Raw genomic sequence first — 70,112 nt, 5'->3', positions numbered from 1 at the left:
TGGCAGTGTGCTTTAAACACTGTTAGTCATCCCCCGCCCCCCCTCTCAATTAAGGCTGTAGAACAGCTGGATAGAAAATTAAACCAGTAGCTTATTTGATCAACTAATTAAATCAGATTTATTCTAAAGTTATCAAACTGTTAAAGTGCTTCTATTGTTTTTATTGTAACTCTTGGTAACTAATGGAATAAAGTACTCTGCATAGAAGTTCCATCAAACTCAGACAAAGGAACAGGTATTTCAGAGAAAGTCAGTGTCCCTTGCATCTTAGAATTGTCCATCAGGGAGGTCCTTAGTTTCATTTTCCAAAAGAAGCAGACCTGGTTTCTATAATCTTTTGACATTTTAGATCATCCACTCATTGCTCTATGTAGTCTATAAAGGGACCGATCCTGAGGTCCTTCCATTTTGAGACCCTTTTAAGGGCTGGATCCTGAGTTCCGCATCCACCACTCCTGTGGAAGTCCATGGGAATTGTTGATGTGCAGCACTTCATGGGATTGGGCCCTGAAACTCAAACTTGGCTTTTTATTTAAAGGTGAAAATAAATGGATGGGCTGAGAATATTTCTGGATGTTATTGCATAATCTGAAGTACTATGTAGGGATGGTTAAGGAACAGGACTAGGAACTAAGAGCCAAGTTCTGTTGCCACCTCTGAAACGGACAACTTGTGTGACTCTGGCCAAGTCAATTTCTGTGTATCCATTTCCTCACCTCTAAAATGGATAGACTACGTTACAAAGGAGCACTGAGAACCTTGGATGGAAGTCACTATAAAAGTGCAAAACATTATTTCAATAAGAATTCCCATCCCTTTGGAACATATTTACCTTGTTTGCTGGAATTTGAAAACTAGAGCATCCAAGATCAGGCACTTACTATGTAGACTTCCATAAAGGAAGAGACTCCCCACTGTAGCTTCTGGAATTGGTTCAAAAGGGGTTTTAGAAAACCCGTGGTTATCTGTTTTGTATCGTATTGCTGTTGTTGAATTGTATGACACTTTCCCCTTGGGATATTCACAAAAATTAGATGTGTATCTTGTGAGGTTTTCGCAGGTAGTAAAATCAGATGTTCGTTTGCCTAAAATATCCATTAAATAGTAGCATTTTAATGAAACATGTATATAATAATGCACTTAAGAACTTAACAATGAACATTTGTAAAAGGACAATTACTATGCTCTTCATTGACCATCCTTCTTGCATTTAGTGCCAGGTGGAGCTGAACAGGAAAATGCTTGCTGATCTGGCTATTTATGAGCCAAAGACATTCAAGTCCCTAGCTGCCTTAGCCCAAAGGAGGAGACAAGAAGGCTTCCTTGATGCCCTTGGAGATGGAAAAGAACCAGAAGGAATATTTTCACGAATTGTACACCATTATTGAAGTGACAGGCATAATCTGCAATTATAGCTGCCTATTCTAAGCAGAGACTTGTATTTCAAAGTAAGTTTGCACCCCAGAGAACAAAAAAGGTCATATCTATGAAACAAAATCCTCTAAAATCAATCTAGCAAGAAAGAAGGAAGTCTTAGACAACTAGCTTGTAAACTTATGAGGACGGTTCTTTTTCCTTAGTGGTTTTGGTTAAAATTGCAATCTAAGCTTAACAGGGATAAACCCTACTGTGCAGAAGTCACTCTACGTCAAAATGTTGTGTAAACATTTTTGTTCTGTAACAATCTAATAAAGGGTTTTTTATGTATTATGAAAATATCTGAATAGTCACTTCTGGTGTCACAGTACAATAACATACATTTTTAAATGCTTCCTGAAATGTTGACAACTATCCCACATTGATGTTTTTCTACATGCATCTATGTGGCACTCAGTGTTAATGAGGTTATATTGCAAAGCTATGGCTTAAATATATGACGCATAAGATGACTTTGGAAGTACCTGCTAAAAAGCAGAAAAAAGGAAAATCTTAAAGGCTTAGTAAGGCGTGTGCTGCAGCTAGTAGAGTTCTACTAAAATAAGTAGTCAGTCCATGAGATAAGCATGTGAAGGCATCTTTAAAAAAAGAAAAAGAAAAGCTAGCGAAATCACCAGAAATTCAGAAGTTGTTACGAGTATAAACCATGCCTTCTCAAGTATTGTGCCATCTAGCTTCATGCCACAAAATGTGGAGTATCTAGCTTTTCTTTAAACTAGAGTATGTAAAAGAGTGCAGCACAGCTAAAGTATATTCAAGTGTAGCGGTCAGTCTTTCAAATTAGTTTAAAAATTAAACAGGCCAGTCTAGTAAGGAAAGCTTACATGTGATGTGTTGCCTAAAACCTATCCACAGAGTTGCTAATCTCTCACTGGTTCAGTCTATATGACACTTGTATCGGAGTCAGGGGAACCTGAGATTAAGCCCATATCTACGCTACAACTGTGCTACTGTAGCATAGACCCTTCCTACATTGATGGGAGGGTTTTTTCCCCATCTATGTAGTTATTCCACTCTTCAGGAGTGGTAACTAGGTGGATGGAGGAATTCTTCCATCAACCCTGCTGTAATCTACACTTGAGGTTAGGTGGACCTAAGTAAATTGCTCAAGGCGTGAATTTTTTCACAGCCCTGAGTGATATACCTAGCTTGATATAATTTTCTAGTGTAGAGCAGGCCTTACAGTTAAAAGCGGTAGTGCGATTGGGACCTCTGGCTGTGTAAAGGCTTTAAAACCCTGAACCCTCCAAGGCACTGGTCTTCAGGGGAGCACCACCCTACTATAAATGACCTAGCTAAAGCTGAAGCAAATGGAAGCTTACACTCAGATATATCTTCCAGTGAAATCTGTGTGCTGGAGTCTGTTCAAGGCAGATGCTGGTGCTGCTGCTGTGGAAGAGAGTTCCTGCTTGAGCTCTTATGAGGCATAGTCGTGCAAGATAAAACTACGGTTGTGGGAAGGCTGGTCAGTGTTGCCAATTTAAGATTTGGGGGGTAAGCCATGGGAGACTTGTTTTACTTAAAGCCCCAGCTGCTGGAGTCAAGGGGTTATTTAGGAAACAAACTTTTAAAACTCTTGCCCTCCTGCATGACAGAGAAAAGCTTGAACAGGCGAGTGGAGTGGCCCTGAGGGCTCCTGTCAGAAAGCAGATAAGTATGTGGGGTGGGAGGGCAATTGTACCCGGGCCCCCAACTGTCTGTAAGTGGAAGGGGGGACCCCAGTGAACATGAAGAAGGGGGGGCTCCAGATTTCTCTCCCAGGCCCTCTCGATTCCCCCAGCATCTGTTGGAATACGTTTTTCAAATCCCCCCAGCGGGGGGCGGCTCCCCTGCCGTGTGCTGGGGGGAAGGGCTGGCTCGGGCCTAGCCGGTGGTGGCGACCTAGGCTTTGTCTGGGTGGGGGAGGGGGCGCGGGAGGCGCGCGATGCACGCCGGGCGGTCCGCCCACTCCACCCTGTTTCGAATTCCCAACCGCTGCGTCACGCCGCTTGCATGAGGCCGCAGGAGCCGCGTCACGCCGGGGGCAGGCCGGCCAATCCGAGAGCGGCGCCTCGCTGCCACCCGCCAATGGGAGGCGGGCGTCGGGGGAACGGGCGGGACACCGCCCGGCGCTGGGGAAGGGGAAGGCGAGAGAGCGGTGAGGCGGCGGCCCAAGATGGCGGCGGGGACGGGCAGCGCGGCGGCCGTGGTAGCGGGGGGCCCGGGCGGGCTGCCGGCGGCGGGGCCGGCCCCGGCGGGGGGCGGCGCCCCGGGCCCCGGCGCGGTGCTGATCGGGGACCGGCTGTACTCGGGGGTGCTGATCACGCTGGAGAACTGCCTGCTGCCCGACGACGCGCTGCGCTTCACCCCCTCCATGGGCAGCGGCCTGGACCCCGACACCGAGACCCAGCTGCGCGTCACCGGCTGCGAGCTCATCCAGGCGGCCGGCATCCTGCTGCGGCTCCCGCAGGTGAGCGGGGCGGGGGGGGCCAGGCCCGCGGCGGGGGGGGGGAGGGGCAGCTTCCGGTCTCAGGGGGCGAACGGGGCCGGGGAGGCAGGCCCGGGCGGGGCCGGCTCGGGGCCCACGGCCGCCGGGCCTTAGTTGCCTGGGAGTGTCGCGCTGGGAGGGGAGGGGGGAAGCTTTGTTCTCCCCGCCCGTCTGGGCAGGGCCCCGCCGTCTCTGCTGGTGCCCAGGGGCCGCTGCGACACCCGCGCGCCCCCCCCCCCGTCCTCCCAGAAACCAGGTAAAACCCGCCCCCGGCAGCAATCGGGGGGGGGGGCGGACAGCTCCCCGGGCCCCGCACCCGCGTTTGCAATGGGGAGGGGGGACTCGGGATCAGGAGGCGCCCCCGGCCTTTTGTTTCCCAAGGAACCGGGCGTGTGAAACTGGCCCTGTGGTGCCCTTTACGGGCAGCGTCCCGCCCCTTGTCCCGGCCGGCTCTGCTGGGACCGGAAGCGGCTGATGTAACCATCTCTTCCTGTGAGCCCAGGGCCGCGGTTGGCTCAGCCCTCCAGGGTCCTTCCTGGTAGCTCGGCCGAGCCTCGCTCGTTTCTAAGGGGGGGGATCCCATCCCCCGCCGCCGCGCAGGCTTTTGCTTTGCTGCGGCTGGTAACGCGCACGATTTCGCAATGCCCTTCAGATGGGGTTTCTTACGTTCCTTCTCGTGTGACATGTCGCCCGTCGACTTTCCTGGCGCTGCCAGTAAAGAAAATGGGACAGTCAGGTGTTACCATGATGCTTGGAGGGGTTCAAAAATGCCACTATGATTGAAACAAGGTTAATGAGACCTTCAGTTAAAAAAAAAAATAAAATTGTTTTTTTGCCTAGTGCTGCTACCAGTAATCTTTATTTTAGCTGTTTTAATTTCTCTAGCCATCTTTTCTTGCATCTGTGTGTGTTTAGTATGGCACAAGGGAGTTTTTTTAAATATGGATATGTGACTGTAAAACCACAAAGACTGGCTGGGGAGCTTGGGGGCAGATTTACTTGACATTTAGTGCTGACTCATGGTTAAAATGATTCCACTTTGAGTTGGTGGTTGCCTTTTAATATTGCTCAGCGAACATAGAACCAAAAATAAACACGTAGGAGTATTTGCATAGATGGCACAGCACTGGGGGCCGTTTGGACTGTAGTGTCCACCCTCATAATTACTTTTGAGTGTCCCCATAAAATATTTTGTTTGGTACTTTTCTAGTATCTCATCTGTTTTAAGATTGCACATTACAGTTCTAGGTGTTGAAAACCAATCCTTTATGGGGGTGTAGCTTTTTTTTTAAGCTGATTGTTGCTGAGTCAGGCATTTCTGATGGGTTTTATGGGACTCAGATTTGTTGTAGTAATTCATCTTGCTCTAGAATCCTGTATGAAGATGCTAATATTGGATTACCATTTTTTCTTTTCTCTCTAGGTGGCAATGGCTACAGGGCAGGTGCTGTTTCAACGTTTCTTTTATACAAAATCTTTTGTGAAGCATTCCATGGAGGTAAGCATTCTTTTAGAAAATGCACTATGCATTTGATTTCTCTCGTGTTTGAGAGCATGTATTATGCCCTGTTGAACTATGTGTACAGGAAACTTTTGAGCTATAGATATGTTGTTTAGTTAAACACAGTTTTACACATCTACATTATAACAAATACTTATCTTAAAATTTTGAATATTTCTTGTTTTTACCACCACTTTCTCTTATTATCCCTCCTAAAGCTCTTGGAGGCGATCAGTTCCAGATTTGAGCAAAACATCAGTATGTTGCAATACTTATATTTCAGCATGTGTCAATGGCCTGTGTTCATCTGGCATCCAAAATTGAAGAAGCACCGAGGCGCATAAGAGATGTAATTAACGTATTCCATCGCCTTCGGCATCTAAGAGAGAAAAAGTAAGTTTAGAATTTGAAAAGTGTTCGCTTTCTTCACGGTCAGTTGTTTAAATGTGGGGACTACTGAACGTGAGAGCCTGAGTTTAGTACCCTATCTAGCCATAGTTGTTGCTTTGCCTATGGGGGAGTTCAGCTGCATCATGACTCAAGGAACGTAGGGTAAAACCTTGTTTGGGGAATGAAAACCAAAACATTAATCTGGTTATTTTCTTAAGTAGAAGAATGCTTGTACTGTTGTAAATACTAACTAGTTTGCATCAAAATATAGTAACCTGCATATGTGTCCAAGTAGGATGGTTGGGTGTCTTTTAATATTGGCATTTCACTCTTACTTGATGGAATCTGAAATAATGTCTTACAGAAAACCTGTACCTCTACTACTGGATCAAGATTATGTTAATCTGAAGAATCAAATCATAAAGGCAGAGAGAAGAGTTTTAAAGGAGCTGGGGTTCTGTGTTCATGTAAAGCACCCTCATAAGGTTTGTACGATGTTCAGCTAACCTATAAAACAGTGGGTGTGTGTTTCTTACACTCTGCCTGTTCTGGGTAAAACTGGATAAAAGCTTCTTGTTCCACAATACTGAACCCAGTGAAGCTAGTTTACAGTGATCTTGCTATCTTGTTTCTCATTCAAGAGAGTCTTAATAGTTGGTCTTGTATCTCATTGGTCAGTGAAGACTGAAGGTGGATGCAGATGTTAAGAACTGGTTAGACTTAACTATACTTGGATACTTCACTTTGTCATAGCATGAAAACTTATTGTTGAATGAGCAGGTAATTTTGGTGTTAAATTCTGAAGCATTATGAATAACTCCTCTTTGACTAAGGCTCTCAAATATCCCTTTTGTAGAATCTAGCTCTGATTATAATATTCGTCATTACTGATGAGATGTGTGAAATTCAGTCCCAGGAATGGTCTTCCTCAAAGTGTGCTGGACTCTGCTCCCCATATGAGCTAGTCAGCACTGCTGTTTGAATCTAATAGAAGGTTAAAGTAGTGTAAGGGCTCTCCTTTTCCTTGCACTGCAGGTATCTGCTCTCTGTCTTGCAGCAATGGGCTACTACTTCAGACCTCTTCAGCTCGCTGTAGTGTAAATGCTCTTTAAATTTGAGATCAAGTGTCCTCTGATTAAAAATATGTAGGTACCTTGCTCTGTTCAGATTTTCTCTGCCCACTGCAATTCTTTCTGAGCCTCCTTATTTACTGGGGTACTGATCACAGGAATGAGCATACTCCTTCACCCACTAATGCTTGTGAATTTCATGTAATCATTTTGTTTTATCCACCGTCTTTTTTTTTTTTTTTTTTTGTGTTTCACAAAAACTTTGTTTTGTATGTTGCTGTGAACCTTTTAAACTTTGCAAAAGCGAAAGAGGGAAGAAATGTTGCCTAGGTTTAGTCCCTCCCAATGGAGATGTTTTGTGGTGGATTGGTGCCACTTTTTCCAGTTGGCAGTGTTTCCTCCCCTGTGGCAGCTAGAAGAGGAATGTTGAGTTCTATAGGAAAAGCATATCTATTTTGAAAACTGAGTGGAAGGCAAGACTTTTAGATGAATAGGATGACTGAGCTCAGAAAGAGGAGTATGAGGGAGGTCAGATTTGGCTGTGCACATAAATTTTTGGAACCTGTTCTTTCCCCCTTTGTAATTGAAGGCAGAAACTACCCTGGTATACACTTGGCATCTTAAAAGCACTCTTTCTGTGGATATTTGGGAATGTTAAAATCTAGAACAGAATATCAGATGCCACATGGACATCCCCTCTGAATTAAATATTTGGCTCTAGAGATTCTTGGTAATAACTCAATAACCCATATCTTCCAGATAATCGTTATGTACCTTCAGGTATTAGAATGTGAACGTAACCAACACCTGGTCCAGACTTCATGGTAAGTTGATCTTGCTTGTTATATGAGACCAGCAGGGCAGTGGCAGAAATATGTCATTTGAGGCACTCTGGGCAACATTGGTGTAGCCCACAACTATGTTCATGGAATAGACAGTTCCAGTGTTTCCTGGAGTGCCCCAACCTACTACCCAAATGTTGATCGGCCTCTAAGTTTCAGGCACTGTCTTAAATGGTAAGATAGCTTTTAAACCCCTCAACCCTTGCTCTTTCTTCCCTTTTCTCCTACCCTTTGCCCTCCCTCTAAAGTGAAAATGTTAAGTGGTTGTTTCTTTGGGTAAATCATACGTGCAGTTCTTGTCCGTCGCTGATGCTGGGAGACAGACTTTCCCAACACTTGAGCTGCTGGTTGCAACAAGGGCATCAGGAACCCTCGACATAAATCCTTTTTATGCACATGGATAATCCAAGATGTCAGCTACTAAGACTGGATAACTCAGTGTTTTTGCATTTGCCATGAAACATCTTCTGCCTGTCTTGTTGCTTCACTGTAGTGAAGAGACTCATTTGGGGATGGGTATCGAAGTTAAAATTCCAGATCTTGATTATAACAAACTTGTAACTCATGAAACAATGACATAATTTAAAAATTGGAATAATGAATCTAAAGGTCATATTTCTGCTGACTGAACTCTCTGGTACTGTGATCTGTTTGGTGGAGAACCTATTTTGACTTTTCTTTTCTGTACTCTTTTAATCAAAGGGTAGCCTCTGAGGGTAAGTGACTAAGACTTCTCCTCTGCTGCCCAAGCGCTATGGTGCAGGGATAACTGCCGTCTTCAGTCAAACCAAAGCAGGCTCTACAAAGAGAAGGCTGACTCTAGACAGGTGGTATAAATACGATAGTATAGTAACTGGCCAACTGCTTCTTGTGCTTATACTTTTGATTTTCGTTGTTGTGCCGTTGACTCTATTGTATATTTTAGAACTTGATTGTTTACGTTTTGAAAACTGTTATTGTTAATGTTTTAACTATGTTAAAGATGCTGTACGTTTTTAAAAAGCCAAAATATATATATATATATATATATATATATATATATTTTAAGGTGGGATTTAAGTCTTATGGGTAAATTATCTAACTGGTAGACTTCAGTTTTTATCATATCTGTGGATGTTATTTAATCGAACACTGAAGATACTTCAGTAGAAGGTCTGCCATTTGGAATTAAGTACAGCAATGACACTGGACATTTTCCCTACTTCCAGATTACATAGTACCATTGAATTCAGAATTCACATGTGAAGTAAGACTATTAGGCACCAATTTCCCTTTTTTGTTTGGGATGCAGAGAAATAACTATTAGAGCAATACCCTAACCATTCATTGCTTCCAGTACCTGGAAGGTCATGGGTATCCAGTATAACTGATGTTTGAAGTGCAGTGGTTTTAGAGAACAACTTAAAGCTGAAGTAATGTGACAGATGTTTAATTCTACATGCCCCCTAAACTCTGAACCCAAAGGCCAGCTGCACAGTTAGCCAGTTAGTTTTTGTTTAGAGGTTTGGAAAAGGAAGCCCATTCATCCTTCACAAGGTATGAATATTACTTCTCGCTGCACTTAATTTCACAAAGGCTTTCTCTGATATCCTTCAAAGTGTCTTCTCCATAGCAAAAACAGGTGATAGAACATCATGACTTAGTTTAAGCTTTCCTCATGGGCAAGGTGAAGGACAGTCAAGACTAAGCCTTTAACTTGCCACTTTTTTCCCAGTGGTCAGTCGCTCCCCACGTGTTAGAACTGAAATGTATAGCAAAGGACTAAAGCACATAGATGGGAATGTGATTCATAAGCACCTCCTCTTTCTGAAACTGGTTTTAAACGGGCTATGGGCTCTGGTTTGGGCCTCCTTGAGTTAGTGAATCCTTGTGTACTGCATTACCCGCATGATCAATTTCAAACTCTCTTCTTAGATAGCTTGTATAACTATATGGTGGTCTTTGTTTTGGGTGGTGTTTTCTCTCCTGCCCACCTGACATGCTGCTTGAAAGAAATATTACTTTAAAAGTTATACCTTTAAGCATTTTATTTGTTGATAAATTCAGATGCAAGTATTTTGAAAATACAAACTTCCTTGAGGATTTAAAATCAAAATCTTTTAAAATATGTACTGACTGTTGTGGAATATGTGCAATATTTTACAGTTGTCTCATTCTGTGAATATTCATTTTAAGAAACCTTGTTGAAATGGGACATTTGGAAACGATACTGTCATATGCCAGAGAAGAGGAGATCTGTTTGAATACTGAACCATCCTCTGCACTGATGTTCCCAAATATCTGGATTTCTTCCACGACTAGCTTTTGCATCACAAATGGATTCTGTCTTGGATGCTGTCTCACTAATGGAAAATGGACAGGTTCCAAAAACTTTCCAGTGGAAATGGGTACATGCTGAAGTGGATTGCATTTCTCCGGAGAACTCCAGCAGGATCGGCAACTCTGAACACTAGCTTTGAGTTTGCATGCTTCTCTGCACTCTGGGATTGAGCCTAGATTTCTGTTACTGAGTTCTTTACAGATTATATGTTGTCTCTACAAAAACATTTTGTTTTTGCATGAGAGCAGGCCAGTAGATCTAGAGGGAAAAGTAAAGTTAAAATTGGTTCTCTTTCATAACTGATTTGTCTGACAGCCAGTCAGAAACTTATTCCCAACCACATATCCATCCTCTTGAAGAAATTTTTTCTAACTTCTCTTCAGATTTACAGGAGTCTAGCATTTGAGCTTAGTGATAGAATGCAGAGAGAAGTAGTTACTGTAGAATGGAAGAGAATAGAACAGAGAGGCCTGGTGCAGGGGGTTGCAATTGTCCCCGTATTGTGTCTTTCAGGAATTACATGAATGACAGTCTACGAACAGATGTCTTCGTAAGATTCCAGCCAGAAAGTATTGCCTGTGCCTGTATCTACCTTGCAGCTAGAACACTGGAGGTGAAACATCTATTTATATTTTGTCGTTTCCGTTTCCATTAAGGTTTTCATGTAGAAGTAGAAAATTGAATGTATGAATTTCTCAATTGTAGATCCCACTTCCTAATCGTCCTCACTGGTTTCTACTGTTTGGAGCAACAGAAGAGGAAATTCAAGGGATTTGTATAAAAATCCTGCAGCTATATACTCGGAAAAAGGTTCGCTATTGTTTTATACAATGTGTATTCGGTATTTCTTAGAAGATAGGGCAAAACATCTTACTCCCATTGAAGCCAGTTGCAAAGCTCCCACTTCTCTGGGAGCAGGATCCAGACCCTGTGAGTCATATCCCTTCTAAGCATGGATGGTCAATTGAAACAGTACAGAGAACTAATTTTTTTATGTGCATTTGCAGGTTGACTTGTCTTATCTGGAAAGCAAAGTAGAAAAGAAAAAACTAGCCATTGAAGAGGCAAAAGCACTAGCTAAAGGTCTGCTACCTGACAGGACTCCCAATTTGGATAACACGTCAGGCTTTTCCCCTGTTCCTAAAAATGGTTGGTATCAATGTACTTAGTTTGCATATTTGGACTGCATTGCTTTTTGCCCATATTTTGGGGGTATTACAGTGACTTAACTTGAGTAAGAATCCTGTCTCAGGCTATTTTAGATTGCAGGGATTCCTATGTTAAGCTGTATTCCAAATGATGATGCAAATGCTGCTGTTTTGCAGCGTAATCACTCTGTAGAAAGGAGGAGTCAAACTACTCATGAAATTTTTTCCCCATTCTTTTTCTTAGCCTCATGTTCGTATGTGTGCTAGAAGAAAGGCAGCATTGGGACATGACACGAAACTATTTGTTATGTACTAAGTTTACAGCCTCAGAAATTTACTTTAGATTTGAATAACTCGTGACTTACCTAAAGGACTTACCTAAAGGTGTTCAAGTTTCACCCTTTATCTGTATGTACTGCAAAGGGTATCTAGAGGGATGTGGTAATTTAGTCGACTCTTACCCTCATTAGTCAGGGCAGGTGACCCATTCAACCACTGCTTGCCACTCTTTACAATTGGGTTGCCTGCTAAAGATTGACATCTCTTTGATATGCATGTGGGGGGGGATGAAGTGTAAACTTTTACATTTTTCTTTTAGAGTCCCCAAAAGAAGGTAAAGGAAATAAACCTTCCCCACTTGCTGTGCAGGCGATGAAGAATGCTAAACGAAAAATGGACGGAACAAAAAGAATGAATTCCAACAGCCCAGTGAATGGGTAAGATTCCACGTTCTATAGATTTTTACCTCTTTTTCTCCTAGCACTTAAATCTAAATCTTACTTGGATTCTGTCCTTCATAGCGTTCAGAAAGGAAGGGAGAGCAGGAGTGGAAGCAGAAGTCGAGAGCAGAGTTATTCAAGATCACCATCTCGATCAGCATCTCCTAAGCGCAGGTATGTACTGAAATGGGTGGAAGTTCCGAGTCCCATTTGTAACCTGCTATGCTAATGGCAAACTACCATCCCAGAGAATGGTGCTTTGGTAGTCAGTGGACTCTGTTGAAGCAACAACTACAGCGATTTGTATAAAACTTTAAACCCTGTTTGAGCTCTGGAAGTGAGACTAGTGTATGGAGGTGCAACATGGTGGCCAGTGTAAGTTAAAGTGAAGTTTAGGGTTCGAGGAATAACTGCATATGAATGGCAGCGTCTTACTCAGCAAATCCGCTTCTTGTGCCCATAGTCCTTTCTGCTAACTTAAATGACAACAATAAGTTTATACTGCTTCTTACTATCCTCGTCATAGACACAACAAAGTTTGGGGGATAGGGAAATGGAGTCTCCCTCCATTATGCCTTGTGCCACCTGTACCAAACACTGGGGTTGCACTAGCAGAACTGAGGTCCAAATTTGGCCTGCAAAGCCTCTTACTGATGGTGATGCTCAGGCTAGGAAATTAGAAGAAAAATCTATGGTAAATTGGCTCAATTTACAAGTATATAGCTATCCATGAGAGGTAATCATGGAACCCCCCCCAAATCCATACATCTTCTAAAATTCTTACAGAAAGAAATCAGCTTCATAATTACAGCAAAAGGTTTTGGATTGTTAATAAAGTGTGTTGTGAAAGATACTGTTCAGTATTCCAAAGGATCTCAGTTTTTTACCCATCCAACAACAGATATAATGATTACAAATGTTACCTATTATTTTAGTCCTACAGGAAATTACTTGCACTGTGTTTTAATTCGTTATGGGGTGTGAGCTGGGGAAGTATTCTGTTTGAAGGCAGGTGAATAAGGTTTGCTGGTTCAACTAATCAAATTAGTAGCTCTCCGTTTGGAGAAGCGGCTTTTGCTTGTAAGATCTGTTTTGAGAGCAGTTTTCAACCTCAGTTGTAGCTGACAAGTAAGTAAGGGTAGCATTTTAAAGGACAGTGTCAAATCATTTTCTTCTGAAACCTTTTTCCTTGTGTTCCAAGTAGCACCTAAGATTACTATAATCTGTCTTGCTTTTAATGCTGTAAAGTAATCGGGCATTGATTTTTAAAGCACTCACTGTTTGTTCTCGTCTCCTCCTGCTTCCCTGTCTTAGAAAAAGTGAAAGCTACTCGACATCGAGTGGTTCCAAATCCCACAGCCGCTCCAGGAGTCGCAGTGATTCTCCCCCAAGACAGTTCAACCATAGTGCTAGTTACAAAGGCTCTAAAATGAGGAGTTACAAAAAGTCAAAGGACTACAAATATTCGACACACAAGCCGAGGAAGTCCCGCAGCAGGAGCTCATCACGTTCCCGAAGCCACTCGCGGGAGCGTTCTGATCATTCTGGGAAGTACAAGAAAAAAAGTCACTACTACAGAGAGAGACACGAGCGTTCCCGCTCCTATGAGCGTGCAGGTCATCGTTACGACCGAGACCACCCTGGCCACAGCAGGCACAGGAGATGAGCGCTACAAGGGCTTCTCCTCTGTCCTTGGGGATTCAGAGTGGAGCCCGGCTTCCCCCATTTTGCCCTTGTAGCATGGGGTTAGCCTGAGTCTAAACCACTTAGCATCAGTAATCTTTTCTAACCTTGTGCTTGTTAGCATGATCCAAATACAAAGACACTGAACAGACAAGATGATGTGGAAGACTTGATCTGGTAGATGGCTTGGTGGTTCTGCTGCTGGAGTGTCTCTTAGGAAACACTGGAGAGCCTCTCTGTAGTGGCTGCTCCTATGCCTGCTCTTTGGGAATAGGTATATTTGCACACTGTAGTGCAATGGTGTTAGTATATTTCTGGACTTGGAGTACTGAGAGCACCAATTTCCTTGCTCAGCAATTAGAGAATTCTGCTGAACCAGCCCTTCCTGGTGGAACTAGAAGAAAGCTCAAATGTTTCATGAACACCATTAGTGGCTTGGTGCTAACAAAGCTGTCGTTTCATACTGACTCAATTATGTTGTACAAATGTAAGGTGATATTTCTAGAACTGATGCCTATATTAGGTTACACTTGTGTATATATTTTGCAGTGTTTAACAATACAATATGGGAATATGGCCTTATTAGCCCTTATACTTTCTCCACCGTGTAAATAAGCATTTGTTTAATACAAGTGAAAGCTATATACTGAAAAGTCAAAACTTGAATTCTATCAATTTAAGATTTGTTTAGAGAATTCTGATAAATGTGAAAGTATTTAGCTCTGTGTATTGAAAGTAGTATATTTTTATCCGTGCAATGCTGTGTGCAGGCCACCAGCTCATAGAGAAGTTTCATATATATACATTTTTATGTGTTTTGAATAACTCTATACTCAGGATCTTTGACACTCTGAAGAATTGGTAGTTTGTCAGTCTGCTTGCTTGTTTAAAAACAGAAGGTGTAAAAAAACAGCCCAGGTACACAGCTCAGGGGTATCCGTTTTAGTGGTATATCTGAGCTGTTCCTGTGCTCCCTAATTTCATTAAAGTATTTGATTTTGTATTTAAACTCTATGATGTTACTGTCTATTGTAGTTCAGAGACTTCTAAGTTGTACTGCCATGCTAATCAAAAAGGGGACAAACAACCTGACTTTAAATCTCGGTAAATGAATAGGTTATAAGGTTTTTATTTTTAAACTGGCGTATGCCATTGCAAATATAAATACTGTTTCAGAGTAATTTTGTAGCACATGGTTACAGGGGATGCGAGTAATGGTAAAACAGATCTCTTCCTTTCCCACGGGAGGGAGTTAAACGCTGTGCAACCTAGGTCCATAAGAGTTTTCATCAGTGCAGGTGTAATAGAGGGTTAGCTGCCTGAAGTGGTGTGTTTTCCTACCCTTGGAAAGAAAGTAATGGTGGCTGCTGATAGGTTGAAGTGGTTCCTGTGAATTTCAAGCCACTGAGGGTATGTCGACACAGCCCGCAGCAGCGAGCTCCTGAGTTGACTGGTTCACACGCTGTAGCACTAAAAATAGCTGTGTAGACATCATGGCTTGGGCTCTGAAGTCAACAGCATTATTTTTAGTGCAGTAGTGAGAGCCTGAATCTGTTGACCCAGGCTTGGAGGCTCACAGCCAGGGGCTGTATAGACATAGCCTGATACAGCATAGATTAGCTTTAGTTGCCTAGATACTAAAGTGAGGGTGGGGCAAATGCCCTCATATGTCTTCGAGGGATCTGCTGGCAGGCTCATCCCATGAGCATTTACAAAGATTTTCAGTGTCCCATCAACAGGTGTGCACAGCATGAGGGGTGAGTCAGCCATTGGTATGGCATTAAAGTTCCTTGTTCCCGTATCCCAGAACAGAATTGTGCAAGCAGTGCAGTATAACTTGCAAATTTGCCTTGGAAGAAGGGTGCTCCTGGATCCCACCCCACGAATCACGGTGTGGGGGGGGAATAAACAAAATGCTGTAGTTTCTAGAGCTGAACAGCAGCAGCCTCCCCTTCCTGCTGTTTTTGCCCTGGCCCTTCTCACGCCCTAATGAATCTCATGGCAGCTTCTTCATGTTGCCACCGTTTCCCACGTACTGCTCTGGAGCAGGGGAAGCAGAGCAACCACAAGGACCTGAAGCAGGGCTGTTCCCAGTGGATCACCTAGGAAGTGCTGAGCACCCCAAGGTCTGGCAGTCAGGCCTCCCCAAAGTGCCTCAGATTGGGATAAAAGGGGAGGCACCCAGAGTAACTCATCACACATGCTGCCCTGCGTGTGCCACAATGTATCGTGTACGTTGCTCTCTATCACTGCAGCCAGGGTTAAATGTTGCTTGCTCTGCCATCTGACCTCAGTGAGTTTCTAAAAAAAAAAGTAATAAAAATCCTTTGTTTTTAAAGCAAAATCACTTGAAACTAATTGAGCTGACCACTGAGGTAAACTAGTGGGAAGAGACTAAACAGTGATGGTGCAGTTAAGCCCCGTGGATAAGTTTATTGGCATGTTAGACTTTCCTCGAGTGTTTCAGGTTTTTTTTTTTCTTGTTTGTTTTTCTCCATTGGTTCAGAGTTCTGGCAATGCTGCTACTTACACTTCACTCTGATCTGTTTTTTTTTTAAACTTGACCATAAACCCCCTAAAGAGGCTTTACTCCATCCAGCAAGTCCGAAAGCAATACTGGGACAGGAGAAACTTAAGCATTTGGTATAAGGAACTTTAATCTTCTGTAAGGACATGATGTCCATGTGGAGAAAATGACTGGTCTAGCTATACCAGTAAAGCTCCCCTGTGCCCACTTGTCTTCCTGAATAAGAGTGCTTGTTTTCTGATATTTATACTGCTTTCAAAGCAAATTAAAAATGAGAAAAGAGCCTTCCTTTTTGGGGATACGAGTGTCCGTATGGGGAATTCTACCACTCTGGCTATGCTAGTAATCTTCCCTGTGGAGACCAGCCCTCAGTTGAATGCCATTTCAGAATGTTGGGGGGGGGGGGCGCTATAGTCACCTCCCACATACATGAAAGAGCTGCTATCCCTCAAACAGCATATGAGCTAATTTTGGACATGATGTGGAAAGGGTGACAGAAGTTTGAAGTTAATGAGGACAAGGGTTACAGTAAGGTCCCACAGTTACCTAGCTTTGCATGTAGCTGCTATATGGTTCCATAACAGTGGCTTTTATATGTAACTCGCTTTTTGCTTATGCTGATCTATTACTTTACATTACTGGTCAAACTTGAGGGACTTTGGTCTTTAGGTATCTTCAGCGCCTGTTTCTCAAGTATGCCAAGTAGAAGCAGTTGTCTGTAGGCTGAGACATGGGAAAACTCTGTAGAGTTTGTTAGGATTGTGCAGTGTCAAGGAATATAACTTGAGAGTGTGAGGAGGGGAAAGATACTAGCATGGAGTTGTGCTAACTGGTTTCAGCCAAGCTGGTCTCTTCTTTCATCTATTCAAAAACCAGCAAACTACCTGCCTTCGCCTGTATTTTGCACACATGGAGGGAAACTGAAGTAAGTTCACACTTCAATGGCTATTTGGATTATTTCATATACATTGTCTTAAAGTAACAAGCTCAAAGCAGTACATCAAAGTAATCTTGACCCGTCCAAAGTGTTACTCTGTTTGGATTAGAAAGAACAGAAGAATGGCTCTACTCAGTCAGACCAATGATCCATCTAGCCCACTATCCTGTTGGCTGACAGTGGCCAGTGCCAGTTGCTTCAGAGGGACTGAATGGAACAAGGCAACTTAACGAGTTATCCATCCCTTATCATCCACTTCCAGCTTCTGGTAATTGGAGCTTGAAGGAAGGCCAGAGCATGGGATTGCATCCCTGATCATCTTGGCTAATAGCCACTGATGGACCTGTCCTCCATGAACTTATTCTTTTTTTAACCCGCTTATACTTTTGGCCTTCAAAATGTCCCATGGCAATGAGTTGACTGTGCACTGTGTGAAGAAATACTTAAGTTTGTTTTAAACCTGTTCCCTAATTCATTTCATTGGGTGACCCTTTGTTCCCGTGTAATGTGAGAGGCCAAAGAACACTTCCTTATTCGCTTTCTCCACCCCATTTGTGATTTTATAGACTCTATCATAGCCCCCCCTTAGTGGTCTCTCTTCCAAGCGGAACAGTCCCTGTCTTTTTAATCTCTCCTCATATGAAAGATGCTCTGTACCCCTTCTCTGTACTTTTTCCAATTCTAATCTATCTTTTTTGAGATGAGGGGACCTGAACTGCATGCAGTATTCAAGGTTTGGGCGTACCATAGATTTATCGAATGGGATAGATAAGGAAAATACGCCCTTTCCAAACGGACCCTAAAATTGTTTGCTCTGTTTGCTGCTGCTGCTGCACAGTGAGCAGATATTTTCAGAAAACGATCCATGATGATTCCAAGATCTTTCTTTAGTGGTAACAACAAATTTAGACCCCATGTTGTATGTATAGTTGAGATTGTTTGTTTTCCACTGTGCGTTACTTTGTATTTGTCAGCATTGAATTTCATCTGCCATTTTTGTTGCCCAGTCACCCAGTTTTGTGAGACCTCTTTGTGGAGTAATCTTGTTCTGCCCAGAGTCTGCATGTACACTCTGTCCTTACTGCCTAATGTAGCTGCAAAGGGATCAACCAGGTGCATTTAGCAGAGTAAAATGCATCTCTTTGCTCATCCCAGTCTTTAAAGGGGGGGGGTGGCCTCTTCCTTTTATCATCAGCTCAGCTCTGTTAGTCATTTTAAATATGAGGGCTTTTATTGTCAAAGGTGCCTATTTCCCATTGACATCAATTGGAGTTAAGTGCCTAAATTCCTTTAAAGATCTGGGCCCAGAGGCCTCCTGTCCAATCCCTTAGAGAAGCAATCCTTCAAAGAGCTGGGCTGTGCACCGGGTTCTGAAAATCAGCAGCTGTAAAGGGTGATGGCTGCACAAGGGGAGCAAATTCTGCAGTTGAAACGTCCACCTGACGCGTTTTGCCATCGATCTCTGAGTTAAAGTGGGAGCCCGTTAACTGGAATGCTCGGAGTTAAACCTCCGAGTGCATTTGGGGAAGAGGGCTCCAGAGTAGTCAGTAGCCCCCGTCTGGGTAGGGGTTTCTAGATATACATTACCTCATTTGGCGTGAGAGGCAGCAGCTGTTTTATATCAACCGCTGCGCAAATGCACAGTGTTGAATAAACAGTAATACTCCACTTTCGGACATGCTTGAAGCCAGAGAGAGAAATACCTTGGAACCTCAGCCCCTGTATAAAACATAGCTGAGCGCCTAGGAGAAAATGTGTGTATAGGGCCCCAAACCAAAGGGATTATGTCCTGGGATTAAAAGGGACATCCTGTTCTAGAAGAGAATAACATGTTCTTACTGAGAACCCTCCACCCCCCGGCATGGATAACTAACAGCGTCTTGGCAGCGGCCTAGAACGGAGAGTGTCTGCTGCAAGGTGGACCGAGAGTACAAGATTGACAAAGCAGCTGAAGTTCAGAGGTCCGGTTCTCAGCTGCTGTAAATCAGAATAGCTCCACTGACTTCAGGCGAGCCGTGTCTGTTTCTACCAGCTGAAGCTGTGGCCTGGGTCTGTCGTGGAAGGAAACAGGCTTTGACTCTGCTGAAAGAGCCGCAGACTAGAGCCGATTCATATTTGTCTAATTTATTTGACAAATTTCATATAACTTTTTAGATGAGTGGTTTTTCTCCAGTATCTGATCTTCATTTGAGAGTGAACTATTCAAAGAATATGCCTTCCCCCACCCCTCGTTATCCACCCAGCTGTGCCAGAGCAAGGGACAAAGGGCCGCACCTCTAATTAGTCATGCCAATGGGCCTTGCTTCCAAGCCTGTTTGTTTTCAGGTGGGCACAAGGGTCTGAGTTCTGATCCAATTGCAGGAGTGGTGCCAATGTGGTTTGAACAAGTGCCGTAGGGAAGATTTCTGCTGAATGTGCGACCCCGAAGCACCAGTGGATGAGTTCTGGGGGGCTGGGGCTGGCTTGTAATTGGCAGTGGCTGATGGGAAATTTAACATTTTGGCAATTCAGCATTCAGTCAGTTACCAAAGACACACGGCCAGCCCTTTGAAAAGGCAGCTTGCTCACCTGAATGGCCAAGAATATTTCAGACAGTGAAATGAACTCCTGGCCCCTTGCATGTGTTTTCTCAGGTGATTTTTGCAGCTTTCTGCTCCTGCGATCCCCAAGTGATTTCTTGAGCTGTTTGTTCCTTGGTGTTTTCCAACCCATAACCTATGAACTGGCCTGAACTGAATCAAATAATCACGGCAGTGCCTGATCTCAAAGCCTGCTCCACTCCACTGCTCCAGGGAAATCCAAAGCAAGCTCAGCTGTGTGAATTATCGCATCAGAGGGGAAAGGTCTGGTCTGATGGAACCAAAATTCTAGTGCTAGAACATTCACAAGGCCTGATATTTCCCTCCACACACGCTTTTCTTCATGCCTGGGAGCACAGCTGGCCCCTGGTAACAGGCTGTGAGGGTTTGTGGGGAGAACCATGGTGGGTCAGTCGCACTCCATTCTGTTCCAGTCAACCCAATAGCTATGGCAAAGGTGGCGTGGCATTACACCCATAGCCTTCAGAGATATTGTAATGATATGATTATGGCTCCGTGTGCGTCACGGCGGTCATGGACTCCATGACTTTCTGTGACCTCCATGACTTCCGCGGCAGCCCATGCAGATAGCCCGGGAGCTGCCTGAGCAGCTCATGCTGCCCCTGGGCCAGTCGCCTCGGGTCCCCCTAGCAGCAGGGGTTTGAGTGAGGGAGGGCTGAGGGTTGGGGTGCAGGGCAGTGCTTACCTGGAGAGGGCTCCACAGAAAGGCCACAGGAACTCTGCTCCACGTGCTGCCTCTGCCTGCAGGCACCACCCCCGCAGCTCCCATTGGCCATGGTTCCCAGCCAATGGGAGCTGCAGAACCAGGGCTTGGGGTGGAGGGGAGACAGCACCTCGAGCTAGGAACTGGAGATCGCTGCTTCCCAGGAGCTGGGTAGGGAACCTGCCCCACCCCCCTGAGTACCCATAGCACCCCCTAGGCTGTGCCTTCCCTCCCCATCCGAACTTTTTAAGTTGAGTTTTAAGCTGCAAACAAGTGCAGTTTGCCTTCAAGAATCTCTGTAATCTGCCTAAAACAACATTTAGGATGAGAATTTATTACACATATCCAATTTCTTTCCTATATTAAGCTTAGGTTGCATGTTCGTTTTATTTGCTAGGTAATCTGCTTTGATCTGTTAGATTTTAAGTGATTATAAGGGAAAACCATCTTTTGTAGTTAATAAACATTACTGGGGGGCAAAAGCTGTTGCATCTCTTCCTCCACATGGAGGGAGGGGGTGAATTTCGTGAGCTTACGCTGTACAGATCTCTGTGCAGTGCAAGGCGGTATCATTTTGGGTTTATCCTCTAGAGGGGGGTGTGCACTTGAGTACTGGGTAGTTCCTTAGCTGAGTCGTCCCATGCACAGCTGATTTCAGTGTCTGTGTGTTTCTGCAGCAGGGTGTGTCCCTACCTCTGTGTGTGCTGGTAAAAGTGCAGTGTGAAGCCTGGGGGAGGGCTTGGCAGGCTGCACAGCCAGAAGTACAGTGTAAAGAGAGTCCAGCCTGGGGGGCTCAGTGGTACCTGCGTTCCAAGTGGCACCCCGGGGGGGCAGGGAACCTGTCACAGGTTGATAGCAAGGCACAGCTTCTGCCCCACTTCTGTTCATGGGATAAAGGAAGGCAGTGAGGTTCCTGTCAGGCCCCAGGAAGGTGAGTTCGTCCTGTTATCCTAATGAGCATGTGTGCAGGAGGGGAGACGCTTCCCTGGCAAACTCACATAGGCCGGAGTGAGTATGAGCCACCTGTAGGTAGTTGTAGTTCTGATTGCCCCGGGGGAAGGGACCCAAAACTTTCTTCTTTTTGTTTACCTGGCTTTGACCCCAGGCCGAGTGAACAAACACCAGCTGGAAGAGGGACGTCATTAGGCCCCCAAACAGCTTCGCCGTGAACCTCTGGCTGCTCACGGCCCCTGTAGATCCACTGCTCTTCATGGCTACAATCCCTGCAGGTGTTGGCCAGCAGAGTCCCTTCCCAAGCTCCTGCACGTCCCGTGGCTCAGTCAGCTGGAGATGGCTATTGATACCGGCTGGCCTCTCTAATTTGTGCAGTCGACCCTCCGCGCTCTGCCTCTTGTCCATTCAGGATGGCTTTCAAGTTCGTCGGCAGATGCTGTACAACTAAAAAAGAGAAGCTCCAGGGTGCTTTCCTCACCACTTGTATTTTACCCGAATGTCATCATGCCTGGCTCTACCTGGAGCCATCACTGGGTGCAATACGACATTGCAGCACAAAGCGGTGTGGTCTGAGCACAGAAGTGGGAGTCAGGATCTCTCAAGTCTAATCCCAGCAGGGATGACTTCCTAAGCAGGTCTTGGGTAGGTCACTGTTTCTCACTCTTGTCCTGCTTTCTCTATCTTGGAATTTGAGAATAATAATTTTTACTTCCCCTCCTCACAGATGGGTGGCCAGAATTAATTGGCTCATGCTCATGAAGTGCCTTGAAAATGAAAAATGTGCCAAAATCAAGGGCAATCTCCTGGTTTGACTGATGAGAGCTCAAGAATTGGCTGTGCCTAACATCCACCACCCCGGCACTTACCTGCATCCTTTGCACGGCATAGCTGACGACCACCGGCTAAAGCAATGTGGGAATGGGGGGTCTTCCTTTAGCACATCTCCTTCTGCAGAGCAGAGTGAACGAGCCATCAACATGGGAACAATTCTGGCTTTCCAGGCCTACGGGTTAAGGACAGTAACTCCATCTCTCAACGCAATCCCTTTGGAGTCTTCACTCTTAGGATTTTAAAGCCTGCCACTGGGTGGAGATCTGAGAAGCCACAGTTCCTAATAAGCCCAGTAAAGCCCCCCACCTCTATTTAATGGCAAGCTGTCGAGGCTGTCTACATTCCAATGACACTCCACCTCCTGTTTGCTCAAGAGGGGTTGTAAGGGGTTCTTCTGAAGGTCACTGAGGGTTTAGAGTTCCCTAATATTCCATTCAGCCCTGAAATAATCTCGACTTGATTCACCTGAGCTGAACGTACACCAGCACCTACTCTCTTTTATGTTCCTTTCAAAGGCAGGTTTTTACTGCATGGGTTCCAGGTAGTTGAAAATCCTTTTGTTTTCATGTGACACCAGGAAGATTGATCCAGCCACAGAAAGGGTCCATGGGCATATCTGTGCTGGTAGGTGACCCAGCAGCAGTCAGTTTTACTCTCAGCCTCTTTTGGGGCTCTAAGGGTCTCTTTTCCCTGAAACAAACACTGGTATTTTGACAACCCTACGTGAGCGATTCAATGACATCATAGAGATGGGCGTGGTGCTTGGGAATGGGCCTGGAACCTTTCCACCGGCGATCTGAAATCAATACAGGCTAGCTTGAAACCAAGCCCAGCTTCTCAGACCTTAGCCCAGCTTCACTGCAAGATTTCAAGAACACTTTTCTGAATCTGGCTAAAGTCCTTCTGCCTTTTTTAAAACCGAATTGCAAAGATCGGTGCTGGATCTGAACTGTTGCAAAATTCTGAGGCAACTGGATCTGGGTCTTTGGTTCGGTTTCTTTATGAATCCTAAATAAGGATCCATAGCCGCAAGATATAGTCACAAAATTTGGAACCAGATCCAAATGTTCTCAAAGTCTCAGGCAGTATTTGAGCCAGGGAGTTGGTTCAGGCCTCTCTTCAGTGTGTAGCAAACATCTTGTCCAGCTCTACATGGTACACATTGTGAGGGAGAATAGGCATTCCACTTACTAGCTAAAAATGTAGCCGGAAGACACCAGCTGAGTTTCCAGCATTGCTCTGCGTATGGCCCTCCACGCTAATATGTATTACATGCATGACCTTACCACTCTGCACATTACAGCATTGCTACCTAACCTTCGTCTATGGTAAGCTGTATAAACGTGGCTTGAATTATGCTTTTCCCAGAATGCTCTTCACTCATGCTATAGTTGAGCTCTGCTCTTGGCACAAATACAAAATCTGTCCAAAATAAGAAAAATGAATAGTATGTCCTGGTACCTGCACAGCCTCCAGGTACCTGAAATGTGGAATTCAAAACTAAGATAAAGAAGGTACAGAAAGACAAGACAGGTTGGTGGGTTGAATCTTGAGTGATGATTAGCTTTCAGCTTGTAAATTACCACAGGTAGCCCTGAGCACATACTTTGGAACCAGTCCTTCGACATAAGGTGAATGCCGTGAGATTGCTTTGTCTTTGACTGGTAAACTGATTACGCTTGGCTATTTGGTCTCTTAAATATTTTTACTGAACCATAAATGTAGCCAAGTAAGTGGTTATACGTAGTGTAGGGATAGTTATGCAATTGAAAGAATTAAAGTTAGCTTAAGTTTGGTCAAGAACACAATGTCTGCTTTATGGTTTGTGGCCAGTAAGGAAAAGGCCCCAATCAGCAAGTAAAAGAAGGCTGTGAGAATAAAAAGGTACGTATTACTTGCACTGTGGGAAGGATGTGTAGTTCAAAAAGTCAGTAACTGGCAATGACATCACTTGTTTGTTGAAGAGTATAAAAAGTAAACTCTTAAAGGGTTCATTGCTAATACCTGCCTGACCGCACTGGAGCTGACCAGTATGGGTCTAAGCACCTGTGGGTTTAGCCCGTTTGTAAGTATCTTGAGCAAATGCTTACTGTTTGGGTGTAATGACTGCTTGGTTTTTGGCTGTTAGGCATGTTTAAAGCCATTGTATAAAATACCATTTGTCCTTTCGACTTAATAAAGGAACATATGGTGAAATTAGTGTCTGCTGGTTTCCCATATTAATAATTAATAATTCCAACATCTAGTTTTGCTCTCTAGCAGGGATGGCAATGCTAGTCAGGTCTTGTCTTCTTCCCTTGCAAGATGATTAATAAACCCCACAGGGAACAGATACAGTTAATATCTAGGGATTACAGAGCCATGATTTATGAGACTCTGTTATGTTTGTTTTTGAAGCAGAAAGACACAGGCTCTTTATAATGCCACGTCATTGGAAGTGGGGAATATGGACCAGATGCCAGTTCAGCACCGGGGCCTGCTTATGGTAAGGAGCATACCATAAGCCCCTTTCAGGTTTGTTATCTCAGACAGGAGAAACAAAGGACTGTTTGGAAGAAGCTGGGGAATAATATGTGGACAACAGACACAGCAAAGAGACCCACTACCACATTAATGGGACACAGTCCCCACACTAAAACCTTCTGATCTCACAGACTAGGCCACTCTCTGCATGCAGGACCCTGCAGACATTCTAGGGAGCTGTATTGCTGGTTCTTCTTCCCTCAAGTCTGTTGAAGCCAGGCCCCGTCATGGTGTGAAAGGAGACACTTTTCTTCCAGGGGTGCCATCCTCTGGCCGAGTCATTGTGCTGTATTCCTGTGGATAAACAGAGGGCTTTGGTATCCAGGTCACTCTCAATCCAGCACCTCCCACTGGCATTAAACCCACCTGGGGATGGACTCTGGACTGGGGATGTGAAAGTCCCATTTAAAAAAAAAAGAAAATTAACCTTAATTTTAACTGTAACCAGCTGCCAGAAAATCTCCAGAGATGCCAATTTCTGTGAAATTCATGCAAAATCTTATTTTCTTTTCCTTATCCAAAGAGCCCTGGCAAAGAATTAGCCCTAGACACACAGAAAAGAAAGGGAAAGTGGCCAGGTGCCAGTTCGCAGGATGTGAAAACATTTCAAAGCGGATGAGAATCAGGGCCGTTTTGATGTGAACCAGACAAGGGGAGCTGCCCAGGTGGCTCTGGGAGTGAACACTGCTGAGGATGGGTGAGCCAGGAATTCCACGAATGGAGTTTACACAGATTCTTTTCTTGGCCCCGTTTAGCATTTGTTCACTTAATCTTTTCTAAGCACAGTTCCAGCAGTGACTGCTGAGTGCCCATGACTGGGCACAACAGTGGGGGGAGGAGGGGAAATCATCCCAGGGATTTCAAAAAGCTGTTAAAGGAAACGCAGAGTTAAGTCATATTAAGTAGCATTCTCTTGACTCCCCCCATGTTGCTAGTACTCTCTGACAAGCCTGGTTTTTGTCTCTTTCCATCCGGCTAGCGCAGATTGTTTTCCCCAGGTCTTTCAAATAGAACTGAAATGAACACAGCTCCCTTTTTGTTCAACAAGAAGAACAACCAGCCTTCCCGTTCAGGTCATTGGGGTGAATCTAGCCTGGCTCAGGAGTGATCACGAACCATTGATGTTTGGTGGCCCGCATGGGAAGAGACTTATTCAGGTCTCAGCCCCATCCCTTGCCCACCTCCCAGAAAAACCCTCCCCCAAATTGCTAGGCTTCTGGGCAGCCCCTGCTGACTAAGTGGGCGTGGAGTCTAAGCTAAAAACAGCGGCTGAGCAGTTAACTGTCCATGAACAAATGGCATTGGTTCTGAGTCAGAGATTGGTTTGACTTGCTTTTAGTTTTTGAATGTCCTTCAGCTTTTCTAACCAGAACCGGAAACAGAGTCAGTCCTGTTGGAGGCAGCTCAGGGCTCCTGCATTCTTTTGCTGCTCATTTGAAGAGTAGGTTCAGCTATTTCAGCCAGTTGTTGCTAGACTTTGTCAGTACTGGGTTCAGCACACAAGTTAGGGGGTTGGGAATGTCCTACAGGCCTTGTTAGTTCATGTACACGTGACTACTGGGCACTCCCAGAGTAAGTGAAGCTGGGTTCCCACCTGGCCATAGTTTTCCCAACATAAGTGTGAACGGGGCTTGCATTGTGGTTGGAGCTCCTTCGACTTATCAATGGAACATTCCAAGCATCGCCAGCTCTTTGGATGTTTGGTATTTTACTTAGAATTCCATTTCCAGGAGTCAAGAAATGATGTGAGAATCTCAAAATAAAGTTTCTAGCCCTCATGGCTGTGTAGAAAAACCTGAGCTGAGTGGAGCCTAAAGGATCAACAAACAGGAGGCAAGGAACCCAAAATTTACCTGAAAAAAAAAAATACTTTTTTACATCAGTCTTATAACTGCAGGGTGGGAGCTGGCTGATTTTTGAACAGCTGAGGCTGGCCATGCTGCTCTCCATAGTCAGACTTCATCCCAGGTGTTTCTGTTGGTCCCAGCTGCCCTGTCAAGGTTCCTTCCCCACTCTGAACTCTAGGGTACAGATGTTGGGACCTGCATGAAAGACCCCCTAAGCTTCTTCTTACCAGCTTAGGTTAAAAGCTTCCCCAAGGTACGAACTTTGCCTTGTCCTTGAACCGTATGTTGCCACCACCAAGCGTTTTAAACAAAGAACAGGGAAAGAGCCCACTTGGAGATGTCTTCCCCCAAAATATTCCCCCAAGCCTTACACCCCCTTTCCTGGGGAAGACTTGATAAGAATCCTCACCAATTTGTACAGGTGAACACAGACCCAAACCCTTAGATCTTAAGAACAATGAAAAATCAATCAGGTTCTTAAAAGAAGAATTTTAATTAAAGAAAAGGTAAAAGAATCACCTCTGTAAAATCAGGATGGTAAATACCTTACAGGGTAATCAGATTCAAAACATAGAGAATCCCTCTGGGCAAAACCTTAAGTTACAAAAAGACACAAAAAGAGGAATATACATTCCATCCAGCACAGCTTATTTTACCAGCCGTTAAACAAAAGGAAATCTAACGCATTTCTAGCTAGATTACTTACTTGCTTAACAGGAGTTGTAAGGCTGCATTCCTGATCTGTTCCCAGCAAAAGCATCACACAGACAGACCGAACCCTTTGTTCCCCCCACTCCAGATCTGAAAGTATCTTATCCCCACGTTGGTCATTATGGGTCAGGTGCCAGCGAGGTTATCTTAGCTTCTTAACCCTTTACAGGTGAAAGGGTTTTGCCTCTGGCCAGGAGGGATTTTATAGCACTGTATACAGAAAGGTGGTTACCCTTCCCTTTATATTTACGATCTGCCCAATTCTCCAGCCCCTGTCCTGCTCTGCTCTCCTCTTCTGCCCACGGGGCCTGAAAACTGTGTGTTTTTCTCTATGGCAGCAGGAGATTTTTCCTATCTTTGTAATGCTTGTACAGTGCTTTGCCTTGGAGAATGTATTTTGGATGCAGGTCCTTTTTGGGTGTAAAGAAATAGAGCTAGATCCTCAGCTGGCAGCATCTTGTACTTTTCCCTGCTGCTGATGGGAATTCCTCTCTTGGTATTGCTAACTGGGGGCTGAGGCAGCATGGTCTGGTGGGCTGGGAGTTAGAAGGCATAGGTTCGAATCTTAGCTCTGCTACTGAACTAGTTGTGACCTTGGGTAAGTCGCTTTCTCTCTCCCATCTTCTGCCTTGTCAATTCAGGTTGTGAGCTCTTGGGGTCAGAGACTGTTTGTGCAGCACCTAGCACGGTGGGCCACTACTGTCATGCAAATAAAAATTAGATCCCTGGGGTAGGAGCCCAATGGGGGCAGGAGTCTACCTTCCTGGACTTGATCACAGGAGTAATTTATCCGATCCCTAATGCTCATTAAAACCCTTCTTTTCAGATGCACCATGCCTCAGATCATCACAAAACATGAAAAGAAAAGGAGGACTTGTGGCACCTTAGAGACTAACCAATTTATTAGAGCATAAGCTTTCGTGAGCTACAGCTCACTTCATCAGATCACAAAACATGAAGGATGCCTCTGACCTCTTTCCCCTCCCCGCTGCCAACTTCAGATGACCCAAGCTGAGCAGCTACTGGTCTGAGAGTTTATCAGTATTGTTCAGTGTGGTTTTTACCAGGAACAAAGTGTCAGCATTTCTCACTACAGGTGGTAGGTGTGTTTGCCAGTTACCGTTGCCTCCCTCTTTGTGGATGAGAGAGCAGGTTTGTTTAAATAGTAAAACAAACAAATTAACTCCCTGGTCCCACCTCACCCACTGCCCCCTTTGCAACCTCAGCAGCAGCCCTGGGTGTGGCACCAGCTAGAGAAAGACCCTTTCAAAACTATCCATTGAGGTCATATCAGTGCATTGGAAAGAAGAAAGTCAGAATCTATGCAATGTACAAACAGACAGCAGTGCTGCGATCCACAGAGCAATTGTGCTGGGCTTCCAAGCCCTGATTATTGTCATGCCTTGGGATAACAACTCCACCAGCTCTCACACACAGCCACCACAAAGAGCCCAGCCACCACAAAGAGCCCAGCCGCATTTGCTTCCTCACGTCTTTAAGAGCTAGGGCAGCGGTGGCCAATGGAAATTCGATGCTAGCCACACTTGTGGTTTGGAATTTTTCTTATAAGCCACAGTATAAAAAAGCCACATGCATTAGCCACAATTCACTAGCCTATTAGCCACATGTGGCTAGTGGCGAATGTATTGGACACCGCTGATCTAGGGGGTTTATGGCACTTTATGGTGTTGCTAGGGGAACTATGAGGTTTAATTTAATGTACATAGAGCAGATTGAGTTATTTCAAGTAAAGGTGTGTTAGGAGTAATAATATTTAATAGTGAGATAGCACCCCTCATCTGTGCACTGTAATGTGCTTTACCAAATAAAGTGCTCCCTTCCTTAACAAGGTACCTTGCAGAATGACACCTGACACTTCCTAGTGCTTAGCACTCGTAGGGAGGGATTTTCCAAAGGAATGGCTACCGGGAGGGCAAATCCTGTAGCCAGCTTTGAAAAATTCCACCCATTGAAGTCAGCGGCTAAACTCCCATTGAGTTCAATGGGGCCAGGATTTCACCTTTAATCTTTAAAATGCTGTCCAAACATGGCAGTGGCCAATGATTCCCAGAGATGCTGAGCTCCCCTGGCCGGCGGTGGGGTTTGTGCGTGCTCAGCCCCTCTGGAAATTGAAGTAGGAGGCAGAGCGAGTGTAGAAGTGAGCAGCCAAGAGATCATCTGTCACTGCCAAAGCAAAGCACCCAGACAAGAGAAATCAGCAGTCGGTTCCAGGGTGCCATTCAGAGCCAGTGACACAGGAAACACAGCCCTGCCCCAGCCTCCATGACAACATGCCACTTACGGAACAATGCAGTTGCTCAGAACAGAGACTTCACCACTGGGCCATGCTTCCTCCTCCACAGGGTGCTGAGAACAATGTGACTTAATCTGCTCAGGTTGTGGACCTACCTCGGAAGTGCGATCGCCAGCCCACCCCACCGGCACCATGGTTTCCCTTTTTCTTAAAGAACAAGCCAGGTCTTTTGCGTCACTTTCTCATATTATTTGGCACAAAATATTAAGACTGACAATAAGATGCTGGGTTGTTTTGTAGCCATGCAAGCCAATTCCCACTCCCTCCTCCACTGCATTCACTTCCCTGAGTAGAGTAACAACAGGCATGCTGTATGCTACAGATAAAAGCATGCACATGGGACCGCTGCCAGCTCCCTCCGTGGGACCTTTCACCTCTGCCTTAGGTATCCCTCAAAAAAGAGGAGCCAAATGACAATCTGTGATGATTGATTATTGGTATTCCTGTATCACCTAGGAGCCCTATTTGTGGGCCGGGGCCCCAATGTGCTAGGAGCTGTACGAACACAGAACAGAAAGACGCGCTCGGCCCCAACTAGCTTTGCACTGATGCCCTAGCTCTTTACCCCTGCTGGCTCTGAAGTGAACTGAGTCCCCTCTGCATTTTCCCCATCAAACAAACCTCTAATTTGCCATGCCTTGGCTGCCGTTGCCTGAGAGCTCGGTCTGGAATAGCAAGGAGCAAAGTGAACTGGCAGAGCTTCTGGGGAGAGCCAAGGCCTGGAAGAGCAGCGGTGGGGAGTCTGGGACAGAGGCGCCTTGGCAGAGCTGCGTACAGCCCTGACCTGGCCAAGGGCTGTTACCTTTCATAAGCACCAGCTTCACCTGAAACCTTTTCAAAGGAACACTATGCGTTGATGTCACAGAAAAGAACTCTGAGCTCAGCATATGAATGTGTGTCCTGGCAGGCTCAGACTGCAGCCTCTGTGTGCAGCGCTCAACCGGCCGCGGGGAGACCCGTGGGAGAGGAGGTTGGGCTCAGACAAATTCACTTGTTTGCCCTCGTGTATTCCTGTCCTCCTCTGAAGGGCTTTGGCAAAGCGAGCGCAGGCAGCGAGCTGGGCAGTGGCCCTATGCACTTTCCCCAGTGGGCTTCAGTTCTGGCTGCAGGAGTCCTGCTCTGGGCTGTGAAGGGCGTTCGCTGTCTCCCTGGCCCAATGTGTCTTTGGTCCCTGTGCCAGCAATGGGTCTTGGTTCGTGCTGCTGCCCGCGGTACGATGAGGACTAGGGGATTGGCTGAGTCCCTCCAGCCCATGACGTGTGGGACGCTACAGATGTGTCAAGCGGCAGTGGCCTTCCTTCGCTCCTGCCCTGCGTTGGGATCAAGCTGGGGATCGCAGTGTGAAAGCTACTATGGCAGTGATGGAGGAGCGCGTGGTACCTGACTAGACAGATCCATATCTCAGCTGTACGAGTTCTGCTGAGCCATGAGGGTCCCTCCCTTAGGATTAGCCACAAACCAAACAGGACAAACAAACACACAAGGACTGCATGATGTCAGTTCCTCCTCAGCGGTTTCCGACAGGAAATGCCCTTGCAGATGCAGGGAGGGAGGGGCACTGATTCACTGCTTGATCCGTCCAAAGAACAGAGGCTGGGCCCAATCCAAAACCCCAGAGCCCCGATCCCAGTGCTTATGAAATCCATACTTTGTGGCCTGGGCCCATCTCTCATGAGCTCCCGTCCTTGCCTGTAAGGGGTTCAAGTAGCAGCCTCTGCAGGTATGGTCCCCCACTGCTGCATCCCATGCTGCCGGGCTAGAACAAGATGCGCTTCCCTCCCCTCCCGCATTGCTACACCTGCTTTTCTGTGGACACAAGGGGAGAGATTTGGGGCAGGCACTTCGGCCCCATTAACAGTGTTCTCATGATAACAAAAAGAACAGGAGTCCTTGTGGCACCTTAGAGACGAACCAATTTATTTGAGCATGAGCTTTCGTGAGCTACAGCTCACTTCATGGGAAGCATACTGTGGAAACTGCAGCAGACTTTATATACACACAGAGAATATGAAACAATACCTCCTCACACCCTACTGTCCTGCTGGTAATAGCTTATCTAAAGTGATCATCAAGTTGGGCCATTTCCAGCACAAATCCAGGTTTTCTCACCCTCCACCCCCCCACACAAATTCACTCTCCTGCTGGTGATAGCCCATCCAAAGTGACAACTATTTACACAATGTGCATGATAATCAAGGTGGGCCATTTCCAGCACAAATCCAGGTTTTCTCACCCCCCCACCCCCATACACACACAAACTCACTCTCCTGCTGGTAATAGCTCATCCAAACTGACCACTCTCAAAGTTTAAATCCAAGTTAAACCAGAAAATCTGGGGGGGGGGAGGGGTAGGAAAAAACAAGGGGAAATAGGCTACCTTGCATAATGACTTAGCCACTCCCAGTCTCTATTTAAGCCTACATTAATAGTATCCAATTTGCAAATGAATTCCAATTCAGCAGTTTCTCGCTGGAGTCTGGATTTGAAGTTTTTTTGTTTTAAGATAGCGACCTTCATGTCTGTGATTGCGTGACCAGAGAGATTGAAGTGTGATTCTCCAGTCGGAGAACAGTGAAGAACACTTCAATCCCTCCGGTCACGCAATCACAGACATGAAGGTCGCTATCTTAAAACAAAAAAACTTCAAATCCAGACTCCAGCGAGAAACTGCTGAATTGGAATTCATTTGCAAATTGGATACTATTAATGTAGGCTTAAATAGAGACTGGGAGTGGCTAAGTCATTATGCAAGGTAGCCTATTTCCCCTTGTTTTTTCCTACCCCTCCCCCCCCCCAGATGTTCTGGTTTAACTTGGATTTAAACTTTGAGAGTGGTCAGTTTGGATGAGCTATTACCAGCAGGAGAGTGAGTTTGTGTGTGTATGGGGGTGGGGGGGTGAGAAAACCTGGATTTGTGCTGGAAATGGCCCAACTTGATGATCACTTTAGATAAGCTATTACCAGCAGGACAGTGGGGTGGGAGGAGGTATTGTTTCATATTCTCTGTGTGTATATAAAGTCTGCTGCAGTTTCCACGGTATGCATCCGATGAAGTGAGCTGTAGCTCACGAAAGCTCATGCTCAAATAAATTGGTTAGTCTCTAAGGTGCCACAAGTCCTCCTTTTCTTTTTGCGAATACAGACTAACACGACTGTTACTCTGAAACCTGTCCTCATGATAACAGGTATTGCAGGCCATGACTTTGCCCTTGGAATGGGCTGTTGTTTGCTGTTCAGAAACGTTTCTGAGCAGGTGGCGAATCCCATTTGCATTTGCTTCAGAAGGTGCTCACCTTTTTAGTGTCCCAGTGCTCCTGGGACATAGGAGATGATGACACTAGCTCCCTTGACATCTCCTGCTCACGGGGGGCCGCTCTCGTGGTCTTCAGTGGGTGTTCTGCCGGAGGATGGAATGCAGGTTTTTCCATCCCTCCTGTCCCGTTAAGGGGAAGGAGGGGAGGCTGGAATGAGGTGAGCTTGGGGCCAACCTATCTTAGCATGGGCCTGCCAGCAGCAGATCACCAGGGTCCTGATCATCCCTTTAAATGTGCAAGATCCTGCGGGCAAAGGGCACACAATGTTCCCCAGCACATCTGAGAGAGAGCGCAGGAAAGTTCAATTCCAGTCGGCCCTTAAGATGGCCTCATAGTAGATGGCTTTATAGTGCTGGCCCAGCCGGGATTCACTCTTAGGTTACCTGGCCAGGGTTCATTAACTGGCCTATCAGGCCCCCGCTAACCCTATCAGGGCTGGAGTGGGGTACACACCTCATCACAGCATCCACAGTTTTCCCAGCTTGTCCACTTCTGCTTGGTCAGCACAGAAAGTGGGGTGTGTGGGGAGATGTTGATGGCAATGCTGGTCAAAGGACAGTCCCAGAGCTGAGGGCAGGCCGTATTTATGAACCCCATGGAGAAGAGAGCTGTCAGGTTTGGGAGTCTTTTGCATAGTCCCAGAATCAAGGACGCCTCTGCTCTGAACCTGGACATTCAACAAGCTGAACAGGGCCAGATCAATTTGCTCACAGAGCTGAAGGAATGTGCAAGCTTCCAGCTTTTCCTGCTCTCTTCCCTTCTGTTCTCCCACTCTCCTGTCAGATTCGTTTCTTCACAAAGCCAGAAAAATCTCACATAAGGCTCCTCCCCTCACTCCCCACTGATTTTGCTGTCTGCAGTTAAAATAATTCCAAGCACTGAAAAGTCAGGAAGTTCCAAAAGTTCAGGCTCCTACAATGTTAACTTGGCCCCGTTGCATGGATGTGGGATGTTCTGTTCCTGGTTTCGCTTGTTTCGCTTAAATGTAAACTTGGATGCAGCACCATGTCTGTGGAACATGGCTCCTTGCTAAGGTAGGAGCCAGAGCCGTCCCTTGGGTAGGGTGAATCGGGGCGACTGCCCTGGGCCCTCTGCTTTGGGGGGCCCCTTGCTTTGATAAAATCAGGACTGTCCCTATATTTAGCCCTTTGTCCCGCATCCCAACCGATGTCCGATCGGGATGCCATTTGTCCCGATATTCAGGTGAGTAGGCGGGCAGGCGAGCAAGGTGAGGAAGTGAACAGGGAGGCGTGGGACAGGTGGGCAGGCGGGAGGGGGGTGAGGAGGCGGGTGGGAGGGCGGGCACGCCGTGTGGATGGCAAGGAAGACTAGTGGGGAGGGCCCTGCACCGCCCCAGGGACAGCCCTGGTAGGAGCAACCTGCCTTTTTATTTTTTTCACTTTCCTGACTTTTGCAGGCTTGGTATTTTGAATGGAGAGTGGATGTTATTCTCAAAGATCTGCTCTGGTTCAAACAGGAATTAATTCAGGGAGGTCCTATGGCTTGTGCTCTGCAGGAGGTGAGACTAGACGATCACAATGGTCCTTCCTGGCCTCGGAATCTATGACATGTGAACATTGCGTTTGGGTTTTGTATTGACTCACTAGTGAAATGTGCTCTTGATGAACGGCGTTCTTTTTCGATTGGCTTCTGGTCCGTAATGCTCTGACTCTCCACAAGACAAGAGCCAAGACAGCCTTTCCCATGGGTGCTGTGATGTACAGGGGAAGCAATACAGGGCATCAGTTTCCTCATCTATAAAATGGGGGCCAATGATCCTCATTTTAGCAGAGTGCTTGGAGACGTCTACATGAAAAGTGGAGTACAAACATGCTCCTGCCAGGTGCTGAGCAGTCTGGCCCCAATTCAGCAAAGTACTTAAACATGCGCTTACCTTAAACCATGGGAGTAAGAGCCTGATCTTGCCCCATGGAAGTAAAGGGGAGTTTTGCCATTAGCTTAAATGAGTGTCAATTAAGCCCTAATTTTCCTGGAAGTCAATGGGGCTACTCAAGTGTCTAAAGTCAAGCACATGCCTAAATGCTTCACTGGGTCACAGCCAGGCTGCTTGGCACCTGGCAGGACTGAGCGCCAAGAGAGAGAGGCATTAACAGTTAATATCAGTACTAGTGACTTGAAGAAGAAAACTCGATGTAAGTGCTAATGGTCATTAATAACATTTAGAGGGCTGTGCTTAAAGGGCTTGTCTGTGCTAGAGTTTGTAATTGTGTCCTCGCACGTGTTAACTCATGTGACTGTGGGGTGCAGTGCAGACAAGGAATAAGCATTTGCTGCTCCTCATGTTTAACCCAGGCCCAAAGCGGGAGATCTGGCATTCAACTAACACCAAACAAACCACCTCATTGATCATCACTGAGATTGTGGGCTATCAGTGGTCCCATAGATAAGACTTTCTCTCCTGAGCTAAGGGCTCCTGTGTCAAAGGAAAATATTTAACCAGGGTTACTTGGCTGATGTTTCCTAATAAATGGATGCAGCAGCTGTGACTGTTGTTGGATAGGCAGAAGTTCTTGTCCTCACACCTATGTTTGCTCTAGATCAACAAAGAAAGGAACAGTCAACAAAGAACATATTTTCCCTCCTGGGTGAGTGCAACAGAATAATGTCCCCAGACAGTGTACTCAAACAGGAAGTGTGTTCTTAAGGGGAGATTTGCAGAATAACAGGCCAATTGGTGACATAGCACATGGATTCGAATAACATGGGCTGAGGTTTTCAAAGTCTCCGAAGGCAATTGGATGCTTGATCCTTGTTGATTTGAAGGGTAATTGGGTGCCCAAATCTCTCAGGCAACCTTGAAGACTTCAGCTCTACTGTATAAATGAGGATCAGAGGGCCCCATAAATTATCCAGCATAGCCCAAATGCTGCTCCCGTTGAAGCCAATGGGAGTTTTGCCAATGATTTCAATGAAAGCGAACAGCCTGTGGAAATGTGTTGTGACAGTTGCCCATTTGGCCAATAAAATGCTTGCACCTGACCCTGAAATCACATGAAACTCACCTCCTTTCACATTTTCACTGAAAGCATGAAGCAGGCCAGATGTGCTGAAAGGTTCAGTAACGTTTGGGAACTCTGAGAAGGACAGTTCATGGCTTTGCATCCATGCCCAATACAGGTTGTTGTTTCTCATGGTTTTGCTGAGTTGAACTGGAGTGTTGCCGGCACCCAGTGCCAGAGGCGAACAACAGCAAGGTTCGTTGTCCGGTGTGCATCACCCAATAATCACAATGGGGTGGAGAAGCAGAAAAGTTTATTTGAAGCTTCAAAAAGGTACAGGGAGAATAGAATCTCAAATCCTGCACCCAGAGCAGGAAGTTACACAGGCTTTTATACATCCTTTCTTCAGCATACTTATCCAATAGCAAGCTGCCCTAAGTATCCATATAGCCAGCCAATCCAGTTCCCAGCTAGTTCCCTTGTTCTCTGTACCATCTGTTAAACCATACATAAAGCTGCTTTATTCAGCATTGTTCTGCCATATCTGCCTTGTTTGGCCTTGTTTAGTTTCAGGCATCCTGACTGTGCAACATATTGTTGCAGATCTTCAGCATAACTGCTGTGAGTGCCTCCAGGTGGGGGGGCCAAGGACACTTGGGCCTAGTGTGAGGGGGCTTCATCGACACTCGTGGTCTTCATTCCCCTCAAGTTACCTAGTGGCCATGCTCCCGTGTCCCCAACAGGAGGAAGCACGTTCCGTGGAGTTTTGCTTAAGCTTTGGGTTTATTTGAAATGAAAGAAAACATCTGTATAAACCCCTGTAAAGCAAAATTTCAGTGATTCATGAACTGCTCTCCGTATATGAGCCATCCCAGCCTCGTAGCTAATGCAAGGGCCTGGGAGTTCAGGACTCAGAGCTGGATTCTAATCTCTGCTATTGAGCTTCCATGTAGCCTCGGACAAGTGACTTCACCTCTCTGTGCATCATTTCCTCCAGATAATACTTACTGACCCTCACAGGCAAGCTGTGAGGCTGCAGTTGTTAATATTTCTCAAAGGCTTTGTGATCCTCAGATGAAAAGCGCTTGAGGAAGGCAAAGTATTATTTACAGTTCTGTGTACAGTACACTGAAAACGTACACTGAAAATGTTTCTGACCCTTCAACTTGGGTGGCAGGCATGGCAAAGATCTACAGGAATGTATCCTTCATGAATGTAGAACAGAAATACCAGTATACACATTCACCCAGAGGATGGCTGGCAGGCCATGCTCTGCTGCTGAATCCACTCAGTGGTGCAGCACTCCAGCGATGTCTGACTCCGATGGCCTGTCCAGACAGCAAGGGCTGAAAAAAGGACACCCACCAAGACGACAACTGAGAAACGTTAAGGATGAAGGGGAGTTCTCGAAAATCCCCCAAAGCCACAAAATGCCTTTGTTAACTTACAGAAAGTATTGTTCCCAAATCAACACATCGATGAAACAGATGAGAGCGGGAGAGGGATGCCCCTGGAACATAGTGCCTCCAGGGGCTTTGTTTGGTAAGGAGAAGGTGCAGGTATCAGTACACATTGTTGCTTCACTGTTGCGTCATACCACATCCCGTCTGCACAGGAAGAGGAATCGCTCCCTTCCATTTGCAGGGAGCAGTAGAATCTAATCCCAGGATCCACCTTAAACAAAGCATGTTGAGCACACCCAAGGCTGGATTGTTTGCATGGTCTGGGACCTCTTGAAATTGGCCCCGGCTGTTGGTTTGTGTGTGTGTGCGTGAGCGGTTGCCTTTATGCATGGGTGAGGATGTGTTTGTTCCCAGCTCCCTGCATGAAATCAACCTCTTATCTGCAAGACTGAGTCAAGCTTTGATAAGCAACTATATTACCCATCACTGTCAGGGCATTCAGTCCCCAGGCATTACTATTTCCAAAGTCACTGAACCTTGAGCAAATCCCGAGTGCCTGTAACTCACTCACTAGGCAATCTTGCCACCGGGGAGCCAACCCGACAACAGAGAAATGTCAATGGACAACATTCGGATACAGCCTTGAAACTGATGTGCCTGAAAGGATGCTAGAGTTGAAAATCCCTCCCTGAGGGTGCTGTTATGGAGGATCATTTACAATCTGTCTATGGTACTCACAGTAACCCTGTTACCATGAGCACAGCTCTTTAATGTATTGGTCCTCACAACACCCCTGTGAGGCAGAGCAGTGCTATCCTCCCCATTGTACAGGTAGGTGAACTGAGGCACACAGAGACAAGGTGACTTGCCCAAGGTCACACGGGAAGCCAGGAATTGAACCCAGGTGTTTCATGTCAATGTCCTAACCACTAGCTCATCTTTCTTCTCCAAAGAATGCAGAAGTGCACTCATCAGACATTCTCTGAAATCAGCCAAGAGCAGAACTTGAATTCATAACCAGCAGGTGGCCCTTGGGTCCAAGGATTGTTGTCCATCCCCCTGTGCCTCTGAGTGATTGTGGGTGTGTCTACACTGCAATAAAAACCCCACAGCACTGGGTCTCAGAGCCCAAGTCAGCTAACTCCGGCTTGTGGGGCTCAGGCTGAAGGGCTAACTAGAGCAATGTAGACATTTGAGTGTGGGCTGGAGCCCAGGATTTGAGACCCTCCACCCGGCAGGGTCTCCGACCTCAGGGTCCAGCCCTAGGCTGAATGTCTACACTATAATTTTATAGTCCCAGAGCACAGCCTTGCAAGCCTGAGTCAGCTGACTTAGGCCAGCCACAGCCATGCTGCAGGTCTTTTATTGCAGTGTAGACATGTCCTGTAAGGCGCATGGTTGAGAGGAAACCTATGCCTGTACAAACTGCGTGTGAAGTTAGTTAGCCCAGTCTTAATGGATGGAGAGAATAATAATTTATACAAAGACAGATTACGGTGAGTACACTGGAAGGAGAGGACATTTCTTGTGGCCTCTCCCAACTAATCCATGTGTATAGGGCAGCCCTATAGACTTGACCCAAAGCCTGTTAAAATCAAAGGGTGTCTTTCCCTTGAGTCGGCTCATGTCCCATATGCACATGGGGAGCATTCCATTTTATCCACCACCAACATGCGGCCCCTGCTGCAGGATGATGGATGTATTGATAATTATTAGGGGGCAGAGGCTCAGATCTTGTGAAATGACACAGCTCCACTGGCTTCAACTTGTGGGCTAGAGATATGGGATCCGCCTTTCGCCCCCAACTCCCTGATTTTACGCTCTGCCAAATAAATCCTTTTGGTTGAATTTTGGATTGTGTTTAAGAAGAAAGGCAGCTGGATAAGGTTGCTAGCTAGCACCTGGGACAGGGACAACAGAAACACCTGTTTCTAGTGAGGCTGCCTAGCAACAATCAGCCGGGAATACTCTGAACCAGGTCACCTACTCCAACTTAGGTCGGGGCAGCTGATGTTCTGCATGGGAGCTATGGGCCAGCTTCTCAGCTGGTGTAAATTGGTGAAGCTGCATTGACTTCAGTGGAGCTATGCTGGCTTACACCCACTGAGAATCTGGCCCTGTGTCTTTAATTACACATTAACTTGAAAGCATTTGAAAACCCCATAAAGCTCTGTTCAGGACTGTATGCTCTTTGGGGCAGGTAACCTGTCTTATGAGGGTGTATGATCCAGCACATAGAGCACATCACTGGGAATCAGGGACCTGGCGTCTATTACCATCTTTGTCACTGACTCACTCTATGCCCTTGGGCAAGTCACTTCACCTTTTGCCTGTTTCCCATCGGCACAATGGGGCCGGTAATGCTTTCCCACCTTTGTAAAGTGCTGTAAGATGTATCCATGAAAAGGGCTATTCTGTGCTAGCTATCACTCTGACTGTATGTTTATGAAGTGTCATATGTATGTGTGATGCGATAAAAATACCACAATTTAATACACATAATCTAATGTACTTTTCCCTGCACAATCTGCCCTGTTGGAAAGAACCTTCTACTTCTCAGAACTTGTCCTTTTCTTTGCTTAAAGTTAGCACATGGTTCAGAGCTTTGTTGAAGCAGGGCCTGACGCTCTACCCACCAGTATCAGTAGCTGCCTCCATGAATATGGAGACTATTCCCAGCACTACAGTTCGGCAGGATCTGACTCCTTTCACTCACACAGAGTAAATCAGCTGGGTATTTTGGACACTGAATGTTCTCTGACTGATTTTGACAGGCCTGCAAGCAAGTAATGGGAAGATGGAAGCCTTGACGTGGTTCTGATGTTGTGTACAGAGACTAAGCATATAAGGATTAAACTGGCTACCATACCTATGTGCCTCTTTACATGAGACAGATTCAAAGATCTCATACAAGAGGCTATCTGACAAGTCAGTGCAGCTTTTACTCAAGCCCTTTCTTGTGTTGAGGTGCCTTAGATATGAGAAATCAGAAATGAGCTCCCCACCCACCCCAGTACAGGTGGAAGAAGATCTTGGGATGAATAAATGAATAGCAATCCTTCTCTCGGGCTGGCCAGCAATGATGAAGATTTGCAGATCCCAAACATTATTTAGAGCTATCAGAGTGGTTTCTCTTAAGCAGAAATAACAAAGAAACCAACAAAGAACAGGTTGGTGCAATGCAGGGTGCTGAAGTCAGAACTCCCGGGATCTATTTCAGCTCCACCTAACAGAGAATGCAGGCAAGTTATTTAACTTCTTTGCACCTCAGTTTCCCCATCTGTAAAACGAGAGGAGAATAATACTGACCTACATCACTGGAGGACCAGGGGTGGGTAGGGAATGGAAGGTAGCTCCCCGGGGCCCTATCCTTGGCTGGGGCCTTTAATTGCTACTGTAATATAAATATTAATGCTGAATGGGTTCACCATTTACCCCACTTGGCAGCCGGACGCCTCAGCCCGACACAAAGAGGGGGGTTGTGACCCTGAAAGAGCAGAGAGAGGGAGAGAAAACTTTCCATGGTGGGGAAGGGAAAAAAAATTCTCCTTCCTCCATGGAAATCTAATCAATTCCTGAGCACATTTGTTTTTTCAACAGAACCCCTCCCCCCCCCCCAACCATTCATTTCTGATTGCATTGCCCAGGGGCCTCCTCTTTGGTTACAGTGGCCCCCAAGACCAAACAAACGGCTTCACGCTGAGGAATGTGTTTTATTAGCTGCAGCTGCAGCACATGTGTTGGGAACTGATCTTTTCTTTCCCGTTCAGCCTGCGACTTTTCCACTTGACCAAGCGCTCTCAGCCCAGGGGCTACCCATGGAAAGGGTGAAAAGACAGCAGAGAAATGGCATCTCTGGGGGAACGGGGCTCTCTCTATGGGGACACTGGAATGATGATGAGCTGTCAAGCCCTCGTCTCACCCCACTTACTGGAGGGGAAGGCCTGGGGAGGGGGGGCAGGATGGGACAAGGGCCCTGGGGAGGGAAGTGCAGCTCACGAAGCAGGACGGGGAGCAAATGGGATGAGGGGCCCAGCAGAGGGTGTGGGGCGGGATGAAGGGCTGAAAGGAGAGAGGGGGCAGTGGGTGGAGATTTTCAAGGGGGGCTGGGGAAGGAGATGAGCTGGGGGCCTGGGGAAGGAATGGGTTGCGCTGGTACCCCGAAAGGGGAATGGGATTGGGATGAGTGGGGTGGGGTGGGACCCTGAGAGGGGATTGGGATGAGTGGGGTGGGGTGGGGTGGGGGACCCTGGGAGGGGAATGGGATTGGAATGAGTAGGGTGGGGTGGTACCCTGAGAGGGGATTGAGATGAGTGGGGTGGGGTGGAGGACCCTGGGAGGGGAATGGGATTGGGATTGGGATGAGGGGGGTGGAGGTGGGGGAGCCTGGGAGGGGAATGGGATTGGGATGGGTGGGGGAGCCTGGGAGGGGAATGGGATTGGAATCAGTGGGGTGGGGTGGTACCCTGAGAGGGGATTGGGATGAGTGGGGTGGGGTGGAGGACCCTGGGAGGGGAATGGGATTGGGATTGGGATGAGGGGAGTAGGGGGTGGGGGAGCCTGGGAGGGGAATGGGATTGGAATGAGTGGGGTGGCGTGGTACCCTGAGAGGGGATTGGGATGAGTGGGGTGGGGTGGAGGATCCTGGGAGGGGAATGGGATTGGGATTGGGATGAGGGGGGTGGGGGTGGGGGAGCCTGGGAGGGGAATGGGGTTGGGATGGGTGGGGGAGCCTGGGAGGGGAATGGGATTGGAATGAGTGGGGTGGCGTGGTACCCTGAGAGGGGATTGGGATGAGTGGGGTGGGGTGGAGGATCCTGGGAGGGGAATGGGGTTGGGATGGGTGGGGGAGCCTGGGAGGGGAATGGGGTTGGGATGGGTGGGGGAGCCTGGGAGGGGAATGGGATTGGAATGAGTGGGGTGGGGTGGTACCCTGAAAGGGGATTGGGATGAGTGAGGTGGGGTGGGGGAGCCTGGGAGGGGAATGGGATGAGTGGGGTGGGCTGGGACCCTGAAAGGGGATTGGGATGAGTGGGGTGGGGTGGGGGACCCTGGGAGGGGAATAGGATTGGGATGAGTGGGGTGGGGTGGGGTGGGACGGGACCCTGGGAGGCGATGGGGCTGGGGTGCGGCGGGGCAGCTAGCGGGCGAGATGCCGAGATCCCCTGGGGGCAGGGAGCGGGAGGGGACCCTAGGATGGGATTGGGGGATATGGGACGAGCAGCTGGTGGGAGTGAGGGAGGGGACCCTGGAGGGGAGCAGCCAGGGGGGTGGGGCCCTGGGTGGGCGGGGGCGAGGCCCCGGTTCCTCCCCCCCCCGCCCCCAGACCCCGGGCTGGGTTTAAAGCCGCCCCGCCCGCAGCCGGCCGGCCCGTGTCCTCGGCGCCCGCCCCCAGCATGGCTCAGCAGCGCTGCCGCTCCGTGCTCATCACCGGCTGCAGCCGGGGCATCGGGCTGGGGCTGGTGCGGGGGCTGGCGGCCGCCAGCCCCGCTCCCGACTGGGTGATCGCCACCTGCCGCTACCCGGAGAAGGCGCTGGTAAAACGGGAGGGGCCCTGCCGAGACACCCCCGTCCCCCGGGGCCAGCTCGCCTGGCCGGTCCCGGGGGTGTTCGCGCACGCCCAGGGAGGCGAGGGGGGCAGCCCTGGGGCAGAGGGGCTGGAACTAGGGGTGCCGGGGGGGGCTTCTGCTGCTGCACCCCCTGACTTGAAGTGGGGTTTCCATCACATCCAGGGTTTACAGTTTGGTTCAATGGCTCTCAGCACCCCCCCCCCAGTATACAAATTGTCCCAGCACCCCTGCCGGGGGTGGGGGGGCTCTCTGTTCCCCATGGGGCTCCGGGGTGTGGATCAGGGCAAAACCCAAGGATCAGTCCTGGGGGGGGGAGAAGTTCCGTGTTTGCCGCGTCCCTGGTGCGGCACAAGTCCTCTTCCAAACGATCAACCTGCTGGGAAACTGGCTATACTCCCTAAGGAGTGGGTGGGTGGGTTTGGTTTTTTAAACTTTCTGCTTGATATCTAACTCCGAGGTGGGTCGGGATCGGTCCCATTTATGCATTGGGGAGCTACTGACTTGATTAGTGCTTGTAACACTCCACCTTTCCTGGGCACAAGACGCAGACGTAATTAACGAGGCATTCCCAGGGCTCTTGTACATTCCAGAGCTGAGGCCAGAGCTCCTTTCTTAGCTGGAAGGCACATCTGGAAAGCAGTCTACTTATACAGCTGCCCCATCTCAAACCTCCCTCAAAGTCACTAACCTTGTTCCCTCATTCACTCAAGGCTGGATAGGTAAATTCCTGCTAACTGCCCCTGATTCCTGAAAGCCTCCTCAACCAGTACTAGTCTCCTGGATCTCTTCTGTTGCACTGATTCCCTTGCCTTTTGTGTGATGGGATTTTTGCTCCGCTAGAAAAAGAGTTTATTGCCTTGGTGTATTTCAGTCTTGCTTCATGTCTATATGTCAGTGTTATTTTTATTTTTTTAATCCCTCTTTCCTTCAGGTTGGGATCAGCTCACTTATCACTACCCAAATGGATTCATTTGTAGACTTAAATCTGTATTCTTGAAACCTTCTCAGCCAATTCATTAGATTCCTCTGCCCCCCTTTCAATCGGCGTTCCTATTACAATGTTGTGAGTATAGACTTGACTTCTTTGCCCAGGCACTCTCCAGACTTCATTTGTTGCAAGTGATTACTAATCGTAGCTTTGAGGTATCTAACTTGCAAGTGGGATAATAATTTGTGGCCCACCCTGTTTTCACAGAAGGGGGAGGGGGGAACCATCCTGGTGGAAACTTCACAGCGTATCTCTCTGGTCTGCCCTTGCCTTTTGGAATAAGTCCTTGAACCTGCTAATTGCAAGGTCAAATTCTGCCCTTGGCTGACTTCAGAGAATGTCTGGTGTGTGCCTTCCTGCATTCTTCATGCATATAAAATGATGGGGTCTAAATTAGCGGTTACCACTCAAGAAAGATCTTGGAGTCATTGTGGAGAGTTCGCTAAAAAAAAATCTGCTCAATATGCAGCAGCAGTCAGAAAAGCAAACAGAATGTTGGGAATCATTAAGGGATAGATAAGAAGACAGAAAATATCATATTGCCTCTATATAAATCCATGGTACATCCACATCTTGAATACTGTGTGCAGATGTGGTCGCCCCATCTCAAAAAAGATATATTGGAATTGGAGAAGGTTCAGCAAAGGGCAAAATGATTAGGGGTATGGAGCAGCTTCCGTATGAGGAGAGATTAATAAGACTGGGACTTTTCAGCTTGGAAAAGAGATGACTAAGGGGGAGATATGATGGAGATCTCTCAAATCATGACTGGTGTGGAGAAAGTAAATAAGGAAGTGTTATTTACTCCTCCTCAAACACAAGAACTAGGTGGCACCCAATGAAATTGATAGGCTGCAGGTTTCAAACAAAGGAAGTATTTCTTCACACAACACACAGTCAACCTGTGGAACTCTTTGCCAGAGGATGTTGCAAAGACAAAGACTATAACAGCGTTCAAAAAAGTACTAGATAAATTCATGCAGGCTAGGTCCATCAATAGCTATTAGCCAGGATGAGCAGGGATGGTGTCCCTAGCCTCTGTTTGCTAGAAGCTGGAAATGAGTGACAGGGAATGGATTAGTTGATGATTACCTGTTCATTTTCTCTGGGACACCTGGCATTGGCCACTATCTGCAGACCAGATACTGGGCTAGATGGACTTTTGTTCTGACCCAGTATGGCCATTCTTATGTTATGCCCTCTTGAGAGGGTTGATAGGGCATTAACTTGGGAGATGGGGCTTCAATTCCTGGCTTTTCCCCAAATTTCCTTTGTGACCTTGGGCACAGGGATGCGGGAGAGGTGGAGGAGGAGATCTGTGCAGCTTCTGAGCAGTTTTGATTGGCTTCCTAGGAGGCAGGAAGGAACAGTTGACACCAGGCAGTGGGCCACTTGGAAGGCCCTTGCAGGCTGGATGGATCTGGCACACAAGCCACCGGTTGAAGCACAATGCTCTGAGCATTACATCAATACAAATAATAAATATTTTCTCAAGATGGCTTGAAATTAACACTCCTTCCCCCTAGCAAGGGGTGTTGCTAAAAGGTGGCTTCTGAAACCCTACGGAGGAGGGGAAAACAGAAGTTACACATTACAGAAATTAAGAGAACAATGTTGCCTGCACTAAGCATTCAAAAATCCTGAGTGGGGCCCCTGAAAATCTCAAGACTTTGAAACCTTGTTTTGAATGAGAAGGTAGATGGCACGGCAGCGCCTGCAAGGTGTCTTGTCTGAGTTCTTCTTTTCCGGCAGCCCTGAGAGCTAGAAACTCCCTTTTTTCCAACGAAAGGAGAGATTCTCCTGACTTCAGCAGCTGGGGCCTTAAACACCAAACTTGGCAAAACTCATGATAACATCATGGCTTGGCAACAGTATTTGTGTTAACTTTTTGAATGCCAGATATGAGCTCTTATTAAGTAAGTGTGAGCAGAAAAGCAATACTATTCATCGTCTCTTCCTTACTCCCCACTCAAATATCCTGGAGCTCAACTTCTTTTAGTAAAGCAGGAGCTGGAAGTGTTCAAAGCTTCAGCCAACAAGATGTTAGAGCCTGCCCCTCCAAAGGCTTTTTTACTTCACTTCAACCTGGCTATAAATAGGAGCCATGTGCTCTTCTTTGTACCCATGGAGTAGATCTATGGGAAAAGTCATGTTTATCCAGTTCAGGAACTCCCCCCCCCCCCACCCAAAAAAAAAACCACCTAGGGCCTGATTCTCCACTGTTCTGCACCTTGTGTAGCCTTACAGTTGAAAAGTGGATGTAAAAAAGCTAACCAGACTAGAATGGACTGATCCTAGTGTCCTCTCCTGAGCTGGACGATGAACTTGTGTGGAAATGTCTGAAAGGCCTCCCTAATCTGGACTTGTAAAAATCCAATTACAGGAGACCTGAGTTGCTTCCAGAACGCACCTGAAAAGGTGGAAAAGAAGCTGCTACTGGCTTTTAAAAGCCTGTCTTGTGGACTTAAATATTTTGCTTGATCTTCTTGTAACCCTCCCCTCTGTAGGCTCACTGCCAGCACACACCCAGAGGCACTTCTCCTCCAGTGACCTGGGAACACATTGGATCCCTCCACCCAACCCTCCCAGCTACAGAAGGCAGCAAATGTCTTTCTTTCCTGTAACTTGCTGACCCCTGGGATAATTGAGAACAGTTGAAGACTTTTATATGTGAGTCTCTGCCGGCTTAGACTGATTTGTGCTGAATAAATCCTAGATGTTGTCTACAGAGTGTGCATAGCAAATGGACTTCTGAGGATAGAGAGCCTGCAGGCAGTCTATTACCCCTTCTCTTAGGAGTACAATACCCTACTTCAGCATGGATTTGTCTGATTCGGAACTGTTCAATGTATTTTTTTAAACTACCTGCCCATTGCCCTAGTTACGTGAGCAATAGAAATGGCTACAGATCTCTCACCAAATCAATCCTGCATTCCAGCTCACTCATTCAGGATTAACAAAACACTTGTGCTGTTCTGGAAAACATGAGCGAGCAGTTAATGGTCAGTTAAGCATGCCCTGAAAGCCAATGGACCTTGGTTTGTTGGAACTCCTCCTATTCTACCCTCCTCAAAACCTGGGGTTCAAAGTTAAGGACCCTGCACAGAGAATGTCCTGGTGGGAGTCCCTCACGTGCAAATAGGCTTGGCAGAATTTAATTTTTTATTATTATTTTGATGGACGATACTTAAAAAATAACTATTTTCTTATTTTTACCTATTTAAACTTTCATGGTTGTGGGAAACAATGGGAGGGTGTCGTACAACAATTATTTAATCAACATTGAGATTCACAAAGTTAAAGCTTTGTAACTGTCAAAAGACAAGTTGTCAAGATACAAAATATCCTCATTTCAGAGTGTTTTAAATTCTCAAGCAGCCTATTTCTTTCTTTACCTATCTGTAAACTCCAATTAAGGGAAACAATTGGTCTCTCCACAGTGAAAGTTCTATTTTTAAATAATAAATGTCAATAAATTTCACCCTTCCAAGCCTACATATAAACCAGGGGTCTGCTGACTCAGTCAGGCACCATAGCTGGTGAGTTGTTGCACAAGGTGATTCTTGGCTAGCTAGATCCGTAATCAGCAAGGATGGAGGAATCTCCAACTTGAAGACATGCATGATCCTTCCAGACCACTCTGAATATAGGACACTTCTCTTTCTAATTAGGTTCCCACATTCAAAGCTAGTCCTTCTACTATGGTCCCCTCTCCTGCAGTGTGTCCCTATGTGATAGCACATTTATCACTAGAAGAACTCCCGTCCAGGGAAAAGTGAAGGGAGGGACAGATGAAGAACTCTGTAGCTAGCAGGACCCACTAAATAAAAGGAAGAGTCAACTCTTTTCTGGGACACTGAAATATCTCAGACGAACACAGTCTCTAAGACAAAAGCTACGTTCTGGAAGGCTTTGTAACTTGTTACATTTTGTGGTGGAAAATTAACCACGTGTTGTGTTTGAAATCAGAAATGCCTGAGGAACTTTATTCAAGTATACGTATACAGGGAGAGTCAGCCCTAGCGGCTCTGTGTAAGCAGAAAATACAGGAGTTAATGTAGCTGAACACCACAATTTGTTAAGCACACTTCCTTTAACAGCATTTTCCCTTATTTGGCATATAGTACAGGCTCTAATAGTAGTTTTCCTTATTTGGGATATAGCAAAACAAGCTTTTCCTGTTATTGACAGGTTGTTCTTTGCGGTTAGTGAGTCTTTCCTAATTTCTAGCTGTTAGGGTTACATTTCCTCAGCTGTTCTGTTGCAGCTGCCGCACAGTGGAATTTTCCTCAGCCTCTACTTATGCTTTTACAAATACAGTTAGCTTGACCAAAGTTTTAGGCCTACTTAGAAGTTTAGTCCTACTGGATTTTTTCCCCACAGATAGCTAGCACCAGCTTGTTTAACACAGGCCACTAAACTGCCATCAGACGGCAGCAACTCAGTGTCTCTGGCGAGAATAAGAATTGCTTAAAGAATTGCCTGTAAATCGAGCTTGCGCTCTTTCTTTCTTTCTTTCTTTCTTTCTTTCTTTCTTTCTTTCTTTCTTTCTTTCTTTCTTTCTTTCTTTCTTTCTTTCTTTCTTTCTTTCTATATAATATTTAAAAGCGCTCCCAGAGAAGCTGTATTGTAATGTAGAATAACTATCAGGGGTTCTCAAACTTCATTGCACTGTGAGCCCCTTCTGACAACAAAAATCACTTCACGACCCCAGGATGGGGGACTGAAGCCTGAACCTGCCCAAGGCCCACTGCCCTGGGTGGAGGGGCCACAGTCTGAGCCCCATCGCTCTGGGCGGGTGGGTGTGTGGCAAAGCTGAATCTCAAGGGCTGCAGCCTCAGGCAGGGGGCCCGCAACCTGAGTCCTGCCACCCAGGCCCGAAGCCTGAGGGCTTCGGCCTCGGGCTTCGGCCCTGGGCGACCCCATTCAAAGGGGGTCACAACCCGCTTTGGGGTACCAACCCACAGTTTGAGAACCGCTGGAGAGGTATTTGGAGGCTGGGACTGCCCAAGAAACTTGTTTAAATACACTTGTGCAATCACTGCAAACACACTTTCATGGACAGTGCAGCCCTATTAAATACCTGAACACCCCTCTTCAGAGAATATCTTTCCTCATATACTTGTATGGTGTTCTTAATTGAGAAGTCCAGCATATTTACTCTGAGCCCATTATTAGGGGGTTCATTACAGGTGCATGTAAATAGTCTCAGGGCCCTACCATCAACGAAACCCTAACCCTGCCCCATGACCCCTTAAACCCTGCCCGCGTGTCACTGGAAGTCCCACCCTATGGGGGTATTACTTCCGGGGTCAAGACGGCCACGTGGCCAGAAGCAAGGTGTGACATGTGACCGCTCTAAGAACTCCTCCCACCTCCCTCTACCAATCAGGAGGGGTTTCAGCCACATAGGACCGCCCCGAGAGCAGATTTGACCAAAATAGGGCAGGTTCTGGGACGGGGTGAACCACCCAGAAGAGGGTCAAGTGACCCCTCTAAGAACTCCTCTGAGGACCCTCTGCCAATCAGAGCACAGCACCATCACCCCGTAAGTCCTGGCGCCAGGCAGAAGAGGCCATCTCTTACCAAGAACGCATGTTTTAGAACTTTTGGAAACATGGACTCCTTTACCACCCCCGTGAGGACTTCGGACTTTGTTTTAGCCCCGAGAGTCTTTGACCATCCATGGAGAAAGTGCTACATCAGCAACAGTTCTGAGTAGGAGGCAGGAGAGACTAGGGGAGCCCTTTGGCCCAGCCATCGATGGATATGCCGGAACCTGAACCTGCAACCCAACCGCTTGTGAGACACCCCAATGAGCATGGTGGCCTCTTGTTGTCCACCCCCCTGGAGGAGGAAGGCGAACGCAGCTCGGGGGAGTCACCGGCGGACAAGGTGAATGGAAAAGATGTTGCTCAGGTAAATGAATGATTAAGAAGTGATGGATGAGCATGGGGTGTAATGGGTTAGGAACCAGGGGTTGTGTAAATCTAAAAACAAGCAGTGGGAACTTACACTTGTTTCTTGTCTGAAAATCTCTCAACAGCTAGATGACGCCTTTCTAGAGGACCCGGAGGTCCTGGACAGCGTCGCATTAAGCAGCGAAGATGAACCGGGCCCACCTTGTTTTTGCTCAACACCGATACAAATTGTTGAAGAGGACTCCAAGAATGCGGCTATGAGGAGTTTAGGAGGAGGCTTGGCATGGAACTGACTGAGCCAGTGCCACGTCGTGAGCGTAAAGAAGCCATGCGGACTATTGTACGCGTTGCTGTCTATGCGGTCCTTAACCACTGTCTCAGGAAAAAGCTTTTTGAAGATTGTGAGGGCTGTGTCATAGACGCACCAGTCCAATGGCGCCATGACTGTGTGACTTGGACTTCAGTGGATATAAACTGCAAGCTCCAGGGCCTGTGTGCAGAGCTGGGTTTGGAAAGCTTATTAAACACTGTTATTGCCAAAGGTTATGCTATGCAATGTCTGTGCCTTACCCAAGAACATTTAGCACAAGGGGTGACCTTGATAAATGCTGCGCAATTCAGTGGCGATCCTGACCGTGTTCTAAAGAAAATGACCAAACCGGAAGATGCCTGCTTACAGCTTTATATTGACCGTCTGGTCTGCACAAAAAGTTACAGAACCCTGCTTAAGAAAAAGACTATTTATAAGAAATCTAAAAGGATTAAGTTGGAGAATGGTGAGGGGACAAACATGCAATATAAAACTCTAGGGGTTCTGAATATGTGCAAAAACACACACATGCATCTTCCGGTTTGGCCATTTTCTGTGACACAGCCCTCACAATCTTCAAAAAGCAGTGGTTAAGGACAGCATAAACAGCAAAGCGTACAATAGTCCGCATGGCTTTTTTTTTCGCTCGCAATATGGCAGTGGCTCAGTTAGTTTCATGCCAAGCCTCCTCCTCCTAAACAAGCTGCTGCTTGCTATCAGTCTGATTAGTGATTGAATCAAACAGAACTGACCCTCTTGTTGGCAGCCTCAGGGTGGTGAGCGATGGAAAAAGCCGTGGAGACTTCAGTTCCCCCCACAGACATCTTGAGGTGACCCTTACAGATAAGGCACAAGGCTTGTCGGCTGGGAACCTTGTCTCAATATTCCTCTTGAACTCCTAAACAAGACTTGGGCCTTTGGTATCATCCTGGCACTTTTCACAGATGGTGAATTCCACAGACTTTTGTGACCACTCACTGTCACTGGGTTGTGTTTATTTTAACAAGTTCGAGTTAAGATACCGTCAGCTGCGCCTACTCCAGGGTCAGTCGTGACTTAGGCAAAGCCAGGATCAGTGGTGTTGCCTCCACCCCAGATTGAAATGTAACAAGTTACAAAGCCTTCCAGAATGTAGCTTTTGTCTTAGAGACTTTGTGTCTGTCTGAGAGAGACATTTCAGTGTCCCAGAAAAGATTTGACTCTTCATTTTGTTGAGTGGGTCCTGCTGGCTACAGAGTTCTTCTTCTGCCAAAGTTTTTACGTAAAAGGAACAGTCCAGTTTCCCAGTTCGCTACAGGCTGCAGTGACCAAAGGGAATTGTTAAGCACCAGCATCTGCTATTGCAAAGCCAGAGTGATAGCCCTCCACTGTCCCTCCCTTCACTTTTCCCTGGACGGGAGTTCTTCTAGTGATAAATGTGCTATCACATAGGGACACACTGCAGGAGAGGGGACCATAGTAGAAGGACTAGCTTTGAATGTGGGAACCTAATTAGAAAGAGAAGTGTCCTATATTCAGAGTGGTCTGGAAGGATCATGCATACCTTCAAGTTGGAGATCCCTCCATCCTTGCTGATTACGGTTCTAGCTAGCCAAGAATCACCTTGTGCAACAACTCACCAGCTATGGCGCCTGACTGAGTCAGCAGACCCCTGGTTTATATGTAGGCTTGGAAGGGTGAAATTTATTGACATTTATTATTTAAAAATAGAAAATCGTATCCTTACTAATAGCTACACTGTATTGTATGGGCTTCCTGAGCAGTCTGTAGGCAGAGCTTAGCATTCTGAGCCCACCCTGGGGGGAGCACCATGTGGCAGGTTTCACCCATCCTGTTGGTTTCATTTGGCTAGGATTTACACCCTGCTTTGGGGCCTAGCAGGGACAGTGTTCCCCCAGGATCTATCAACCTGAATCTGACACTGCCTAGTGGCAGCTAGATTACCATTGCAATTGTGTTCCTGCTAAAAGTTAGTGACTCCTTCTTGTTTCCCTAGACAGTTAAACTTCAGTCTTTAATTTCACTGTGAATGTCTTGTGGAGAACAACTGAACTGTAGTGCATGGAACTGAAAAGAATTCAGTTTCGAGTCTTGCACAATAAAAAAAACTTCCCAGTGATTGCCCTTCTACCGTCTCAAACATCAAATGCTCCTTAAGCTAGTGCTGCTTTTCTGGGCTGCTGCCAGCTGAGGTACCCTAATCGTAAATGACTAAACACCTTATTTTATAATGGGGGGAGGGGTGTGTGACTCAGGAGCTGACCCCCTGAGTGGGAAGCGGTGTAATGTCTGTCCAGCAACTGCATGCAATAGAAGTCACGATATCCTGCTATCAGAAGCCCATCGCAGGATGGGGCTTACCAGTGGTGTTCCATCTGATGGCTAGACTGGCTGCATACACGCTCTGCATGCTAACCTAATGGAGAGCCTGAGCGGGGTTCCCTCTTGGTGTGGGGCTGCTAGCAGCTTTACTAAGTGAGTCACTAAGAGCTTGATTTCTCAGAGGTGGCCTGTGCCTTCACTCCCATGGAAGCTAACTAGACCGGAGTGCTCCACATTCCTGACAACTGAGCCATAACCACAGGCAGACGAGACCACAACTCGCTTTTTCCTTCTGTTTCTAGGAACTCCAGCAGCTCAGCAAGCAGCATAGCCACATCAAACTACTCCAGCTTGGTGAGTGAAAGGGCCTTCTAACAAACTGAACCATGTGTTACCATAGCAAGGTTGGGTTCCTTTTGAGACATGGGAGTGGAAGATCAGAAGTCACGTCTCTTCACAAATAATGTAAAGCCACTCCCCAGATCTCTGGTACTGTACAGGTTTCTTATAACTCTCTTGTGTGAGAGTCTGGTTCCTTCTAGTGTTTGAGAAATGGTCCATGCTAATACTTGGCTTTCAGGGTTCATTTACTTGTCTGTCACAGGCTGTATACATTTAACTGAAACTCACTGTTTCTGAGATCAATTTTGACATCTGACTACTGCCTATTGAAGAGAACTCCTCTTTCCCCTGTGCCCCCCCCCACACACACATTAAAGCACGCCGACTTATTGTCAGTCCCTCACTAGAGTGGGACTGAGGCGAAACTCCACATTCAAACAACCTCAGAGTTTGGATCCACACTTCATCTGGATCTCATCTCTATGTAGAATGGCTTGCGGGGGTGGTGGTGGTGGGGGAACCCAAACTCTCAGCTCCTTCTCTCTCCTTTAGCTTGTATTTGATCACACTGTACTAGTCCTGGTGCTGGATTGAGATCATACGTTCTCTTCGTACCCTGATCTTGATGTGACAAACATGAAATTGTGGTGCACTCAGCCCCTTCTGGGCATGAAGAAAAACTGAGCCTAATCAAGCAAGAGGACTGGCCATGCACGACCAGATGTGTATCAAACTGGGGTGAGGAAGCCCTTATTTCCCACCTTCATTAAAGGGAAGACACGTGATACAACATAGACCATGTAACATTTCTCTTGCCTAAATGTTCTGCCCATGCTTGTTTCAGTGGGACTTAAATTTCTACCACGTGTATTTTCTACACCTATCCTGAGCCAGACTGATGCACTGGCTTTGCATTTCCAGCCCATACTGGACACACAGACTCTCACTGTCCTACAGAATCCACTTCATTGCTGGTGTTTCCTTTCCTCCCTGTGGCAGATGTGGTCTGTGAAAACAGCATAAAGAAAGTAGTCAAGGAAGTGGAAGAGATCTTAGGAAACAAAGGGCTGAACTGCCTCATTAACAATGCTGGTATCAATGTGGTTGCTTCCCTGGAAGAAGTCACTGCTGAAACAATGCTCACCATTTATGAAACCAACACAGTTGCTCAGTTGATGGTCACTAAGGTAAGACCAGGACATGGGTTTACTTTGTGAAAGAGACTAAAAAGGCTCTGTCCTTTCTGTGCTGCCCATATAAGTCGTCTTGAGCCCCACCTATGCCTCTTTACATTGTACAAGCCTGGTGAGTCTTCCAGAGACAAGCTAATGCTTAACTGCATGGTCACTGGCTAATGCTGATTCTCAAAGCTCTTAAACTAGTCTGGAGAGAGATCAGTTAGGCAAGTAGGCCAGTCTCAACCCTGGCCTGGAATGTGTCATACTCCACATAAAGTTTGACCATGCCCTCTGGTTTGAGTAATGAACAGTACGTGGTGGACTCCTCAAAGCCAGCTTCTAGCCTTTCTGTGGAATGCAAATCTCCCTGTCTTGTGGGACAAGAGTACTTTGTGTCTCTTCAGCAGTACATAGTGCCAGGCCCTGAGCAGACTCTGGGACTGTAAATAAGCAAAGGATTAAATTGAGAAGCCGCTTGCTTCATATGAATGATAGGTCTGTGGTGGTTCTAAAGTCAGCATAAATCAGTAGCTAGCTCTGCAGAGGGTCTACTAGTCTGTTAGTAGCATAACACTGTCATGGCTGTATTGCTCTGTGCTCTTAACAGAAGAGTGTGTTTAATCCCAAATTGGTCTTGGTCAGGCTGAGACTGAAATTTTAAGTTTAAATCAAATGAACCCTCTTTCTCTTGCAGGCCTTTCTTCCCCTTCTGAGGAAGGCAGCCCAGTTGAGCACCGGTATGGGTTGTCACCGAGCAGCCATTATCAATATGTCATCGCTTGCTGCCTCCATGCAACTGGTCACGGCAAATGAGATGTTCCTCAAAGTCTATCCCTATAGAATAGCGAAGGTGGGTGTTTTCCAACGCTGTGCTCAATTGAAACCAGGCAATGCTCTGAGCTAAGGGGGATCCTAAACTGGTAACTATCTTAGAAATAGTGGTTAATTCGATATGCTGTATAAGATGACTTTACTAGGTAAAGACTTGCTAGTCAATATAAAATAAGACTAGAGAGAGCTGTTGTAGTCCTCCTTTCTGCACAAAGCTCCCTTTTACCGCAAACATCTCCATCAAGAATATGGAACACGCTGTCCTTAACTAACCACTATACAATCCAGGTAAGTGCCTTGTCAATAGTCCTTCTAAATTCACCCAGCATTCTTCAGAGAGCTCCCTTGACCTACGATATACCTATTCCCGTAGTGCAAGGCGTCAGCAAGGTGGTCAATATTAAACTGATTGCAAGGAGTGGAAGACTCTCAAGATGACACTAATCACAGTAAATGGATTTTTAACATCTACACATCCAGGGACTGTGATTGATCTGGTATTGGTTTCTGTTATCCAAGGATGGATTTAATATAATACTGGCTGCTTGGGTTAAATGACATAAATGTCCCTTATGGCAGACATTCTTCCTCCTCCTTCCTCCCCTCTCCTGCAACAACATGCCCTTCTCAACTCCTAAGGTGCTAGGACCTTGCTGCTTTAGAACTAAATTGAACATTATCTGTTTCTTCAGACACTCAATACAACCATGACTGCTCCATTAAACTCATCTAGGTATCCTGTAGGCTGGGAGGGAAGGAAGAGGTTACCTTTTCTTTCTCTTTGGTCTTAAATGCTTGGATGGAAGAGTCTTGTAAATATTCTTAGTTCAAGGGTTCTGAAAGGCTGTATCTATATACTCACAGGCCCCCAACCTACTATATAAATACAGCCTTTCAGAACCCTTGAACTAAGAATAATTACAAGACTCTTCCATGTGAGTGTCAAACTGTACTTCCAGATCTGTCAGAACTTGACCAAAAGATTGGCACCTGATTCTCCTCTCACTTGCACCAATCTAGCTCCATTGACTTTTTTGGCCAGCTCTTGATTGGCATCTTCTAGGTGAGAGGAAACTGAAGTCCAGTGTCTGAAGTACATCTTCTGGATGTGACCTTTCTACAGCTCCCTGACTCATCAAGTGGGGGGTGGGGGTGGAAGCAAGGTACTAACTGGGTGGCCTTCCTTCCAGACCTCAAAGTTGATATGTGAAACTGACCTACTGATACCATCTTCACTCTTCTAGACTGCACTGAATATGATCACCAGGTGTCTTGCTGCAGACTTGAAAGTGGATGGTATCCTTTGTATTTCTCTGCACCCAGGCTGGATTCAAACTGACATGGGAGGAGACATGGTTAGTGATGTCACGACACTCTCTTTATTTTTTTAAGTAGGACCAACCTTGTATTTCAACACCTTAAAATATGCTGGCTTTCTAGTTCATTCTTACAAAACACTAATTGTAACTGTTGAAGGCCCTGAAGAGCCAGTTGCCTTAACACATCTCATTAGCTAGGAAACTATATTAAGTGCAACGTTAAGGAAGCTCTTTCACACCCTTAAGTAGAATTCTGTTGCTTGCCTTTCCCCAAGGATACTCCTAATAATTCTTTAATCTTGATCCTCCTAGGCTCCCTTGCAGATACAAGAAGCTATCCCAGGTATCCTCTCAGTTCTGGCTAATCTCAGTGAAAAAGACAACGGCTCCTTTCTAGACGGGCAAGGGGGAACACTACCATGGTAACCCACACCATGGACTACAGGATGAGATTGCCAACCAATATTTAACTTCTGGCATTAATGTTTTCATCCAGATCTTTGACTATTTCAACTAGTATATTTAAAAAAAAAATCTGTTATCCAACATGTACAGATATTTTGAAGTTTTTAGCTCTGTTATGTAATGGTATTGCTATGTTCAAATAACCTCTGCAAACCCTGAGAAGGAAACGGGACATGGGGAATGATATCTTTTAGCAAACACTCCAATTTACCAAAACTACAGCTAAGGGGGTGGGGATTATTCCTATTGGATCCCAAAACCAAATCCATAATAAGACCTACTCTATGGGTAAGAGTTGCAGGTGAGACCATTCCATTCAGTAGAGTTGGGCCTGTTTACAGCAGGTAAAGGGGTTGTTACAGTCCTTGCTCCAAGCTGGAGGGACATGTCTGGATGGCTCCTGCAGGCTGAACCATTCTGGTGACTCTTGTACTGTAAATCAGTTTAGCAGGTCAGGGCTGTTCAGGTGGGTGAAGACTGAAGCTTTAACCCTGGCCACTGCACTTCTGGAGATGTGTCCCCCTGGTCATGGCACAAGACACTTGTTTCCTTCCTTGCTGTGACCAATCCCCTGGTCCATGTAGGGGTGGGGTTTGCACGTTTGACTCCTAGATTGTCTTTAATAAAAGCTGCTTTTGTCTAAGCAAAAAACCACTTGTTTACTGAACTACTTCAGAGGCTCTCTACTGGACCTAGCTTAGGAGTCTGGGCCTCTGGCTCAAGGTGCATGAGATCAAAATTCCAGCTGAAAGGCATTGCTCTCTGCCCAGTGCTACTTGAGGGTGGCTGTTAGAGGCTGGCTCAGTTCACTGGTAGTGCCCAAAACATGGAGAGCAACTAATTCTTGGGTACAAAATATTACCCGTAGCTGGGATAGAGCAGAGATCTCTGAATGCTGACTGAGGTAAGGGTGGAAGCAAAGACTTGTTGCAGGAACTGCAACTTTTTTTTTTTTTTTAAAGTTTTTCTTTAAAACAGTACTTGCTGAGGTACTAATTCCTTAGGTCAAGCTGCCTAGTTACTTCAATGGCGTGCTGAAGAATAGCTTCCTCTGTGTGATGAGGTGTGATTTTAATAGCAACATGGACAAGGGCCAAAGCTATGAGCTGTCTCTTCCTGGACAGAAGATATTCTTCAAAACCTGCCCCACTGCAATCTTGCAAGCTGGCTTAAGATACAGATCCCATGTCCAGGGACCTTGCTCAAGTTTTCACTCTTTTTTCCCCTTGTTCTCATGCCAGAGTACCAATGGCAGATGAACCATAACTAAGTCCCACTGAACCAATTGCTGTGGGAGGTGCAAACTACCTTCTACATCATGGGTTCTCAATATGCTATAAAAACTCCACGGCCCACCTGGGCCACAATAATGGCTTTTCTGCACATAAAAGCCAGGGTCAGTGTTAGAGGTTAGCAAGCAGGTCAGTCAGCTGGGGCCTTGTGCTACAGGGGCTCCCACAAAGCTACATTGCTCAGGCTCCGGCTTCAGCCCTGGGTGGTAGGGCTCAGGGCCTGGGCTTCAGCCCCATGTTCAGGGCTTCAGCTTTCTGCCCTGGGCCCCAGTGAGTCTAATGCTTGGTGCGCCTCCCCCTCCCCTCCCCCAGGGCGGCCTCAGGCCCCTGGATGAGAACCACTGTTCTACATCTCATTAGGGTGTTAATACCAGCATCTGACCTCCTGAAAGAGTGCAGGAGCCCCTACTCGCTTCCCCCCAAGCAGAAACACTGCCAGCTAGTGGGATACGTACTGGGGGCCCATCCCTGCCTTCCCATGAAGGCAGGGGCACTAGGGGTGCTTGTGGGGAACAAATGGGGTCAAGGTCTGTTGTTTCCACCACCCCTTCAATGCGGGGTGGTCTTGGCAGCGGGGGAGGCAAAGGGGGCTAAGCTAATGTGGGGGAGCTGGCATTGTTGTGGTGTACATAGGGCCTGGGGTTGCCTTGATCCAGTTCTTCCTGGAGTTTCCCTGGGTGCTAGAGCCATAAACAAATACTCCCCTCCTCCTGCAAAGGTGGGAGGGTGAAAACAGAAAGCCTTTAGATGACTCAGCTCCTCAGAGGCGAAAGAGGCTTAGGAAACAAATCTGGCACTGCAACTAATCACTCTGTGTACACTGAATTTCAGTGTTAAATCTAGCCGGGGCATTACAAGTGGCCTGGGCTACTCATGGCTCTTCTATGGCTGAAATAGCTGTACCTTACACCTATGGGACACTTTGTGTTAAATTCCTTCTTGCTATGCCCATGGGGTGGGGGTTCTGCTGCTGCAGCCCTCTCTGGACATGCTACATCTGCACACTGTCTAATGTTCTCAGTAGTCTCAGAGAGACTGGCGATTAGGTGAGTTCTACAGCTGCCCCTACAAGTGCATCAGGGCTGTCCCTAAATTACAACTCCTCCCTTTGTCCTCTGCCTTCTGCACTTACATCCTTCCCCCAGCTGGTGTAACTTCATCACTTCAGGTGATGCAAACTCTAAAATCTTGGTAACTACCCCCAAAGTGCTTGTCATCTAGGCTGCCAAACTATTACTGGATGGCACTGATGGTCAGTTGCTACTGCTCAGAACTACAGTCGGTTAAAGGCTCTGTGCTGTCAATCCAGTCATTGTAATGCTCTTCATGGTCACCTGAGGGTGTTTCAGGGGTCCAAATAGAAGCTATTTTTTAAACTCAGTGTAGTTACAGCTTTTCCCTTCACAAACACTCCCTCCTGTTCAGACATATCTAATTCTGCTACCCATTCATGCTGCCTTTTAGAGGGGGAGAAATGAAGCTACTGGTTGAAAACTGGTTCATAACCTGCAGCTGTGTGTGGTGGCAGCATGTCTACGTTCTGCTCCATAGACCCCTCATTCCTTTGACCGCCACTGGCAATCTGGAAGTGTCACCATATCATAATGACCTGTCCATGGTCCAGTGCTGTGATGCACCAACCAGACGTTGCTTGCTGATGGAATGTGTGTGTTTGCTTTGATTCACTTGAAGGAAAGGTGCAAAAGAGAAACTGTGGGATGGGTGGACAGTGCTTTTTTTCATGCCATGTAAAGAAGGCGCACACAGCTTGTTCTGCCTCCTCTGCGCCCCGCCCCGCCCCACCCCAACCCTCTTCCTCTGATTAGCATGGGTATTTCTTGCCTTTAGAAATGTAGGTCTTGTTGACCCTGGAAGAAGCAACGTTGACTAAAAAACTAGTGCAATCATATCCTAAGAAGCTAGAAGCTGCTGCAGTTAAGAAGGGTGTTTTAGTTGAAGGGTTTGACAGACAAAGCCATGGCACAAATGAGGGATATCAGCCCACAGTGTTGCATCCAGGGCCAATGAATATGGAGTACTGAGGTTAACAAGAGAGAGCCCTTCCTGGTCTCTCCAGTATCAGTTTAAATGTGGACAGGCTTCAGGCAGTCTGGGTTGCCAAACCCATCTTGGAGAAGAGCTTCCATGTCGGAAGCTGCCCCAAGGCTCTTGCTGGGTGGCCTACTGGTTGAATGTTAGCTCTGGACACAGCACCCTGGGCACGTTGGGCCACGGGTGGTGTAATATGAGGCCATCAATTCCTGTCGTAGGTGCCTTTTCCTCCTGCATGGAATATTCTCTAGAATTCAGCAAAACCCACCTCTAAGAAGTGCTGAACATTGGAAAGTCAACCCTGGAAACCCCCCTAACCACTTCAAGAAAATGTTTATAAATGTTCAGTGATTTTCTTCTGGGGTTTGAAGAAGCACTGATAAGGCTGGTGCCCAGAAGTCTTGTGCTCTTCCCCCAGGCTCTCATGAGACCCCTGATGTCAGTTTATTGTGAGAGGGCCAGCAACAGGCTCAGAAATGCCCACTAGAGTTAGGCCTGGCAAGAGAAGAATGACCCATTCCAGTGTCTTAAAGCCACACTAGAGCACAGACTTGACCAATAGTTTTGGGTATGATAACTTGGGTAAAATAAAAGAGTCCAATCTGCTGGGGTGACACCAAATATAGGCGGGAGATATAATCGGTAGTCAGTAGGTAGTGCAGGGAGACATCATCACAGGCGAGGGCTGCATGGGTGAGGGGGTATTTCAAACATATTCCCAAAGGAATTTCCCCAGAGAGGAATATTTTCCTCAGAACGCTCTGCTGTCATTCAACATCCCCATGCAGAAGCCGCTTCAGAGAAACATTGAAGTCTTGTCCCTTTGGCAAGGAACACAAGTAGTATCTGTTCTTTCTCCCATTTCTGTTATTCCCAGGCCAGAAGCACCATGTGGGAATGTAGCCCAAACATGCAAATGATGTGATTCCAGCCACTCCGCCACTGCTCAGGCTAGGAGCTAGGTAATTACAGAAATCCAGGCCAGCAGGTGCTTTAAGCGCTTCAGCATTTGGGTTTCAAACACCTGTGTTCAGTATGCGCATGCACACAGCTGTGTTCATGTGTATGTCTGGGGCTCAGCTGTGTGCGTTCGTGTGTCTCTCTACTGTTCACCCGCGTGTGTCTCTGAATGGACGTGAATGTGTCTCTGTGGCTCAGCTCTGTGTGTGCCTATATGTGCATGCATCTGTGTTCATGCATCTCTCTAGGGCGCTCACCCGGGTGTGTCTGTGTGTGTCTGTGGCTCACCTTTGTGTGTGTGTGACTGTGTCTGGGACTCACCCTTGCGTGTCTGTGTGTGTGAATGTGTCTGGGGCTCACCTTTGTGTGTGTGTGTGAATATGTCTGGGGCTCACCTTTGTGTGTGTGTGTTAGTGTGTCTGGGACTCACGCTTGTGTGTCTGGGACTCACGCTTGTGTGTCTGTGTGTGTCTGTGACTCACCCTTGTGTGTGTGTGTTAGTGTGTCTGGGACTCACGCTTGTGTGTCTGTGTGTGTCTGGGACTCACGCTTGTGTGTCTGGGGCTCACCTTTGTGTGTGTGTTACTGTGTCTGGGACTGACCCTTGCGTGTCTGTGTGTGTGAATGTGTCTGGGGCTCACCTTTGTGTGTGTGTGTTAGTGTGTCTGGGACTCACGCTTGTGTGTCTCTGTGTGTCTGGGGCTCACCTTTGTGTGTGAGTGTGTCTGGGACTCACCCTTGTGTGTGTGTGTTAGTGTGTCTGGGACTCACGCTTGTGTGTCTGTGTGTGTCTGGGACTCACGCTTGTGTGTCTGGGGCTCACCTTTGTGTGTGTGTTAGTGTGTCTGGGACTCACGCTTGTGTGTCTGTGTGTGTGAATGTGTCTGGGGCTCACCTTTGTGTGTGTGTGTTAGTGTGTCTGGGACTCACGCTTGTGTGTCTGTGTGTGTCTGGGGCTCACCTTTGTGTGTGAGTGTGTCTGGGACTCACCCTTGTGTGTCTGTGTGTGGGGGGGGGACACTCACCTTTGTGTGTGTGTGTTAGTGTGTCTGGGACTCACCCTTGTGTGTCTGTGGGTGTCTGGGACTCACCTTTGTGTGTGAGTGTGTCTGGGACTCACCCTTGTGTGTCTGTGTGTGTGGGGGGGACACTCACCTTTGTGTGTGTGTGTTAGTGTGTCTGGGACTCACGCTTGTGTGTCTGTGTGTGTCTCGGGCTCACCTGTGTGTGTGTGTGAGTGTGTCTGGGGCTCTCTGCTGGGTCCTGTCTGTCCACCCGTCTGGGTCTCGGGGGTGCCAGCCTGGCCGCCTGCCTAGCCCACGTGTGTCCCCCCGCCCCGCCCAGCGGCCACCCGGACTGAGCATGCGCAGTACAACCTAGGGCGCACCCACGGCCAGGGGGCCGTTTATGCTGCTACACCGGCCGGCGGGCCTGGAACCGCTGGGGCCGGAACGCGGGCGCTGGGGCGCGGGGCCGGGCGGGCCGGAGCGTCGCCGGAATTTCCGGGAACCGCGGGGCGGCCCGGGCGGCGGGCCTGAGATGGTGAGTGCGGGCGGGCGGGCCCGGGCCCTCGCCGCTGGGGGGATGGGAGGCCGGGCCGGGGCGGGCTCGGCTCGGGGAGCCCACATGCAGCGCGGGGCGGCGGCCTATTCCCCGGGTCCCCGTAGTAAAGGGTCATGGGGGGGCCGCGGCGGGGGGGCGTGACCAGGGGCGCGGTTGGGGGGGGCGGCGGCGGCGGGTGGGAGGCCTGGCGGGGGAGCGGTTGGGGGGGGGGCCCTGGCGGGGGTCCCTGGAGGGGGAGCGGTTGGGTGGCGGCGGCGGGGGAGCGGTTGGGGGTGATCAGGGTGGGTGCCTGGTTCAGTTCCTTCCAGTTTTGTGTAGTTCACTGAATGAATGTTCTTATTTTGGCAGTCCTTACTGGTTCTTACAGAGGGAAGAAATCAGTAACAAATATGTTGATATCACGACTAACTTCTCAATTAGCGAAGGCCTCACGATTTGCAGGTAAACAGAACAGGGAAACTAAAATCCCCCTGAGTGCGTCTGTGTTAGAACTGCTAGTGCAAAACCTGATTTTGAAGTTTTCAGAGGTAATTAGACTTCCAGAGTTTCTTTTGCCCGCAGGCATTACAAGTCAGGAGAGTCAGTCGTTTGTGCTGAAGAACAGTAGGTCACTAATCCTGCTGATTGGTGTGTATTGACACTATTGTGAGGTTTTGCCTTAACTTTAATTCCCCTTAAGATCATGTATAATGTATTTGGGAGCAGGAGGGTTGAATGCTGAGATCTTTTCAGGTTCTTAGGATCTTTCTAGATCTGACTTTTTTCCTACTCTAGATGCGGGGGTAACCTCTTTAGCTTAAATTTAGCTGGTTGAATTGTACCCTTTTCCTTAAGGTAAAGTGCACGTTTTGCCTTAGTTCAACTCATGGGTAAATTACAGTTTAACGTCTGCATTCTTTAGTGTTAAACTGTTTTTGAACATAGTGGTCCAAATAATTATTTGAAATTTCCTGTGTATTTGAACTATGGGCCCACAAAAGCAACATCAGTAACTATATACTGTAGTTATGCCACTGTGGTACATTTAAGCCAGATTTTTCCCTTTCTGCCCCTCCCTAGCCAAACACATGCCATGGACCTGATTTGTCATCCATCCCCTCTCTTGGGTGCACCACTAGGAGCTCCTCCAACACCTGAGTGAGGGAGAGAGACAGAGTTAGGCTGGGATCATCCCATAACCCACCCCTGATGCACTTGGCCCCAGCATTCCATTCTTTCTTCTGGGGAAACCATGAGATGCAGGAGTCTTCCATCTCCTGAGGAGTGGGAGGGGAAAAGAGATGGACTGGCCTCCCCTCAACAAGACCCGCATGCCCATATCTTCCCAGAGACAACATCCCACTGCTGCTGCAGGCTACTGTAGTAGAAGTCTGTGTTGCAATCCTGAAGGTTCAGGGTTCAAACCTGGCCAGTGGCGCATGATTTGTGGATTGTTACAGCTGTACACAATAGAATGTGTTTGTCGTTTTCTTTTGAATAAACAAAGTAGTTTTTTGTATGCAATTTTCTATGTTAACCTAAATTACTTTTTCTTGCAAACTCACCCACTCAGAAGTTAAGAAATGCCAGTTTTATGCCTCCCAATGTACTTTAATTTGACCCCTTGTGCATATGCATTGATACAGTCTTTAATTATGTGATTACGCACTATGTTTTCCACATGACCCCTACCTCATTCAGTGAACAGAATGGATGCACAAGGGGTGGAATTACAGTTGCACAGGCGAGAGTAAATTTGGCTTCCAAATGCTTGAATTTGCAACCTAAATAACTTTTAAAGTAGCTTTTTGGGTGTAATTTTAATATTTAGCTATTTTAAAGGTAGACACTCATGTTATGTGTTCTTCAAGAAGTTTAAACAAAACTTTTGTTTTTTTGAGGACATTTTTTGCCAAGATCAGCGTCTTCTGTGCTGTGCTCTGGTCCCACATCTGCAAATTACAGCACACAACCCTCTAATAAGAATGGAGCTCAACCTCAGCGCTGGTATGCACTGGACCCTGAACTGGAAGAAATTCTGATCCCCAGAAAAATGTCCATCAGCCCTTTAGAAAGCTGGCTGACTGTTAGATACTCCCTCCCTAAAGTGGAGATCATCAATGTTCATGAAAAGCTAGGTTATGAGCCTACCCAACAATATGACTGTCCCCCATGTGAAGGGGGAGCTGATGTGGAGGAAGGGGAAGGAGAAGTCAGCACTAACAAGGTTGAGTGTAAGAATGTGTTGAAGATCCGCAGGAGGAAAATGAATCGGCATAAGTACAAAAAGCTGCTCAAACGAACGCGTTTTTTGCGGAGGAAGGTACTAGATGGTCGCAGGAAGAAACGTCAGGTGAGATTGGGATCAACAGAGGCATATTTTCAAAAAGTGGCTGGCACTTTCTTTAGATATAGCGAGCAGTTTATGTGGTGCTTTTAATCTAGAATTGACTTGTGAAAAACAGCAGCAATCTGATTGGAGCAATTCCAGTGCATTGGGCTGGTGGCTTTGCAGATCATGCTGGTTTCGGAACCCTCTGAACTTTTTGGTTTGTTTTTTGATCTGGATGTCCTTGGCCAATTATTTAAAATTTGTGTAGCTGGAAGGAGATGTATTAAACTTTGAATGATACATCGCTATGCATGGTGATCTATCTTGACATTCAAATAATTTGAAAAGATGAATGGTTACGACTTCTTCAGTGGATAAAAATAATCTCTTGACATAGGCACCAACGAGTAGTACACATGCCCAAGATGTGTTTGGATAGTTGGTGTAATAATCATCTTCTACCTGTCTTGCCAGCATCCTCAACTGATGTGCACAGAACAGCCAGTGTCAGCAGCTGTAAGGAGAAAATATCACACTGCACTCCTGCCCAGAAGCATTTTACTTTCTAGAATGGGGTAGGAGGGAAGGACATGGGTCCACATTCAGACTGGTGGAGGCAGATGCAACTCCATTGGTTGTATGGGCTACTTAGCTCTGCCTTTCCATAGCCCACAGTTCTTCCATGCTTCAAATTTTCATCCCTGTTCTAGTCTTTCTCCCACCACACCTGTCCTTAGAAGGTGTTTGTGTCTTGTTAGTCCCAGTTAACCCCTTCAAGTTTAAACAGCCAGTCTTAAAGGTCCCATTTCCTTTCTTGATCCCTACTGGATACTAGTTTTTTTAACATTTGAACTCGTTAAATATGTCTCCGTTTTCAGTATTTCTAATGGAACATTTCTAAAATGCAGTTATACGGCATTTGAAATGCATTTTCTGTGATTAAGAACTGGAGCATATTCTGAGAAGCGGGATAGGCTGCCTAGGTAATGTACTGCTTCCTTCATACAGATAACACCCAGCTTCTCTTTAGGATACTTTTTATGCAGTGGGGTGTCTTGGTTTGAACGTGTCACTTCCAAGAGAGCTCACAGTCGTCCCTTTTTCTTTCCAGGCAAAGTTTGAAAAAGATCTGAAACGCATCTGGAGGAGAGCTGGGTTGAAAAAGCCTTCTGAGGGCTGGCAGCTGCCCAAGATATTTGTGAGAACTAAATGACTGGAACACCTCAAATGTGTTTTGGCATTTAATTGTAATTAAAAGGTATTTAAAATAAGTCAAAGTTCTTTTAACTTTGTTCTGAATGATGAGTCCAGAGGTGTGTAGATGTTTAAAATCTTGGTGAGGAGATCATTCCGAACCCTGTGCAATACTGGCTGTTGAAATAATAAAATGCCATTTGCTGAAAAAAGCCTGTGGGCATAGTAACTAAAAATGAGTTAAAAATCAATTTGTGGGTTCATTCGCTCAAATCAGCCCTCTGTCTCCCAGCGCCAGCCCCTCTATCTAGCTGCATGGAGAAGAGAGGGGAAATAGAGCAAGTAAGGTTCTGAATAAAATGACCCAACCCACAGGACTTGCCAGTTCTGAGGAATATTCTCATGGAGTTCCAGTGAGAGCCAGATTTGGACTAATTTGCTGTGAGGGACTGAAATCAAAGCTGATCCAGCTGTTCTCAGTTTTCTTAGTGCAAGGCATAAGGCAGAAATGATTCTGCACATGCCTTCCTCCTAGATCAGGGCCTTTTTGTATTGGTAATAAGTCCTTGAAGTGTAACCACCCTAGCACATAGTCTCCAGTCCCAAATGGGGGTATGAATGTGGTAGGCTTTGTTACCTTGGTGGAGATGGAATGAGAGAGTCACAAGTGTGATACAATAGTCTTAATGTGACGGAGGAAAGCATTCCCTGCTGCACCAATGGCCTCTGAGCGTGAGAGGGACTGCACCTCATACTGGTGCAGAAGACAGGGTCATTTGACCATCACATATCAAATGTTCCTGCAGGAGAAGCTCTCTGTTGGTTGTAAAATAGTGGCATACTGCCTGTTACATACCTGGGAGGCTTAATGTCTCATTCTCATCATACATCCTGCTACTTGCTTCTCAAGACAGCCTGTGAACAGCATTATTTCTGTAGCAGAGTTGGGGCAGGAGTGGAAGTTGCATTAATCAGCATTACAAAATACAATGCAGTTCCACTCGCTTGAAGCCTCAGTGTGCACCTTCTTCAAGCGAAAGCATTCAGCAACAGTCCTGAAGAGAAGAAGCAACTAAAGATTTTTATTTGTATTCTCTGAACCATTTTTAGTGGGGGTCCAGAGTCCTGGTTTCTGGTTTTGGCCCTTCTTTGACTTGCACGGGGGCAAGTCACTTTCCTTCTCCATGCCTCAATCTTTCCATCTGTGAGGTGAAATACCATATCCCACCAGAGACAGGTGATGAAAACAATTAGAGGTGATGTCCTATGAAAAAAGATGGAAAAGACTGAGGTATTTGAGTTTGGAGGGGTTATGTTAGAGGTATACAAAATAATAAATGGTGCATAGGTGATAAATTGCATGCTCCTGTTCCTTCCTTCATAATCCAAGAATAAGGGGACACCTGATTAAACCAAAAGGCAACAAAATTAAAAGGCAATAAAAGAATATACTTCTTAAGTACATTGGCCTGTGGAACTTATTGCTACAAGGTAACATTTTTGATTAATTTCTGTTGTATCCTTCTGTAGGTCATCTGCCAATGCAACCAAAAGACACCTGCTACGCTTCTTGCTGTCAGTAGATGGTAGTAGAGTCAAGGCTCTCTGAAACGCCATAGGAGTTGTAGTAGGAACCTGCTGGCTAATTTTCTAGTTCTTGTATTTTAAAGAATTGGTGTGTGTGTAAAAATCATTATTCTTGACAGAAACATATTGCTATAATGAGAGGTTTATTAAATTGATCAGAGGGTAGCCATGTTAGTCTGTATCCACAAAAACAGTCAGGAGTCTGGTGGTACCTTTAAAGACTAACAGAATTATTTGGGCGTAAGCTTTTGTGGGTAAAACCCCCCACTTCTTCAGATTAAATTGAAGTGACCCCTGAGAGACATGCAGAACTAGAACATTGCTACGGTTGGTGGGTTTTCCAGACTATAGGCTCAAGTCTGGTATTAGCAGGTGACTTTGATCAGCGCTTTAAAAACAACCCCCTGCCTCCTCGTAAAGCTTTAAAAAGGGCTACAGCTGCAGTTCTTTTTAACCAACTCAAATGGGGCTGTTTTCAGACTATTCCTTCAGGGCGCCAATCAACAAGGGGAGCACTTAACCCTCTGCCTTAAAAGGTCCCTATATATAATGATGGCTCTAGACTTCAGGGGCATGGTTAATATTCAGCAGGCACCCAGGGTTCACTAAAGAGTCTGAATGTGTTACAGTGTAACTGCACAATAGTGCCTTGCTGTCGGGTCCTTTCAGTCTGGCCTGTCTCTGAGCAGGCTCCTAGAGTATTAGCTCATTTGGAGTGAGGCCCTTGGGGGTTTTTTTATCCCTTCATGCTTATTCCTATGGGCTGTGTTCACAGCTCTGTCACTCCCGTTCCTGCTGCTTTTGGGACTGGCTCTTAGGCCTCTCGCTTATTGCCCTCCTGTCTGAACAGTCAATCTGTGTGTTTCTAGGGTGCTGGTTGCTGTGGTATCGGGGGTGGGGGGGGAGAGGTCTTCAAAATTACAAGCAAAAACCTGTTCCAAAAGACTAGCTGCCTCCTATGCCTCATTTAACACAGCTGTGCTGCTGTGATGTTCTCTGCTCTTGCCAGCCTGAGCAGACAGAATCCTGTGACTCCTGCTTTTAATCCAGAAACACTGATATGCCATCCCATCTTCCAGCCTAATGGGTGTGTGAGTGATTGGAATGTGGCACCTGGTGTGAGGTGCGTGCGTCCCTGACTTTCCCTGTGATAGTCTGTGGAATATTGATAGTGGTGCACAAACACGGTTGTACTCTCCCTCTTTTTGTAACTCGGCAGTGAACATACGGAGACTGGCCATGTACATCAAATACCCATGGCCATCTTAACCAATTCCCCCTCTGCCCCCATTTTACTACTTCAGGGGGTGCAGAGTTGGGGTCATGGCTTTGTGGGTTGTTCTGATCTCACTCTACCTTGGAATCTACTGGGCATGCCATAGGAAGGAACATAACATGCAAAGCTCTTTAGTCTTTGGGTAGGAGAGCAATGTCTGTCATTGTTGCACTGCCTGCAGTAGTCACTCTGGAAGGCTGTGGAACACAAAGCAGTTCACTGCCGTCATGTCTGGTAGCTCAAGAGTGGAGGGAGGGGACGTGTCATATTCTGGGATTAGCCCAATAGCGTTAAAGCCACCTCTTGATATGACAACCCAGTTCTTTAACACCGAATCAGCTGCTAGGAAAGAATTCTGAAACACTTGAAGTTACATGGCACAGACCTCATGCAATTCTTCTTCACCTAGGAGAGCTGGATTGTTTCGTTACAGGGCAGGCACCATGTTACAGCTGGAGGTCTCTGTAGTGAATTCCATCTCTTCACTAAGTATAAGTCTGATTATATCTGCCCTCTAAATCATAGTTCAGCACATATAGTCATCATCTTTACATCTACTAAACGTAATGGCAGCCTAATCTGCAGGTATATGGAAGTACTGTGTAATTTGCAATGGTGTTTACAAATAAGCCCCAGTATGTTCCTATATAATTAAAGGCTGGAGACAAGACATTTGTGCCCTGCTCTTAGTTGTGTATTTTTTTTCTAGGTGGGGTCGCATGGTTAAATCATGGTTATCCTAAAGCAATGGTTTTCAACCTTTTTGCATTTGCAGACCCCTAAAAAATTTCAAAGGGTGGTCCGAATCCTTTGGAAATCTTAGACATAGTCTGCGGACCCCAGGCTGAAACTCACTGTCGTAAAGCATGGTTGAAGTCTCTCATGCTGTGTCAGTGCCAGACACTATAAGGACACACAGACACACACATTCACACTCTCATTCTCTCTGTGTAATCCTCCACCAAGATTAAAATCACCATGTCCTAGCTCGCTCAATCACAGATCAGGTTTTCTACTCTAATACAGCCCTTTATCCTTTGGGTTAACCTCGTCCTGCTCTTGTTGGGGAGGAATAGATGAAAGAGAGTTCCCCATATTTGTCTGTAGGGGAAGCACCAGCACATAATATTCCATTCTGGAAACGTTATGAACTTCTACTGGCTGGAAATATGTATACACCTATATGTGTATGCACCTATATGGTAGCAGCTGAAAGCCTGTGGAAGGACATGCTTTGACCTTTATCTGACTCAGATAAATCAAGAGGTTTCAAGGATTCTTCCTTCATCTCCCTATTATGGTTGAAAAACAGCAGGAAGCTGCCAGAGGAACCCATACTAAGTATTCCAGAGACTGGAGCTATTCAGGGAAGACAACGTGATGGATGTTTGAAACTGGGACTCAGACATTGCTCAGAAAGGAGCTCTGAA

The 70,112-nt window shown here is 46.6% G+C and overlaps 4 protein-coding genes across 6 annotated transcripts in view; all 4 read left to right on the top strand.

Annotated features, from left to right (window-relative positions):
• MRPL20 (mitochondrial ribosomal protein L20) overlaps nt 1-1,716 on the top strand; it is a 5,810-nt gene extending 4,094 nt beyond the window's left edge. Inside the window, exon 4 of the mRNA XM_084651916.1 lies at nt 1,215-1,716. Within this exon, the coding sequence (XP_084508042.1) occupies nt 1,215-1,388 (174 nt within the window). The 3' untranslated portion in view covers nt 1,389-1,716. The remainder of the gene's footprint in view (nt 1-1,214) is intronic.
• A 1,645-nt stretch (nt 1,717-3,361) lies between these two features.
• CCNL2 (cyclin L2) lies at nt 3,362-14,586 on the top strand (the record flags this gene model as incomplete). Its single annotated transcript, XM_084651864.1, is given in 12 exon segments — nt 3,362-3,430; nt 3,434-3,886; nt 5,328-5,402; nt 5,689-5,798; nt 6,160-6,280; nt 7,625-7,689; nt 10,541-10,640; nt 10,733-10,837; nt 11,035-11,176; nt 11,774-11,891; nt 11,976-12,068; nt 13,209-14,586. Coding segments are annotated over 12 exon segments (1,803 nt in total). The 3' UTR covers nt 13,561-14,586.
• Nucleotides 14,587-42,560: 27,974 nt separating this feature from the next.
• On the top strand, nt 42,561-57,098 carry LOC311532703 (C-signal-like). The gene is made up of 6 exons (XM_084651407.1): nt 42,561-42,738; nt 52,615-52,666; nt 53,654-53,841; nt 54,527-54,682; nt 55,908-56,018; nt 56,295-57,098. Exons 1-6 carry the CDS (start codon nt 42,598-42,600, stop codon nt 56,406-56,408), a joined length of 762 nt encoding a protein of 253 aa, XP_084507533.1. The 5' UTR covers nt 42,561-42,597; the 3' UTR covers nt 56,409-57,098.
• Nucleotides 57,099-62,145: 5,047 nt separating this feature from the next.
• AURKAIP1 (aurora kinase A interacting protein 1) lies at nt 62,146-69,347 on the top strand. 3 transcript variants are annotated; one of them, XM_084651911.1, is made up of 6 exons: nt 62,146-62,293; nt 62,663-62,755; nt 62,876-62,941; nt 64,195-64,646; nt 65,737-65,883; nt 67,350-69,347. In XM_084651911.1, exons 2-5 carry the CDS (start codon nt 62,704-62,706, stop codon nt 65,836-65,838), a joined length of 672 nt encoding a protein of 223 aa, XP_084508037.1. In that variant the 5' UTR covers nt 62,146-62,293; nt 62,663-62,703; the 3' UTR covers nt 65,839-65,883; nt 67,350-69,347. The 3 variants fall into 3 exon arrangements, with proteins under 3 accessions (XP_084508037.1, XP_084508036.1, XP_084508038.1); XM_084651910.1 differs by lacking the exon at nt 67,350-69,347 and having other exon boundaries at nt 65,737-65,896; XM_084651912.1 differs by lacking the exons at nt 62,876-62,941; nt 67,350-69,347 and having other exon boundaries at nt 62,147-62,293; nt 65,737-65,896.
• The last annotated feature ends 765 nt before the right edge of the window (nt 69,348-70,112 follow it).

This window comes from Lepidochelys olivacea, assembly GCF_965140295.1.
Source record: "Lepidochelys olivacea isolate rLepOli2 genome assembly, chromosome: 18".
Classification (NCBI taxonomy): domain Eukaryota; kingdom Metazoa; phylum Chordata; order Testudines; family Cheloniidae; genus Lepidochelys; species Lepidochelys olivacea.
Note: the sequence above shows the minus strand (reverse complement) of the source record. Positions and strands in the feature narration are given on the sequence as shown.

Coding starts and splice junctions, on each gene's coding strand:
- AURKAIP1 (XM_084651911.1), top strand. CDS start 62,704: ATGTTGATATCACGACTAACTTCTCAATTAGCGAAGGCCTCACGATTT. Junction 62,942..64,194: donor GTCACTAATCCTGCTGATTG/GTGTGTATTGAC, acceptor TGTTTTTTTGAG/GACATTTTTTGCCAAGATCA. Junction 64,647..65,736: donor GTCGCAGGAAGAAACGTCAG/GTGAGATTGGGA, acceptor TTTTCTTTCCAG/GCAAAGTTTGAAAAAGATCT.
- LOC311532703 (XM_084651407.1), top strand. CDS start 42,598: ATGGCTCAGCAGCGCTGCCGCTCCGTGCTCATCACCGGCTGCAGCCGG. Junction 42,739..52,614: donor GCTACCCGGAGAAGGCGCTG/GTAAAACGGGAG, acceptor TTCTGTTTCTAG/GAACTCCAGCAGCTCAGCAA. Junction 56,019..56,294: donor CTGACATGGGAGGAGACATG/GTTAGTGATGTC, acceptor TGATCCTCCTAG/GCTCCCTTGCAGATACAAGA.